Here is a 65,623-nt window from a genome sequence, read left to right as displayed (position 1 = left end):
TATTGTTTCTTCCATTCCTTGCACTTTTATTGGAAAAAATACTGTTTTCTTTATTCCACTTCCTTTTATTGGAAAAATATTGTTTACTTTATTTCACGTGATTTTTTTATCATATTTCCGTCTTTATAGTATTTGTAGGGTTTTGCATGCACTCCCGTAAATATTAAATTCTTTTTACAAGTTTTATATTATTGAAATATATTACCTCCATCCGTTTTGTTCCAAACAAGTGGTATCAGAGCTATTGGTTATGATTTGAGCGAGGTTTTTGTAATTGATAGGAACTATGAAGTATGAAATTTCGCTTTTGGATCACAATACAAGATTCTCGTTGTGACAAGTGAAAATGCGAACTGTACTCGCTCAAATGGATTTGGATGATACGTTATTGGAATTTGACAAAATGCCCACAACTTGGAAAATGGAGGACAAACAATAGAAGGATTGGAACGCACTTTTATAGATTCACTTCATCTCTCTAACAATATACTTAAGAACTTTCTAAAGAAGAAAACGGCAGCTACATTGTGGTTGAAGTTGAGCAATTATGTATGTCTAAAAGTCTGATAAGCAAATTGCATCTAAAGAAAATGTTGTATTCTCATTACATGGCAGAAGGCAAAACTTTAGAAGATCATCTAGCTATATTCAAGGGATTGTCGCTGATTTGGAGACTTTAGAGGTAAAGTATGATGAAAAAAATTTGGCTTTAACTCTTTTGTGTTAGCTGCCCGCTTCGTTTAGAAACATGATCTTATATAGTCGTGATATTCTCACTCTTGAAAATGCGTATGTTGCCTTGTTTTCAAAAGAGAATATGAAGCATTTGGTTGGATTTGAGGTCAGAGATGGAGAAGGACTTTTTGTTCATGATGATCAGAGAAGGGGTAAATCAAGGTCAAATTTCAACAATCAGATTTGTTATTATTGTAAGAAGAAATGACAAACTAAAAGGGATTGCAAAAAAAAAAAAAAAAAAAACAAAAAAAAAGAAAAAAAAGAAAAAAAAAGTGACTGCAAATCATGGGGAAGTGATCAAATACTTTGAACGAGACCAATATAACTGAGAACTATTTGAGCGATGGAGATATTTTGATGATTTCTAACATAGAGTCCAAACCTTATAAGGAGTGGGTTTTGAATACAACTTGTACGTTTCATATGTATTCCAATCGGAATTTCTTTGCACCATATGAAACGGTGATGCAAGGTTATGTTGTCATGGGTAAATTAATTTATTATCATTGAATTAATAACTTACAGATTTCAATATTCTACTATTTAAATTAATTCAAATGCGATTTGAATTAATCGATCATTGACACATAAACAAAATATATTAAATAAGAAATGAGAAGAAATTAATACGTCTCAATTAAAAACTGGTAAAATACAGAGTCAAAATAGAAATCAATTTTGAAGCGTATAAACATTTTACTGTCTAAATGTAAAAATAATTGTTATATTATGTATAAGATGCTCTTTTTAAATATAAAATCTCTTCAAAATGTTCTTATAACTTAAAAGATATATAGTTATAAAATTATTGTTTTGACTTAGTTACCCTTACAAAAGTAGTATAGAAGTAAATTATGCACTACATTAATAATTAATTAATGAAGCATGTCAAATTCAAGGTGTAGACATTGATAAAAAAAAATATAGACATTATTTTAAAAAAATTGCTAAATGTATCTATGTAGTATTGAGAATGTTCAAAATCATCATAAAAGTAATTTTGTGTTCTATTTAATATTTTTCTCTTTAAAACTCTAAAATTATATACAGATAATTATTATTATGTGGAGACAAGTTCCTTAAGACAGGGCTTAAGAAATTTTCAACTTATTATGATGTAGAGTTTATTGTTGTAACTTTCTCAAATTTGGGTCATAATTTTTAATGAATTTATAAATGTTATTATTGTGTAGAGTATCACTATAGATAGATCTTAATAAATTACCTATTTAACAAAACAAAATATTATGAGTAATCATCAATTAGTTATATTTCATCGGCTATTTGAATTGATCTCATCACTCTATATGACTCTGGTGAAGTGTCCAACTGGTGTTTTTCCTACTTCTTTCCTCTCAATTTCTTTCCTATATATTAATTTGGGTCAACTTCAATTTCTTCAAATTATTGGCCATAGACCCATAGTAATAATAATTACACATTATACACAACACAAATTGATTTAGTCAAGAAAAATCTAAACTTTAAATGTCAAACGCGTCATTATTTATTAGATCATTGATGTTGTAAAAGGATGTGAGAAGTTGTAGTCTCTTTAATGCAGAAGACTTGTAGCGATGAAGTTATTAACAACAAAGACTTAGTGAATGTATAATTAATTAATTTAAAAAATTTAAACTCTTAGAGAATAATTTCTTAGTTGAATTTTACTTCCATACGCTTTATCATATGAGATTCAACGCATAATTTGTTTCATAAATAGATAATAACGAGAATTTGAAACTTATACTTTACTGGTTTGGAAGTGCATTGATTATTTTATCCAAAAATAGATAAAATTAAGCATTAAAATCAACAGATTTCTTTATCTAAGTTTTGTTTTACTTCTGTTCATCCGGTTTGATTTTGTGAACAATTCTTAAGGTTAAAATTGGATGAGATCACAAAAATAAGCTAGGCTGCGAAATTAATTGGCCAAATAGTGCCAACTAATTTGGGACCAATACATAAATTCTAGTTATAAAGATTACATTTCATAAATAACAAAATAATAAAATATTTCAAAAATCAGGTGATAAATAAATTTATTAAATATTAAATTATAATATAATATACATTAATTATTTCCATCCTATGCCAACTCACCCAAGTACACCACCTTCCCTCCACGCGACCGCTCCTGCAGTCGCTCTAGCGACCGCTCCAATGATAATATAAAAATCTCTAAAAATTGAAAAAAAAAAATCTCTCTCTATACTCCATTGTAGAAAAACCTCCAAAAAATTATTGTTTTCGCTATGACTGTTTAATTTGTAATTGTATGTAACCAATTTACTAACATATATTATTTGTGATTAATTGTGATCAAATTTGTCTTTCATCTGACTAACTATGATAAAATATGTATTTAATGTGATTATTTGTGATCAGGTCAATCTTAACTTTGACCAAGTCACAACCGGTCAAATCAACAAAAAATTGGTTACAAACAGTCATAACAAACACATACTTGGTCACATGGTGTCACCATAAAACTCTGGTTAAACAACAGAATTGATATAAAAAAAAAATACTATTCACCCTTCACCGTTGCAGTTAGATAAAAAAATTCACTTGGTTCATCCTAAAAAGTTCAAATCTATTTTTCCTTCACCCTTCGGCATAATAAAAATGCCAAGATACACAACGATCTTCTTAACCCACCATTCATCATCACAACCAGTGCACTCAATCCAAAATTTGACATCGTTAGAATTCCATTCTCATCTAGTAATAGATTTTTTTGTTTAAAATCACGATGGTAAACACCGATCTGAGGTACCAATGATCATGAAATCCACGATGCTACTGTCAAAACTCTGCAATGTACGAGCCTACCTTGCCCTGTCTCGAGCTTTTCAGCACCTTCAACTCCATGTCCTAGTCCGTCCAAAAAGCCCACTCCAAAGTCAGCATTCTTTTGACACCGCCACCACTTTCCATCAACACAAATCATTGGCGCTTCGTCTCGCACTGCTGAGTTGTCGAATTCACCGTTAGCGACCTCACAATGCTTTCGAAGTAGGTAGTCGCCAGAGTCATAGAAGATGACTACTAAGGTAGGCGATGGATGGGTGAGAAGAGACAAGAGAGGGAGAGAGAGTAGTGAGAAATTTTTTTTAGCTGTTTTGAAAGGAATGATGTGTGGGTAGGTATGCGGGTCGGGGTTTGGGTAAGGTGAATATTTAGATTATATTTAATTAATTTTTTATTAATTATAATAATTAAAAATTAATTACCATCTGATTTTTGAAATAAAATTTGATCCCCATGTTTTTTGAAAATTAATTTTTAAACGTAGGTTTCCAGGCAATTTTTCCAACTAGTTTCTTATCTGTAATTAAAGAACGAAGCCCAATGGAAAAATCACATTTCCCCTCCAAGAAAAATAGAAATTCTGGAAATAAATGTACATGAATTTTATTCCCAAATTACTGTAAATTTTCCAAAATAACTGAACCCATATATCAAGTTGGTTAACATGAAAAAATTAAAATATTTGTATAAAACAATCCGGACTCCACAAAACTCGCACTTATTGATGAATAAATTTTGAATTTACTTCAATCATGAAAGAACCACTATGGATCAAACGCGAGAAATCACAATTTCTTTATTCCAACTCCAACTGGATTATCAAATATCTTCAAGGTACTACATGATATGATGATCATATGTTATTTGTTTGTAAAATTCTTTCAAATCCTATTCATAAAATGGCTTCAGGACACCATGATGGTAAAAAAATGCAAAGTGCGACACTATTTTGAATTCTGATTCGTTGCCTTTGTTATGTTTTTGCTAATAAACAACAAATGTTAGTGTGAAACACATATCATGCTCTGACGCAATGCTGTGAAAATCTTGTAATTTACAACCTGAAATAATTACAAGAAGTAAAAGAACATGATAGAAAAATTCAAGAGAAAGTGCACAAAGTATGTCTAGACAAGGCTGTGACCAAAAAGAATTGCTATGAGTAGCGATGGCTCTTAGATTTTAGTCGGCAAATGTAAGGTGATAGTAGAATACATAGTGACCCATTGTAAATGGATTTGTACCTTTTGGCATAGAAAATCACAATTATATATTGTATAGCTTGGAGAATTTGCTGATTTTGGTAAAATTTCTGGTGTGAAATGCAAATTTATTTCTTTTATGATTGCAGATTGCAAGCTGTCTTGTATTAGTAAAGAGAAATATTTTGTATAAATCTTTCAGATGATGTACATACAGTCAGATTTTTTTGGACTCAAATTAGGGTTTTTTTTTTGTTGGGGGGTGGGTGGGGGGATATTGTTTCTTTTATTCCTTGCGCTTTTATTGAAAAAAATAGTGTTTTCTTTATTCCACTTGTTTTTATTGGAAAAATATTGTTTCCTTTATTTCATGTGATTTTTTTTATCATATTTCCATCTTTATAGTATTTGTAGGATTTTGCATGCACCCCCATAAATATTAAATTCTTTTTACAAGTTTTATATTTTTGAAATATATTACCTCCATCCGTTTTGTTCCAAACAAGTGGTATCAGAGCTATTAGTTGTGATTTGAGCGAGGTTTTTGTAATTGATAGCAACTATGAAGTATGAAATTTCGCTTTTGAATTACAATACAAGATTTTCATTGTGACAAGTGAAAATACGAGTTGTACTCGCTCAAATGGATTTGGATGATGCGTTATTGGGATTTGACAAAATGCCCACAACTTGGACAGTGTTGGAAAAACAATAGAAGGATTGGAAGGCACTTTTACAGATTCACTTCATCTCTCTAACAATATACTTCAGAACGTTTAGAAAATGGCAGCTGCATTATGGTTGAAGTTGAGCAATTATGTATGTCTAAAAGTTTGACAAGCAAATTGCATCTAAATTAAATGTTTTATTCTCATTACATGTCAGAAGGCAAATCTTTAGAAGATCAACTAGCTATATTCAAGGGATTGTCGCTAATTTGGAGACTTTAGAGGTAAAGTATGATGAAGAAAATTTGGCTTTAATTCTTTTGTGTTTGCTGCCCGCTTCGTTTACTTCGTTTAGGAACACAATCTTATATAGTCATGATATTCTCACCCTTGAAAATGCGTAAGATGCCTTGTTTTCAAAAGAGAATATGAAGCATTTGGTTGGATTTGAGGTCAGAGATGGAGAAGGCCTTTTTGCTCATGATGATCAGAGAAGGGGTAAATCAAGGTCAAATTTCAATAATCGGATTTGTTATTATTGTAAGAAGAAATGACAAACTAAGAGGGATTGCGACAAATTGCAAAACAAAGGTGACTGCAAGTCATGGAGAAGTGATCAAATACTTTGAACGAGACCAATATAACTGAAAACTATTTGAGTGATCGAGATATTTTGATGATTTAAAACATGGAGTCCAAACCTAATAAGGAGTGGGTTTTGGATACAACTTGTACGTTTCATATGTATTCCAATTGGAATTCGTTTGAGCCATATGAAATGGTGAGGCAAGGTTATGTTGTCATGGGTAACAACGAACCTTGTCGGGTAGTTGGTATTGGTATAGTCAAATTGAAACTGGTGGATGGAACAAGTAGATTACTTGATCACATTCAAATATTCCAGACTTGAAGAATCTTATTTCGGCAAGTACTCTTGATTCAAGATGGTATACATTCTCTGAAAGAGGTGGAGTCTTGAGGGTCTACAAGGGTGTTCGTGTTGTATTGTATTGGAGGGACGGAAGAGGTTCCAATTATACATCTTGCATGGTCGGGCATAATTTGTGAAAAAAGTCAGCACATATTTAATACCGTGGTGGAGATTTAGATTGGTACTGTACCTTTGGAATTTGTTTGGGATTCATATTGAAAAATATTACTCAATCAAGTTTGGAGGATATAGGTAATTCCGCTTTACCACCATTATCTTCGATTTCATCATATTCAATGACTAGATATAGACTCACTAGAGATAAGTACGTAGATGTTGATTCGATTGCACATGTTTGTAGTGTTTTCTAAAGTGTTGAGACTAGGCAGGGGTCTTCTATGAACGCATTAGGAGTTAATTCTGTGTGATTCGACACTGTTTGGTAATTCTAATTCTTTGTGAATTCTGGAAAATTCGGTATTTGGGTTCATGTTTCTGTATTGGATATCGTGGATGATGAGGAGTATTTTTTATGTTGGAAAAAGTTTGTTTTTTGTTGAAGAGTTCATATTTTTCGTTGTATAGAAATTTTGGAGTTTCGTTCGTATATCCGAATTTGTGTCAAGGTAGAGATTGTTAGATTCTTTTGACCCAAATTATGTTGATTTTTTTTTTTTTGAAAAAATATTGTTTCATTTATTCCACAAGCTTTTATTGAAAAAAATTATTTTCTTTATATTATGTATTTTTATTGGAAAAATATCGTTACCTTTATTTCACGTGATTTTTGATCGTATTTCTATCTTTGTAGCATTTCTAGGGATTGGCATGCACTTCTATAAATATTAGACTATTTTCACAAGTTTTGTATTATTGAAATATAAAATAATTGTACAGTTACAAATATTGCATTTGTCAATTAATTCTTTACCTTTTATCTTGTTTTCTGTTTGCGATCATATACTTCATATCGTGTTATATATATATTACCTCCATCTATTTTGTTTCCTAACACATACATCAAATAAACAATAATAGTTTGATATGTAATCTTGAAGGAACCAAGAATTAAATATCCACCAACGGTGTTTAATTTTTTTCAAATACGCGCTAAAATTAGCTCAAGATTGCATAAATTGCCAACCTAAATATCAAATGAAGCATAAGTAATTACCTTCTTCACAAATCCAGAAGTTACATCTAAATTCAGTTAAACCTTGATAAATGAATAAATTATTCATTTATCGATAAATAAATATTTATTATTTTAGAGAGAGCTTTTCAAGTTAAAATATGTACATTGTATGTGGTAAGAAAAATCAAAAGAGACTAATCAAAGTATTATTTGAATCTAGGGAAGCTCAAAAGTTTTAGTGAAACTTAATGTCTCTAAAAACTAAGTTCACGTACATAGCAAATGAAAAGGTTTAGTCTTTACCTATAAAAGCTAGATGTTTGGAAGACATATTCCAAGCACATACAATATTTTGTTTCCCCTCCAATGTCTTCTCATCAATTGAAAGGAGTAAAAAAATCAACTTTAACCGATAAAATAAGGAGTTCAATATGTGAGCATAAGAAAGAGAATCCAACTATTAGCCAAAAAAATATGCAAGCATGGGTGCAAAAAAAGTTTGATTTGACTATTATGTAAAACCAATTATTTGTGGCCCATGAAATATTAAAGAATTAATTAAAGGTGATTAATATTACTAAAATCCTATTGGCCCAATTGAGAAATGGTAATAATTGTCTACTTTGATGGAAAGTTGAGAGTTTTATGGCACAAATGAGACTGCCTCTCTCTACCTATAAATGTGAATGAAATCCATCAATAAATTCATTCAATAAAAGAGAGGAAAAGTGAGAGAACGGTTTCTTTAATTTAACAGTTTATTATTTTGCAGATCTAAAATTCTCAATTATTGTCATGGATCAAGGTATGTTTTCTTGATCAATTAAAATTCATATGTGAAAATCATGAATTCTAAAAATCTTGACATTAGGGTTTAATTTCTTTCATGTGGTATCAGAGCCAGGTTGAAGAATTCTTGATTTTCCTTAAAGAAACTGTTTTTCGTATGGGATCTTTAATTTCTTATTAATTTATGGATCAAATCATTACATCAAATCCCATTTGCTATCTACGTCGATTAATTGGTTTTTCCATGGATCCGATTTGGGAAGACTATATCCTGTTCAAATTAATTGACTTTTCCATGCATATGAGAGAAAGAGACAGCCCTTAAAAGTCCATTATTTTGGCTATGTGTTCATGTTTGTCATTATTAATCATTCAAAGTTTAAATAAATAAATAATTAAAGGAGGGGCTGAAACGTGTAAAATCGAAATTGCAGAAACCAATTAATGCATGAAAACATTTGCAAGACACATACTGTTTCTTTCTATAATCCCATGGCCTAATTAAACCCCATCCTTGGAAAATCAAATGAGGCTGACAATTTGCACCTAGAATGTCGTACTATAGGTATATGTTTCTGCCATATATGTTGAATTGTTTAAGAAAATGTCAATCCCTCGTATTGGTTTAAGGCATAACATTGGTTGAAGTTTATGCGTTTGTGTTCAATATCGGTGAAGTACATATATATTGACTGTTTTTGGCAATTGGACATTTATTGTTTCACATTTTAATTTGAATTATGAATTAAATTAGATTATGTCTAGTTTAATTACTTACATTATTCACATTATATTTTTGTAATTAATGTTCGATTGATGTTGTTTGTTAGTCACCAAATTGGCCAAACATTATGGTATTTTGAACGCTAAATTACATAATTTATTTATCAATTACTCTTGATAGTTTGATACTTGTAAATGAAAATGACTTTATTATTGGTGTCAAGAGTATATTGACGTTCAAAGATTATAAAATTATTATGGATCACCCAAAGGTTGATCGGTTAATTTTGTTAATCTTGAACATGATCGTGGTTAATTGATTTACTTGGTCGGATGTGTTTTGTATATCCAAAGATATCATACATGTTTGATTGGAGTATATTTAATTACCAATTAAGTGAAATTTAATTAGCATCATTATATTTATTATGATGGTATAACGTAATATCACCCAAAGGAGAATTACGCTATACATTTATTGTTATCTGAATTTGAAATTAAAACTCAAAGTATTAATGTTAGAGCAGTTTATATTTTGCAGTATCTGTTCTCGTTTCTCTGCATTCGCATGCTTCATCTGTACCACTGTTCAATGGGCTAAATTTCTCTGACTGGTGTGAACAAGTTTAGTTCAACTTAGGTGTTTTGGACTTGGACTTGGCACTTCAAGTTGAGAAACCTGCTGATCTTACTAATGAGAGCAGTGCTGATGAAAGATCTGTCCATAAAGCTTGGGAAAGGTCAAACAGATTAAGCTTAATGTTTATGCGGATGACCTTAGCAAAGAATATCAAGTCTACTATCCCTAAAACTGAGAATGCTAAGGAATATATGAAGATTGTGGAAGAACGTTCCCAAACAGCTGACAAATCACTTGCTGGCACACTGATGAGTACCTTAACCACAATGAAATTTGATGGTTTTCGTACCATGCATGAGCATGTTACTGAAATGAGTAACATTGCAGCAAGACTTAAGACTCTTGGGATGACTGTGGATGAGAACTTTCTGGTACAATTTATCATCAACTCTTTGCCTCCCGAGTACGGTCCATTCCATATGAACTATAATACCTTAAAGGATAAATGGAATGTGAATGAATTGCACAGTATGCTCGTGCAAGAGGAGACAAGGCTTAAGAATCAAGGAACTCATTCTGTTCATCTCGTAAGTCATCAAGGAGTTGGAAAGAAATATAAGAAAAGATCTGGAAAGGGCATTAAGCAAGGACCACTAAAGATAAATGAGTCTTCTGCCCATATCCACAATAAGGAACACCAAAAGGATACGTGTCATTTCTGTCGCAAACCTGGGCACCATAAAAAGGACTGCCTGAAACGTAAGGCATGGTTCGAAAGTAAAGGTAAGATTATTTCTTATGTATGTTTCGAATCTAATTTGGCAAAAGTTCCTTATAATACTTGGTGGATTGATTCCGGATGTACCACTCATGTTACTAATACGATGCAGGGATTCTTTCAACCCAGACCATAAATCCAAATGAAAAGTTTGTCCTCATGGGAAATCGAGTCAAAGCTCCAGTTGAAGCCATTGAAACTTATCGTTTGATTTTAGATACTGGACATCATTTAGATTTATTTCAGACTCTATATGTACCTTCTATTTCTCGTAATTTAGTTTCCTTATCAAAACTTGATTCTGTTGGAAATTTCTTTGATGGTGGAAATGGATGTTTAAATTTGTTTAAACAAAATCATCTTATCGGTTCCGCTATTCTTTGTGATGGCTTATATAAATTAAAGCTTGATAACCTCTTTGCCGAGACTCTTTTGACCTTGCATCATAATATTGGTACTAAATGTGGTTTACTGAATGAACAATCTGCTAACTTGTGGCATAAATGTTTGGGTCACATATCCAAGGAAAGGATAGAAAGATTAGTAAAGAATGAAATCATTCCTGACTTGGATTTTAGTGATCTTGAAACTTGTGTGGATTGTATGAAGGGTAAACAAACCAAACACACAAAGAAAGGAGCCACAAGAAGCACACAGCTTCTTGAGATAATACATACCGATATATGTGGGCCTTTTGATGTTTCATCATTTGGTGGGGAAAAGTATTTTATCACCTTTATCGATGATTTTTCACGTTATGGTTACGTCAATCTACTACATGAAAAGTCTCAAGCTGTAAATGCTTTAGAGATTTTTGTCAATGAAGTTGAACGACAATTAGACAGAAAGGTGAAAATTATTAGATCTGATAGAGGTGGTGAATATTATGGAAAGTATAATGAAACTGGACAACACCCAGGTCCATTTGCTAAATTTCTTGAAAGACATGGCATATGTTCTCAATACACTATGCTAGGCACACCACAACAAAATGGTGTAGCTGAAAGGCGTAATCGTACTCTAATAGAAATGGTTAGGTGTATGTTAAGCAATTCTTCTTTACCCATATCTTTGTGGATGTTTGCATTAAAGACTTCTATATATCTACAAAACAGGGTTCCCAGTAAGGCAGTTCCAAAGACTCCTTTTGAACTATGGACGGGAAGGAAACCCAGTGTAAGGCACCTGCATATTTAGGGTTGCCCAGCAGAAGCAAGAATTTATAATCCACATAAAAAGAAACTGGACTCAAGAACAATCGGTGGATTTTTCATTGGTTATCCAGAAAAATCAAAAGGGTATAGATTTTATTGTCCTAACCATAGTACTAGAATTGTTGAAACTGGAAATGCTAGGCTCATTGAGAATGGTGAAGTTAGTGTGAGTTTTGAACCACGAAATGTGGAAATACAAGAAGTTCAAGTTCAAGTTTCTCTACCCTCAACTTCTTCTAATGTTGTTGTTCCTCAAATTGTTGAACGACATGAAAATTTACCTGAACAAATAAATGGTCAAACACCTCACAATGAAGTTGCCACCGACGAACCTGCATTAAATGAACCACAAGAAATAACATTAAGAAGGTCACAAAGACAACGCAGACCTGCTATTTCTGATGATTATGTGGTTTACCTGCAAGAGTCTGAATTTGACTTAGGAATTGTTGATGATGATCCAGTTTCATTTTCACAAGCCATTAAGAGCGCTAATTCTGATAAGTGGTTAGATGCTATGAAAGATGAGTTGAAATCTATGGAACATAACGAGGCCTGGGATCTCGTTGAATTACCAGAATCATGTAAAAGAGTTGGGTGTAAATGGGTCTTTAAGACCAAGTGCGACTCTAATGGTAATATCGAACGACATAAAGCTAGACTTGTTGCCAAAGGTTTTACTCAGAAAAGTGGCATTGATTATAAGGAGACATTTTCACCAGTCTCTAAGAAAGACTCACTCAGAATTTAATGGCTTTAGTAGCTCATTATGACTTAGAACTACATCAAATGAATGTGAAAATCGCCTTTCTAAATGGAAATTTAGATGAAGAAGTTTATATGGATAAACCTGAAGGTTTTTCAGTTAAAGGAAAGAAACACATGGTATGTAAGTTAAAGAAATCAATATATGGACTTAAACAGGCTTCCCGTCAATGGTATCTTAAGTTCAACGATACCATTACTTCCTTTGGATTTAAGGAAAACATCGTTGATCGATGTATATATCTGAAGGTCAGTGGGAGCAAGTTTATATTTCTGATTCTGTATGTTGATGATATCTTACTAGCTACTAATGATTTTGGTCTATTATATGAGACTAAGAAATTTCTCTCTAAAAATTTTGAAATGAAAGACATGAGAGAGGCAACCTATGTAATTGGAATTAAAATATTCCGTGATAGGTCACAAGGGTTGTTAGGGTTGTCTCAGAAAGTATACATCAATAAAGTTTTAGAGAGATTCAATATGAAAAATTGTTCAGCGAGTGTTGTTCCAATTCAGAAAGGAGACAAATTTAGTCTCATGCAATGTCCTAAAAACGAATTGGAACGTAAACAAATGACAGCTATTCCTTATGCATTTCTTGTTGGGAGCTTAATGTATGCTCAGACTTGCACCAGACCAGACATCAGTTTTGCTGTTGGAATGCTGGACAGGTATTAAAGTAACCCAGGACTTGATCATTGGAAAGCTGCAAAGAAAGTATTGAGATACTTGCAAGGAACGAAAGATCACATGCTCACTTATATGAGATCTGATAACTTAGAGGTCATTGGATATTCAGATTTGGACTTTGCTGAATATGTGGATACTAGAAAGTCCACATTTGGCTATTTGTTCCTCTTAGCTGGAGGGGCTATATCATGGAAAAGTGCAAAGCAGTCAATCATTGCTGCATCCACTATGGAAGCCGAGTTTGTGGCATGCTTTGAGGCCACAGTTTAAGGAAATTGGCTGCGAAACTTTATTTCAGGACTTGGGATCGTCGACAGTATAGCCAAGCCATTGAAACTTTATTGTGATAATTCTGCAGCAGTCTTCTTTTCAAAGATCGACAAGTACTCTAAAGGTGCTAAGCACATGGAATTGAAGTACTTTGCTGTTAAAGAAGAAGTTTAAAAACAAAGGGTGTCAATCGAGCATATTAGAACCAATCTTATGATTGCAGATCCATTAACAAAAGGATTGCCACCAAAGACATTCAATGAACATGTCGAAAGGATGGGCATTATTGAAAATTATCATTAACATTATTATGCAATTTATGATGCTTATGTATTGACATTTTGGGCTCATTTATGTATTGTTTTTGACAAAATATTATTCCTGTCATAACTGTTGGTACATGTACGTAAATGAATTATGCAAATGCTGACAGGGATAGTCTTTTCGAAGACATTAATGCAATTATCGAACTTCTCATTATGTGTCATGTTGGGTAGGGACTAATACTGTAGTACATGGAAGGAATTATGCTTATGTGATGGTGTAAAACCACCATGACTCTTATTAGTCTTTACTTAAGGATGATATATTAAGTGACCAATGTATGATGGATTTTAGCTAATGGTATGCACATTGTGTTATATACCACATAACAAAACAATATTACACGGGCCAAGTGGGAGAATGTAAAACCAATTATTTGTGGCCCATGTAATATTAAAGAATTAATTAAAGGTGATTAATATTACTAAAATCCTATTGGCCCAATTGAGAAATGGTAGTTTTATAATTGTCTACTTTGATGGAAAGTTGAGAATTTTATGGCACAAATGAGACTGCCTCTCTCTACCTATAAATGTGAATAAAACCCATCAATTAATTCATTCAATAAAAGAGAGGAAAAGTGAGAGAACAGTTTCTTTAATTTAACAGTTTATTATTTTGCAGATCTAAAATTCTCAATTATTGCCATGGATTAAGGTATGTTTTCTTGATCAATTAAAATTCATATGTGAAAATTATGAATTCTAAAGATCTTGACATTACGGTTTAATTTCTTTCATATTAGTCAATCAACAATATCGAATACTCTCAAAAGGGCGTCGGAATATTTGTCAAATGAGATGAAAAATAGCGATGTTAAAAGGCACAAATCGACAAAATACCCTGATTTAGAGAAAGTCTTGTATGAGTGGTTTCTTCAAAAGCAAGATAAAGTGAACATGTCTGGAGAAATTATCCAAGGAAAAGTAAAAGAGCTTTTGCAAAAAATGTATGATGAAACTAATCCAGAATTCAGCTTTTCTAGTGATGGTTAGAACGTTTCAAGGCAAGATATGGAATCAAATCTTACCGACATTTTGGTGAAAGTGGTTCAGTTATCATGGAGAACATTGAAAATGCTTTACCTAGAATACGATCAAAACTAGACCAGTTTCAGTTGAAGGATATTTACAATATGGATAAAATTGGATTATTTTACCAATTGGAAGCTGATAATTCACTTGCTACCAAGCAACTCGAAGGACGCAAAAAAGATAAGGAAAGAATTACTGTTGTTGTTTGTTACAATGGTGATGGATCTAACAAAGTACCACTTTGGGTTATTGGTAAGTATGCAAATCCTAGATGCTTTAAAAATGTGAACATGAACAATCTTAATTGCAAGTATCGATCCAACAAGAAAGCTTGGATGACTGGCTTGCTTTTTCAAGATTTTGTTGATTGGTTTGATAAGAGAATGAATGGCAGGAAGGTTCTCTTAATAGTAGACAATTACCCAACTTATCCAAAGTTACTTGAAGGCTTGAGAAATGTAGAGTTATTTTTCTTACCTCCTAACACAACGTCTAAGATTCAACCATGTGATCCTAGGATTATTTGAGCATTCAAAACTCATTATCGTCGTCATTTTTATTCTAGCATCTTACAAGGCCTTGAGGTTGAAGCACCAAATCCTGAAAAAATTAATATTTTGAATGCTATTAATTTTGCTAACATGGCTTGGAATTTTGATGTGAAGACTACAACAATTGCAAATTGTTTTCGGCATTGCAAGATTCGGTCAGAAGAAAACAATGTTCCCAAATCAGAAGTTGGTAAATTAGATGAAGGTATCCAAGGATTAAATGATGTCATCTCTAATTTACACTATAGAAATATGATAGATGTTGAACATCTTTTGAACTATCTTAGCGAGAATGATGCAGTTATGGAATCACCTACAGACGAAAAAATTATTCAATCAGTAATGAACAGTAATGATGATGAGAATGATCCTGAACCAGATGATAGTAGTGTTGTCTCAAATGTGTCGTCAAAAGAGGCATTTCAAGCAATAGTCACCTTAAGCAACTACTTGCTACAACACGAGCAAAATATTCCGGAAGTTGTGTATGCTTTACAAAAAGTTAAGGATGGGGTTCATTTTTGGTTTAGGTGGGAAGAAAAAACAATCAACTATAGATACATATTTTCAAAAGGAATGATTATTGTACAGATATTGTTGATTGATTGAAAGATTTTGGTCTCTATATATATATATATATATATTTTTTTTTTTTTCTCAATGAAATCCAGTAATTATTACTTTACATTTTTATTGGGCCCTTAAGGATTCAATTTTTTTTATTACTTAATGCATTTAGCGAGGTTATTACTTTAGTCCATTGGCCTAAGTCGGGATCGAAAGAAATTATTATATAATCGAGGTTATTACTTTATCGAACATTACTTTATCGAGGTTTAACTGTTTCAAGAACCCAAACAGACATCAAGAAGTTTTATACATACTGAGATCTTAACAAAAACATACCTACCTAAACTAAAGGTGTCCATCGAAATGAAAAGAACTCTCTAAACCGTGCTCATATCGCAACATTAAACCATATTATTGATTCGTTAAAACTTCTTTATAATCATAATATTCAGACCTAACCAATTATTATTATGAAAAGATTAAATTCTTCAAGAGAATCTCTAAATATAAAACTATCTTTATTTAGAGAGTCAATACTTAAAAATAAATTTCAAAAAACTTTTATTTCAATTTTTTCAAATAGATATTGGGTTTGATTCTCCAAATTTGAAAAGCCAAATTCATTATCTATTCTCAATTTATTATCATTGAATTAATAACTTACAGATTTCAATATTCTACTGTTTAAATTAATTCAAATCGTTAATACGTGTCAATTAAAAACTGGTAAAATAAAGAGTCAAAATAGCAAGCAATTTTGAAGCGTATAAACATTTTACTCTCTAAATGTAAAAATGATCGTTATATTATGTATAAGATGCTCTTTTTAAATAGAAAATCTCTTCAAAATGTTCTTATAACTTAAAAGATATATAGTTATAAAATTATTGTTTTGACTTAGTAACCCTTACAAAAGTAGTATAGAAGTAAATTATGCACTACATTAATAATTAATTAATGAAGCATGTCAAATTCAAGGTGTAGACATTGATAAAAAAATACAGACATAATTTTAAAAATTTGCTAAATGTATCTATGTAGTATTGAGAATGTCCAAAATCATTATAAAAGTAATTATATGTTCTATCTAATATTTTTCTTTTAAAACTCTAAAATTATATACAGATAATTATCATTATGTGGAGACAAGTTCCTTGAGACAGGACTTAAGAAATTTTCAACTTATTATAATATAGAGTTTATTCTTGTAACTTTCTCAAATTTGGATCATAATTTTTTATGAATATATAAATGTTATTATTGTGTAGAGTATCACTATAGATAGATCTTAATAAATTACCTATTTAACAAAACAAAATATTATGAGTAATCATCAATTAATTATATTTCATCGGCTATTTGAATTGATCTCATCACTCTATAGGACTCTGGTGAAGTCTCCAACTGGTGTTTTTCCTACTTCTTTCCTCTCAATTTCTTCCCTATATATTAATTTGGGTCAACTTCAATTTCTTCAAATTATTGGCCATAGACCCATAGTAATAATAATTACACATTATACACAACACAAATTGATTTAGTCAAGAAAAACCTAAACTTGAAATGTCAAACGCGTCATTATTTATTAGACCATAGATTTTGTGAAAGGATGTAAGAAGTTGTATTCATCTCTTTAATGCAGAAGACTTGTAGCGATGAGTTATTGACAATAAAGACTTAGTGCATTGTTTAATTAATTTATTTTAAAATTTTAAAGTCTCAGAGAATAAATTCTTAGTTGAATTTTACTTCCATATGCCTTATCATATGAGATTCAACGCATAATATGTTTTATAAATAGATAATAACGAGAATTTGAACCTAATACTTTACTGGTTTGGAAGTGCATTGATTATTTTATCCAAAAATAAATAAAATTAAGAATAAAAATAAACAGATTTCTTTATTTAAGTTTTGTTTTACTTCTGTTCTTCCAGTTTGATTTTGGGAGCAATTCTTAAGGTTACAATTGGAAGAGATCACAAAAATAAGCTAGGCTGCGAAATTAATTGGCCAAATAGTGCCAACTAATTTGGGACCAATACATAAATTCTAGTTATAAAGATTACATTGCATAAATAACAAAATAATAAAATATTTCAAAAATCAGGTGATAAATAAATTTATTAAATATTAAATTATAATATAATATACATTAATTATTTCCATCCTATGCCAACTCACCCAACTACACCACCTTCCCTCCACCTCTTCACCGATGATGACCATTGGCTCCGGTGACCGCTCCTGCAGTCGCTCTAGCGACCGCTCCAATGATAATATAAAAATCTCTAAAAATTGAAAAAAAAAAAAAAAATTCTCTCTCTATACTCCATTGTAGAAAAACCTCCAAAAATTTATTGTTTTCGCTATGACTGTTTAATTTGTAATTGTATGTAACCAATTCACTAACATATGTTATTTGTGATTAGCTGTGATCAAATTTGTCTTTGATCTGACTAACTATGATAAAATATGTCTTCAATGTGATGATTTGTGATCAGGTCAATCTTAACTTTGACCAAGTCACAATCGGTCACAATCAACAAAAAATTGATTACAAACAGTCATAACAAACACATACTTGGACACATGGTGTCACTACAAAACTCTGGTTAAACAACAGAATTGATAAAAAAAAAAAAAAAAAAAAAAAAAAAAAACTATTCACCCTTCACCGTTGCAGTCAGATCAAAAAATTCACTTGGTTCATCCTAAAAAGTTCAAATCTATTTTTCCTTCACCATTCGGCATAATAAAAATGCCAAGATACACAACGATCTTCTTAACCCACCATTCATCATTACAACTAGTGCGCTCAATCCAAAATTTGACATTGTTAGAATTCCATTCTTATCTAGTAGTAGATTTTTTTGCTTCAAATCACGATGGTAAACACCGGTCTGAGGTACCAATGATCATGAAATCCACGATGCTAACGTCAAAACTCTGCAATGTTCGAGCCTGCCTTGCCCTGTCTCGAGCTTTTCAGCACCTTCAACTCCATGTTCTAGTTCGTCGAAAAAGCCCACTCCAAAGTCAGCATTCTTTTGACACCGCCACCACTTTCCATCAACACAAATCATTGGCGCTTCGTCTCACACTGTCGAGTTGTCGAATTCACCGTTAGCGACCTCATAATGCTTTCAAAGTAGGTAGTCGCCGGAGTCATTGAAGATGACTGCTAAGGTAGGCGATGGATGGGTGAGAAGAGACGAGAGAGGGAGAGAGAGTAGTGAGAAATTTTTTTTAGCAGTTTTGAAAGGAATGATGTGTGGGTAGGTATGCGGGTCGGGGTTTGGGTAAGGTGAATATTTAGATTATATTTAATTAATTTTTTATTAATTATAATAATTAAAAATTAATTACCACCTGATTTGTGAAATAAAATTTGATCCCCATGTTTTTTGAAAATTAATTTTAAACGTAGGTTTCCAGGTAATTTTTCCAACTAGTTTCCTATCTGTAATTAAAGAACGAAGCCCAATGGAAAAAATCACATTTACCCTCCAAGAAAAATAGAAATTCTGGAAATAAATGTACATGAATTTTATTCCCAAATTACTGTAAATTTTCCAAAATAACTGAACCCATATATCAAGTTGGTTAACATGAAAAAATTAAAATATTTGTATAAAACAATCCGGACTCCACAAAACTCGCACTTATTGAAGAATAAATTTTGAATTTACTTCAATCATGAAAGAACCACTATGGATCAAATGCGAGAAATCACAATTTCTTTATTCCAACTCCAATTGGATTATCAAATATCTTCAAGGTGCTACATGATATGATGATCATATGTTATTTGTTTGTAAAATTCTCTCAAATCCTATTCATAAAATTGTTTTAGGACACCATGATGGTAAAAAAATGCAAAGTGCGACACTTTTGAATTCTGATTCGTTGCCTTCGTTATGTTTTTTCTACTAAACAACAAATGTTAGTGTGAAACACATATCATGCTCTGACGCAATGCTGTGAAAATCTTGTAATTTATAACCTGAAATAGTTACAAGAAGTAAAAGAACATGATAGAAAAATTCAAGAGAAAGTGCACAAAGTATGTCTAGACAAGGCTGTGACCAAAAAGAGTTGCTATGAGTAGCGATGGCTCTTAGATTTTAGTTGGCAAATGTAACGTGATAGTCAAATATATAGCGACCCATTGTAAATGGATTTGTACCTTTTGACACAGAAAATCACAATTATATATTGTATAGCTTGGAGAATTTGCTGATTTTGGTAAAATTTCTGGTGTGAAATGCAAATTTATTTCTTTTATGATTGCAGATTGCAAGCTGTCTTGTATTAGTAAAGAGAAATATTTTGTATAAATCTTTCAGATGATGTACATACAGTCAGATTTTTTTGGACTCAAATTAGGGTTTTTTTTTTGTTGGGGGGTGGGTGGGGGGATATTGTTTCTTTTATTCCTTGCGCTTTTATTGAAAAAAAATACTGTTTTCTTTATTCCAATTGTTTTTATTGGAAAATATTGTTTCCTTTATTTCATGTGATTTTTTTTTTATCATATTTCCATCTTTATAGTATTTGTAGGGTTTTGCATGCACCCCCATAAATATTAAATTCTTTCTACAAGTTTTATATTTTTGAAATATATTACCTCCATCCGTTTTGTTCCAAACAAGTGGTATCAGAGCTATTGGTTGTGATTTGAGCGAGGTTTTTGTAATTGATAGCAACTATGAAGTATGAAATTTCGCTTTTGAATTACAATACAAGATTCTCGTTGTGACAAGTGAAAATGCGAGTTATACTCGCTCAAATGGATTTGGATGATGCGTTATTGGGATTTGACAAAATGCCCACAACTTGGACAGTGGTGGAAAAACAATAGAAGGATTGGAAGGCACTTTTCCAAATTCACTTCATCTCTCTAACAATATACTTCAGAACGTTTTGAAAAAGAAAACAGCAGCTGCATTATGGTTAAAGTTGAGCAATTATGTATGTCTAAAAGTCTGACAAGCAAATTGCATCTAAAGTAAATGTTGTATTCTTATTACATGTCAGAGGACAAATCTTTAGAAGATCATCTAGCTATATTCAAGGGATTGTCGCTGATTTGGAGACTTCAGAGGTAAAGTATGATGAAGAAAATTTGGCTTTAATTCTTTTGTATTAGCTGCCCGGTTCATTTACTTCGTTTAGAAACACGATCTTATATAGTCGTGATATTCTCACCCTTGAAAATGCATATGATGCCTTGTTTTCAAAAGAGAATATGAAGCATTTGGTTGGATTTGAGGTCAGAGATGGAGAATGCCTTTTTGTTCATGATGATCAGAGAAGGGGTAAATCAAGATCAAATTTCAATAATCGAATTTGTTATTATTGTAAGAAGAAATGACAAACTAAGAGGGATTGCAACAAATAGCAAAACAAAGGTGACTGCAAGTCATGGAGAAGTGATCAAATACTTTGAACGAGACCAATATAATTGAGAACTATTTGAGTGATGGAGATATTTTGATGATTTCTAACATGGAGTCCAAACCTGATAAGGAGTGGGTTTTGGATACAACTTGTACGTTTCATATGTATTCCAATCGGAATTCGTTTGAATATGAAATGGTGACGCAAGGTTATGTTGTTATGGGTAACAACGAACCTTGTCGGATAGTTGGTATTGGTAAAGTCAAATTGAAACTGATGGATGGAACAAGTAGAATACTTGATCACATTCAAATATTCCAGACTTGAAGAAGAATATTATTTCAGTGAGTACTCTTGATTCAAGATGGTATACATTCTCTGAAAGAGGTGGAGTCTTGAGGGTCTGCAAGGGTGTTCGTGTTGTATTGGAGGGACGGAAGAGGTTCCAGTTATACATCTTGCAAGGTCGGGCATAATTTGTGAAAAAAGTCAGCACATATTTAATACCGTGGTGGAGATTTAGATTGGTACTGTACCTTTGGAATTTGTTTGGGATTCATATTGAAAAATATTACTCAATCAAGTTTGGAGGATATAGGTAATTCCGCTTTACCACCATTATCTGCGATTTCATCATATTCAACTGCTAGATATAAATTCACTAAAGATAAGTATGTAGATGTTGATTCGGTTGCACATGTTTGTAGTGTTTTCTAAAGTGTTGAGACTAGACAGGGGCCTTCTATGAATGAATTAGGAGTTAATTCTGTGTGATTCGACACTGTTTGGTAATTCTAATTCTTTGTGAATTCTGGAAAATTCGGTATTTGGGTTCATGTTTCTATATTGGATATCGTGGATGATGAGGGGTATTTTTTATGTTAGAAAAAGTTTGTTTTTTGTTGAAGAGTTCATATATTTCGTTGTATAGAAATTTTGAAGTTTCGTTTGTATATCCGAATTTGTGTCAAGGTAGAAATTGTTAGATTCTTTTGACCCAAATTATGTTGATTTTTTTCTTTTTTTTTTTGAAAAAATATTGTTTCATTTATTCCACAAGCTTTTATTGAAAAAAAAAAACTATTTTCTTTATATTATGTATTTTTATTGGAAAAATATTGTTACCTTTATTTCACGTGATTTTTGTTTGTATTTCTATCTTTTTAGCATTTCTAGGGATCGGCATGCACTTCTATATATATTAGACTATTTTCACAAGTTTTGGATTATTAAAATATAAAATAATTGTACAGTTACAAATATTGCATTTGTCAATTAATTCTTTGCCTTTTATCTTGTTTTCTGTTTGCGATCATATACTTCATATCGTGTTATATATTTATTACCTCCATCTATTTTGTTTCCTAACACATGCATCAAATAAACAATAATAGTTTGATATGTAATCTTGAAGGAACCAGGAATTAAATATCCGCTAATGGTGTTTAATTTTTTCAAATATACGCTAAGATTAGCTCAAGATTGCATAAATTGCCAACCTGAATATCAAATGGAGCATAAGGAATTACCTTCTTCACCAATCCAGAAGTTACATCTAAATTGTTTCAAGAACCCAAACACACATCAGGAAGTTTTATCCATACTGAGATCTTAACAAAAACATACCTACCTAAACTAAAGGTGTCCATCGAAATGAAAAGAACTATCTAAATCGTGCTCATATCGCAACATTAAACCATATTATTGATTCGTTAAAACTTCTTTATAGTCATAATATTCAGACCAAACTAATTATTATTATGAAAAGATTAAATTCTTCAAGAGAATCTCTAAATATAAAACTATCTTTATTTAGAGAGTCAATATTTAAAAATAAATTTCGAGAAACTTTTATTTCAATTTTTTCAAATAGATATTGGGTTTGATTCTCCAAATTTGAAAAGCCAAATTCGTTATCTATTCTCAATTTATTATCATTGAATTAATACCTTACAAATTTCAATATTCTACTATTTAAATTAATTCAAATAGTTAATACGTGTCAATTAAAAACTGGTAAAATAAAGAGTCAAAATAGCAAGCAATTTTGAAGCGTATAAACATTTTACTCTCTAAATGTAAAAATAATCATTATATTATGTATAAGATGCTCTTTTTAAATAGAAAATCTCTTCAAAATGTTCTTATAACTTAAAAGATATATAGTTATAAAATTATTGTTTTGACTTAGTTATCCTTACAAAAGTAGTATAGAAGTAAATTATGCACTACATTAATAATTAATTAATGAAGCATGTCGAATTCAAGGTGTAGACATTGATAAAAAAAAATACAGACATAATTTTAAAAAATTGCTAAATGTATCTATGTAGTATTGAGAATGTCCAAAATCATCATAAAAGTAATTTTATGTTCTATCTAATATTTTTCTCTTTAAAACTCTAAAATTATATACAGATAATTATTATTATGTGGAGACGAGTTCCTTGAGACAGGACTTAAGAAAATTTCAACTTATTATAATATAGAGTTTATTCTTGTAACTTTCTCAAATTTGGATCATAATTTTTTATGAATATATAAATGTTATTATTGTGTAGAGTATCACTATAGATAGATCTTAATAAATTACCTATTTAACAAAACAAAATATTATGAGTAATCATCAATTAATTATATTTCATCGGCTATTTGAATTGATCTCATCACTCTATAGGACTCTGGTGAAGTCTCCAACTGGTGTTTTTCCTACTTCTTTCCTCTCAATTTCTTCCCTATTTATTAATTTGGGTCAACTTCAATTTCTTCAAATTATTGGCCATAGACCCATAGTAATAATAATTACACATTATACACAACACAAATTGATTTAGTCAAGAAAAACCTAAACTTGAAATGTCAAACGCGTCATTATTTATTAGACCATAGATTTTGTGAAAGGATGTAAGAAGTTGTATTCATCTCTTTAATGCAGAAGACTTGTAGCGATGAGTTATTGACAATAAAGACTTTATATCTTTTGGCACTCAGGGTACTCAGCGAAATGAGATTCCTTTTCAGGTCAAAAACATGTCGAACCTGATCAATTGTTCTAAATGTTCCATTCCGCAGCCTCAATCTGACTCCATCGATCGCAGCAATACGATAAGATTGGTTGTTTCTCATTACAACTCCACCTTGCAGAACAACCTCATATGTCTAAAATAAGTTCCTTTCGAAACACATATGGTACGAACATGCTGAATCAATAATCTACTCTTCGTCAGGCCCAGACTCCATATCAGATACCACAGTCAACATCACCTCTTCACTAGCTGAACAATTCTTAACTACATTGGTTTCGTCTGAATTCAAAGGTTACACCTCACGATTTGCAGCTAAATCACCTTTAGCCTGCAACATATCGCAATACTTCTGAATATGTCCCTTTCTTTTGCAGTAGTAATAGGTCATATTGCTAAATCTGACTCTTGATCTGCCTCTTCGTTGACCACCTTGAGTACAAGAGCTTCCTCATCGCTTGATGTAGCTCAACCAAATGCTTCATCTTCTCCTTTGAGTGCAATGTATCATAGACATCTTTTATAGTCAAAGTATTTTGACTATACAAGATAGTATTTCGATACGACGCATAAGACCCAGCAGCAAACATAACAGGATCAAGGCAATATCGTCTTCATCGTACTTAACTTCCAACGTTTCTAGATCTGCAACTATTTCCTTGAACACGACAACATGGTCTTCCAACGACTCTCCTTCCTCCATACGATGTGAATACAGCTTCTGCTTAAGAGCTAATTTACTTGTAAAACTCTTAGTCATACACAACTGCTCCAACCTCAAGCACAAAGCAGTAGCCATTTTCTCCTTCAAGACATCCTACAAAATGTTGTTGGATAGATGAAGATGAATCAATGATGTAGCCTTCCGATCTTTCCATTGTTTCTTCTCCGTTGTCCATCCAGCTGGCATCCTCTCAAAATCCAGCAGCGCATCTTCCAAATCCAACTTCGCCAGAACGGCCCTCATTTGTACTTGTCACAACGAGAACCTTATATTGCGATCTAATCGCAAAATATCATACTTCAACCCAGCCATCTCTAAAAAAAATCTCAACCAATCCACAGAAAAACCTAAACTTGAAATTTCAAACACGTCGTTATTTATTAGATCATTGATGTTGTAAAGGATGTAAGTATTCTCTTGAATGCAGAAGACTTGTAGCTATGAGTTATTAACAACAAAGACTTAGTGCATTGTTTAATTAATTTATTTAAAAATTTTAAACTCTTAGAGAATAATTTTTGTTGGGCGCGAAAGCTTCAATAACACACGTTCCAAACCGGATTGTAGAAAACGAAATTGTAATGACAATATTGAAATAAACAAGATTACACCACAAAACAAGGTTTAAATTGTAAAGAGGAACAAAACGATTAACGCAAAAAATCAACAATATGGAGAATACAAAGCAATCTAGCAATAGGCTTCTCTCTGTTACATTTAATAAAACTGAGAGATGAGCCTTGTATTTATAAGTCAGCCCTAGAAAAATCTTAAAAGACAAAAAAATATATTACAATTAGGAGACCCAATTTTAATAGGATTTTGTCTCCTTTTGTTGGATATAATTAGATTTCTTTTTCAAGTAAAAGTCAAACACACTTCTTCAAAAGACTCCTAACCAATTTCTAGGATTTCACTTGATCAAATTCTAAATCAACAATAATCCTAACTCATTTAAGTAACCAAACCTAACAATTTTTTAGTTGAATTTTACTTCCATACGCTTTATCATATGAGATTCAACGTATAATTTGTTTTATAAATAGATAATAACGAGAATTTGACACTTATTCTTTACCGGTTTGGAAGTGCATTGATTATTTTATCCAAAAATAGATAAAATTAGGTATTAAAATCAGCAGATTTCTCTATTTAAGTTTTGCTTTACCTCTGTTCTTCCAATGTAATTTTGGGAACAATTCTTAAGGTTACAATTGGATGAGATTAGAAGAATAAGCAAGGCTGCGAAATTAATTGGCAAAATGGTGCCAACTAATTTGGGACCAATAATAAAGATTACATTTCATAAATACCAAATCGTACGCTCGCAAGCTTTTCACTACCCATGAAATTGGTATCCAATTCCCAAGAACCCTACCCTCCTTTTTCCAAAAGATTTCTCTCCACTTCCTATTTATGTTATAGTTAATTATGTTCAAGTAAATTGTGTTTAGTATATTTTATTTTAGAACAATGATATATAGCACCAGTAGTGCTAGAGCATCAGTCTAGATAGAAACTCTTAATAGGTCTAATTAAAATGAAACATCAACCTTGTATTTATGTAAATCTATAATTTAATGTTATGTAGTTGCGATGCTTGGAATCAATTTCTCCTAAGGCAATGATTTCACAAAAAAGGAAGGCTATAGCACATATAATGAGAATACCATTCTCGAGAATGCTTTATAAGGCTACGCATCTTCTTGGTGGCAGCAACTTCAAATGATAATGGTTCAATCACGCAAGGACAAGATCCGGACTTCGGACAAGATGCAGCAATTGGTTTAAAAACAATTCCTTTCGTTAAATGACGAAAGAATTCTACTTGAGAATTATCAATAACTTACACAAGGTTCTTGTTACTTTCGAGAGGACACAAATTATTTTTACAAGATACGAACTCGTATACACCTGACTGAATTTGAAACATAGGTAATCCACTATTATCTAATGGATTTGAAGCCAATTTTCAGAAAATATGGTGGAATTGCAACCATGGTGGATGTTGACCTCCAAAAATGGCCAACGGGTGTCGTTAAAAGATAATGTACACGTGAACGTATTTTGTAGTTTATTTGTCGTAAATACGTATGTACGTAGAAGATGATGAACAGTAGACAAATTTTTATGTGTGTGTGTGTGTGTGTATTATGCTCCTCTTTCTTGGTTTTCTTTCTCTAGATTTCATCCCCCTAAATGATACAAGAATTGCTTATTTATAGTGATCATACCTACATGGTCACCGTTGTATTGAATCCACGTGACCTGATCTGTCGACCCTTAACGTCACATCAACTCTATTTTATATTAATTACATTGACAGACTTTTGACAAAAAGCCAACCACCCTACAAGCTTAAGCTAACATCCCTGACACTCATTAAATGAGCACGTCCCATCAGTCAACTCTGGAGATTCGTTTGCCAGACCCTCTTACGGTCGTCAAGAACTTCGGGTACTCAAGGAGTTCGGCAACAAAAGGTAAACCACCTTGAAAGGAAAGACATGACCACTTTAGCCTTGCCATGTGTATAAATGTAAGGCCTCCACATGGGCCACTCTGTATGATCAGCAACAGTGGACTTTATCTAGTACAATGCAGTTGGAATGATCATTCAACAACAGCTCCACTCAAATTTCTAAAGAGCCATTCCAAAAGGTAGCTGATCAAAGGAGGGGAAACAATGAGCAGAAGCCTAGTCCAGTACCTAATGACTTGTAGAAAAATGGAACAGCTTCTAATTCTCATGGTTGTGGCATCGGTCGAGGCGTGGGATAATCAATACAAACAACTTTGATACTACTTGAAACAAATCCAAGTGAGCAAAGACAATTAATTTGAGCAATTATTGTGCTGAAACTTTTTATAAACCTCTGGTAAAATGCTGCAAACCCATGGAAGCTTCGACGTAACTTCCTCTAGTTGGCGTTGGCCAGCTTCTAATTGCTTCAACTTTGCTGTCATCCATCTTTATTCCTTTAGCATTTACTGCGTAGCACAAAAAAAACAATGAATTGTAAGATACTCACATTTCTTCAAATTGGCATAAAGTTTCTCTTCATGCAGAGCATCTAAAACCTTTCTCAAGTGCAAAAATGCAATTCCTTTGATGAGCTGTAGATTAAAATGTCATAAAAATAGACTACTACAAATTTCCCAATGAACGGTTTTAGAACATGGTTTATCAAACGCATGAAGGCGCTTGAGGCATTTGATAAACCAAAATTAATAATTATGTCTAACTCATAATTCTAGTAAAAATAATTTAAAGTGATTTTAATTATGATCTCACTATTCTTAAAAAATAAGATGCTTAATACGCTAAAAATTTATTAAAGCTAAAATTCCCGTACTAATTACATCCAAAACCCAAAAAAGCACAAAATTTGAAATCTTGCAAGGGGCAGATTTGAGAAAGCGCCAGGGAAAATGATGATGACAGCCATAGATATGGTTTTAGATTCAAGAACTTCTTGAAACGCAGCATTGAAGATGCCATCAAATCCTACTCACATATCTGAATTAGGATTTTGCTATCATCGTCGGCACCGAGACGAGGAAGTTGAAGAAGAAGAATCGGCAAAAGGAGCTCAAAGACTACGCTCTATGAAGAACAAAATCCTTACCACTTTTAACTCTCATCGAGATACTCAAGCAAAAATGGTTATTTGAAGGATGGGATTCTTGCAAGGCTTCTCGAAGAGATGAAAATGGAAGGAAATGATTTAAACGATGTGGAGAAACATGTATTATCACGAATCACAAGCATAATGCCTATACTAGAAGAAGGTAATCTATGGCCTTATTTAGGATTTTTCTTAAACGTTTCAGATATGGCAAACCAAATGTTTGTTTATTTGCCTCAAGAACAAGGTAAGAAGATAGAGGAGTTGTAGGAATGTGATCAGCATTTCTTGAGAGTCCATATGCTGAAGTTGATCGACCTACGTATTGTTGAGCATTCTTGAAAATTTTCATTAGAATTCTCGTCTTTTTTCATTTACTACCTTTCAATCCATATGTCCAAGCAATGAAACTTTGTAGTTTGCTCATTTTTGAATATTTCCTTTTGCAATGGATCAAAATTGCCCGACTATTTCTCTCTTTCACACACAAATACCATTTGTTCTTCACTTCATCTATGTGGAAGAAATGTGCAGGCAACTTTGTTCATTTTCAACTTACATTGAGGCTGTAATGGACAATGAATCAACCGGGGACAGATTTGAGTATTTGTAAATACTCGAGGGAATAATCTTTTACTTTTCTAGACTATGGTTCACTTGTTTAGTTTGTTGGAATTTTGTATCGAAAATTGATTGTGACCAATTTTACATAAAGTGAAATTCTTAATTTGGTGAATGAGAAATTATGCCAAATATAAGCTACTCAATACTTGAAATTGTTGAAAAAATTGTATAGAATATTGTAAAATATTCTAGAAAGAGATGGATGAAAAGTTGTGTCGTTTCATATGAATCCAATAATTATGAATTCCAAGAGATGTGTCTCTTGATATGATTGTGCCTTTTGACAAACCTTTCTAACTACTACATATAGACCGTTTGGATTTTATCATTCAAGAAAGTCAATAGATAATCTCATATCATTTCATTCCATGCTTACACTTTAATTTGCATAGAACACTTGCATCAAATTCATGGTTATGATAAAAAGGGAACTCCATTCGAGTTCGTTGTTCTAAGCCATTTGATGTTCTCCTTTGGTTTGATATGATTATTGTATCTTGGAAGATAATTGTCAAAAAATTGTTAGCACCAATGTGAAACAAATTCATCTTAAGAACAAAGTGTCCAACACTTGCCTCAACCAATCGCATCACTTACATCCCATTTTTATTCTTTCTGATTTCTTTTTTCATATTTGATTTCAAAAAGTTATAAACATTCTTTTGGTTTTATGTAGATTTGAACTAAAGAATGGAAATGAATGGATCGGTCATTTTGTCTCCTCAATTCCATTTCGACAAGTTAAAAATATGTTTTGATTTCGTGAACATAAACAATATGTTTTTTGTGAATATAACATGTGCAATATCGATGTAATTTCTCCAACATAGTTTTGTGCATGTAAAGCCTCAGCAGATCACTTTGATGGTAAAATTGATTGCAAAAACAATTGTCCTTCACTTTCTTAGTTCATGATTGAGAAATCTACCAAAGATTTAGTAAGGAAAATGTTTTGGTTATTGATCCCAGATCTGATTTTCACCTAAATAATCCTATATTTCGAGCAACTCGATCAACCGAAAATCATCTATCAAATGACAAAAATCAAAGCACCACAACAGTAAATAAATTTAGAAATTAAAGAACTCCAAGACCACGAAAATTGATCACCTAGTTCAACTAAAATCGGCCTAATCTGGGAAGCGTAGAAGTAAAAGCCTCTCACTATGTGCAAGAACCTCCTAAGAGAGAGTTTAAGTTTAAAGTACAACAATCTGATCACCGGCTCAATCAATACATCATCGACCTATGAAAGATCTCACAATAATAACACCTAATCGACCCAAGACTACAATCAAAAGTATAGCAAAGTTCTTGTACAGTTTACACCGGCCCAAAAACCTTCCTTTACACAAACACCATGCACAAGCCACACTATAGCCTGATTTCATAGCAGACCATAAGCCACAAATCAAGGCTAAGATCTAATTTACATCTAAATGGAAAAGAATTACAGATTTAGAATATGAGAGGTAAGATTTTCAGTGAGAGAGAATAATTGCCAGAGGGTTAGAGAGAGAACCAAGTGAATGAAAAATGAATATGTCTAACCATCTACTGGACCAACCCAAGGTCAAACAAATTTCATTTAAGCTTTTAACCGTTGGCTCAAGTTCAATGGTCCATATCAAGCTTAACAAACACAGATTCAGGTGATAGTAAATTAGCCAACAGATGTGTGCCAAGTGGACAGCCAGTTAAAAAATCTTTTTCAACTTAAGAAACCGAGTTTAGAAAACACAATTTTACAATCTTTACCTTGTTTTCTCAAACCCCTCACTTTCTCTAGTTGCTACATTGCACGTGATAGTATTTTACCCTATATCATCGCCCTGGTACTTGCAAAAGAATTACCCATTATCTATATGTAGAATTGATAAATAAACTTTAAACTTAATAATTGGAAGCATTTTAGTTTCCATATCAAATGAACATTTATCATCATGAATTTTCTCAAGATTAACATCACCTGAAGCAGTCTTATCTTTTAGAAAATGATACTTCACCTTGTCATATGTTTACCTCTCATGACGGACAAGATTCATAACAAGCAACAATGCAATTTGGCTAACTATAAGAGTAATAAGAGTATCATGCAGAAAATTCAAATCACACAAAATGATTTTCAAATAAATGCATTCTTTCACAGTTTTCAAATTTATACAGTTATTCCCCAATGTAAAAATAATAATAATAATAATAATAAATAAAAAAATAAAATAAAGGGAAGGTAATCATGGATTTCCTATGATCTTTGTCAGCCACAAAGTCAACATCCACAGATCCTTTAATGATCAACCTAGCAAACCTCTTCAATTTACATACGAAGTCTTTCTTCACCTCAAAGCCTAAGGGTTGACTCATATGGGTGTTTTCCTCCAATTCTCAATGTAGGAAAGCAGTTTTAACATCTAATGATTCAAGTTCCCAAATGACTTGAACAACTAATGCTAAAATCAATCTAATTATTGTTTTATATTGAATAATAAAGGAAAATATCTCAATACGGTCAATCCCTTCTTTTAGTTTGTAAATCCACTTACATTGTAAAGTTCTTCGACATTAGGCAAATTAACCAAACTCCAAGTCTTATTTTCAATTAAGGATTGCATTTCTTCCTTCATTGCCATTCTCCAATTAACAAATTTAGGCCCATTCATAGCTTCTTGGAAAGAATCAGATTCTGAATGTTCAAGGCCTTCACTTGAAACTAAGGCAAAATTAGTCAAGTTCTTAGACTCGTACCTTGAATTTGGTTTAATTTGCCTTCTTTCTCTATCCCTAACCAATTGGTAATCTTTGATACGATTCCTTTCAATTATCGGGGTGTTAGTTTCCGTTTTAATTTCTCCATGAGGTACATCAACCTCATCAATCATAGGTTCATTCTCATCAGATTGAGTGAAATGATATTTTGTCAACTTTACCTCATTCTGTAATTCCTTGTTAGATTCAATTTCCTCATAATCATCATGTTTAGATTTTAGGCAAGGCATCTTAGATTCATTAAACACAATGTACTTACTGTTAATGATCTTAATACCAAGTTTTCCTAAAACCTACAGCCTATAACCTTTGACTTCCTTAGAATAGCCTAACATAACATATTTAGTTGCCTTAGGCTACAAATTGCCCCCAGTTTGGTGAGCATATGCTAAACACTCTAATATGTGTTAAATTCATAGGCTTTCCAGTAAGTAGTTCTTGAGGAGTCTTAAACTTAATAGAACCAGATGGAGATCTATTCATCAAACATGTAGCCGTGCATAATGTCTCATCCCAAAATCCCTTAGCAAAGCCTGAACTGACAAGCATGCACCTAACCTTATTCATCAAAGTCCTATTCATTCTTTCCGCAACCCAATTTTGTGAGGTGTGTACTTAACAGTCATTTGTCTCATGATTTCCTTTTGCTGACAAAAGTTATCAAATTCCGCATTACAAAACTTTAGACCATTATTAGTTCTCAAAATTTTTTACTTCTTATCCAATTGATTTTCCAACAATTTTAAGCCAAGTCCAAAATCTAGAAAAAAATCTCAAATTTAAATTTTAAAGGGTAAACCCATACTTTTCTAGAGTAATAATCTACTAAGGACAAAAAGTGAGTATGTCTACCAAAGATGGGCTGCTCTTCAGGCTCCCACAAATCTGCATGGACATAATCCAAAGATCTCTTCTTTGTATGTGAACCCATCTCATAACTCACCCTATGAGACTTTCCCAACAAAAAAGTCTCACAAAAGTTTAAAGGTTCAATAAGACTTTTACCAAGTAACTTTTGGTCACTCAAATATTTCAAACATTTATTTCCTAAATGCCCCATTCTTTAGTGCCACAATTAAGATTTATCATCAGTAACACTAAGGAGATTAGCTTCTTGTGAAATAATAGCATTGCCCTTCAGGTAGTACAACCCATTTTTCTTAGGTCTTTTCATTCCAACTAGAGAACCTCTCATAACTTTTAGGGTATTATTTTCAGATTTAAAGACATGTACTTTATCTTCAAGGATTTCCAAAGACATAAGATTAAGAACGTACCTTACATTTCTTAATTGCCTAACCATACCATCATACATCTTTGATGGCTATGTCCCCAATACCACTAACAGTCTGAAAATTATTATCACCCATATAAACCTTATTGGGTTCAACTTCCCTACAGTTATAGAACCATGACGTGAAGGAACTCATGTGAAATGTAGAGCCTGAATCTAAAATCCAGTCTTGATTAATGTCCTCACAAGACACAGTCATAACACGCAAGCTGTCCAATTCATAACCAATAGCAGCATTGTTCAATTCCATATTGTTTTGATATTTTACTTCATTTTCCACTCAAAAAAAACCCCTCTTAAAGTGCCCTAGCTTCCTATAGCCAAAGCACTTATTAATTTTATCTTTGAATTTAGACCTCCTATTTGATTTTCCTTTTTCTTTCCTTACCTGAAAGTCATTCTCTCCTTTTTCGCTTCTCCCCCTTACAAACATACTCTCTTCCACAGAGGCTCTATTGTCATTCTTAATCTCTAACTCACTTGATCTCAAAGCATCTATTACAATTGCTTGTGATAATTTGTCCATCGAGTATTTTACTACATTTCTAACATCCTTGTAAGAGTCAGGCAAAGAATTCAATAAACTGCAACCAAATCTACATCATCAGATTTCTTATCGTTATATGCAAGACTCTTCACTATTATACTAAAATCACTTAAATTCAATTTTAAGTCTATTTCCAGGTCCATCCTAAAATTAAATAATTTCTCCAAAAGGTGGATCCTATTTAGCAATATCTTAGCTAGGAATAAAGCATCAAGTGCAGTCCATAAATCCCTAGCTTTCTTAGCTTCATCAACTTGTCTAACAATATAATCAGACAAATGCAAAATTATAGAACTATATGAAATCTCATTCATTTCCTCAATTTCAGTAGGTATACTTTTAAATCAACCGAAAATGCTTCAGGATCATCAAGGGCTTTAGCAACCCTTTGTTGGACTAAAATAGCCCTCATTTTCTGCTGCCATATGGAGTTATCCCTCTTTCCATCGAATTTTGACAATTCTACCCCGAACCCATAATGGATTCAGTGAAAAGGTAACGTGAACTTGAGGCCATTTGGTAATCTTATTTGCAGATACCCGAAAAATAAGTAGAAAATGTTTTTGAAAAATAATTATTTTTTTTTCCAAATCAGTCAAGAAACAATTTTAGAATCAAACAATAATGAATGACAGATTTTTGTGAATTGTGCGTGCAACAGGTTTGTATGAAAATCGGGAGTAACTAGTAATTCATCACTTAAAAATTATGCAATCCAGGCATGTGCAACACTTAGCAATAACGTGTAATTCATCATGTAGCAGTTATGCAGTCCAGATTACAACATACATCAATATAACATGCAGCAACCGATACCAATTTGCTTTAAAAAATAAGAAACTAGCATGAAACTTTAAATTGAATTCAAAAAATTTAAACGATCTCACCAAAACTGTTGAATAATAGTTTAATACTTCTAAATCCAATTCCTTATCAAGAAGCTAAGAGTTCAGCAAGTCTACCTCCAATTTAGTGGAACCAATACAGTAATACAACCTGAAACACTGATCAATATCAGTAGGCTTTTGACCAATTCGATAACACTGCATATACTTTCGAGGTATGTAAAATCCCCTAATTTTCCAGCTATAGATTTCAGATTTCCAAAAAATCAAATTTTACCAGAGATGTTTTATTTAAAAAAATTTTCTAAAAAAGAATAATACTCAAGAACCCCATTACAGGCTCTGTTACCAGTTTTGTTGGGATTATTGGTCCTAGATCATATTTCCACCCAAATAATCCTATATTTCCAACAATTCAATCAATCGAAAATCATCTATCAAATGACGAAAATTACAGCACCACAACAGTAAATAAAATTGGAAATTAAAGAACTCCAAGAACACGAAAATTGGTCACCCGGTTCAGCTAAAACCGGCGTAATCTGGGGGCTAAGAAGTAAGAGTCTGTCACTATGTGCAAAAACCTCGCAAGAGAGAGTTTAAGTTTTGAGTACAACAATCCGATCACCGACTCAATCAATAGATCATTGATCTATAAAAGATCTCACAATAATAACACCTGATCGACCCAAGACTGTAACAAAAATTGTAGCAAAGTTCTTGTACAGTTTACACTGACCCAAAAAAGGCCAAAAACCTTCATGTACACGAACACCATTCACAAGCCACCCTACAGCCTGATTTCACAGCAGAACATAAGCCACAAATCAAGGCCAAGATCTAATTTACGGCCAAATGGAAAAGAATTACACATGTAGAAGATGAGAGGTGAGATTTTCAATGAGCAAGATTAATCGCCAGAGGGTCACAGAAAAAACCAAGTGAATGAAAAATGAATCTTTCTAACCGTCTACCGGGCCAGCCAAAGGGTCAAACAAATTTCATCCAAGCCTTAACCGTTGGATCAGGTTCAATGGTCCAGATCAAACTCAACAAACACAGATTTGGATAGAAGTAAATCAGCCAATGGATGTGTGCCAAGTGGACAGCCAATTAAAAATATTTTTCCACTTAAGAAACCTGGTTTAGAAAACACAATTTTAACAAAAATAAAGAGTCTTTTACTCTCTTAATTCATTATTTAATTTTTAGCTTGACAAATTGTCATCAAGAGCTATTGAATAACTGATAAGAATGTAAATTTGTTACATTATAAATTCTGTCACTTTTTTGAATTTTTATTACTTTCAATTTATATGTTGTTGCATTCCTAAATGAAATAATGTTTTATGCTTAGTTAATATAAATTTAAATGAAATTTTAATTCAAAATATTCATGAATATTTGGGTTGAAGCACAATGATCATCTGAATGGTTCTCAAAGATTACAATCCAAGCTCAAGTCACCATGTAGATTTTTTATAAAATTTTATAATAATAATTTTTGGAGTAAAAACTCTTCAAATTCCCACTTCATGGTTCAATTTATCAAGCCTTATGATTATCTCAACTCTTCCATTTAGTTTTTCACTAAAAATTAAGGTTCTTTTTACTCCTATCTCTCCTCAAATCCATATTTCACTTTTCTTCCTCTGTAAGTAAAAATTTTGTCATCACAAGTTTGGTTATTCAAGGCAAATGATTTCTCATTTTCATATGAAAGATCAAGGTAGGGAGTGCAAATTGATTTTCCTATTACTGTCTATGTATTTTATATGCATAAATATAATTTACCAAAAAACGAAAACAAGAAAAATTTAGCCCTCGATTGTCCCCATTAATTTTGATTATAATGAGAGGAATAGTGTTCTATTTTAAAAAATGGATAGTTGTAAAAGAATGAAAAAAAATTCAATTTGCGTGTAATATTATTTTATTGAAGATTGTGTGGTTGAAAATAGGAAAGAGAGAAAAATTTAATTTAATTTGATAAGATTTAATGGGGGCAAACAAGAGCTTAGTTTAACTAGAATTTTGAAAACCTAAGAGTACATTTTTATAATAAATTAAAATTCTAAGATTTAGGGCGTTACATAAGAGCATTTAATCACATAAGAATTCAATTAAAGGATTGCAAAATTATTAAGTGTATGTCAACCTTCTACCCAAATAAATTTCAGTTTTTACTACATGACCTCAACAACTAACTCATCCCTGGGCTTGTTACACTTCACAAACCAATGAATAGTGTCCAATTTTTTTTCAAAACATGAAGAACAAAATAAAAACCTACACAAATTTTAATTGAAGATCGAAACATAATAATTAAAATTAAAGTTTCAAACAAGGTTACAATCGTTCACATCAATAATGAATTTTAATTGAAGATCGAAACATAATAATTAAAATTAAAGTTTCAAACAAGGTTGCAGTCGTTCACATCAATAATGAGTAAGTTGCACATCACAAAAAATGAAAAACACAAAAATGTATCAAATTACGTCATCTAAGTTCTTCAAACCATAGCCTTCTTGTTCTCTTTTCTCTTCTATATTCTAAACTTTTTTCCTATCCGTGTAGCCTCCATTTTGACCAAAAAAAATAGGACATTATATAGAGCTTGAACTGCCTAGAACATTACATTCTCGAATTATACCCAAACACTTTGGGGGTACTTTAAAATTGTCCTGACTGAAGATGAAAGGGCATTTGCTAGAGGCTGTGAGCGTGCCTTGGAGCCTTCCCATCTAACTCTCTTCGGATTCAACTTTAGTAAATACTTCTCTTTTTCCAGTAGCAGCTATCCTCCCCCCTCTCCCCACTTTTCTTTTAAAATTCCCCATGAACTCTTCCCCCAATTGTTGAGGCTCAAACATGTGATGTGTGATGTGCTCCCAAATTTGGTTAAAGTCGGGCAACTTTTTTAATGGAAGCATTTTTTCCAAGATGGCGGCACGTGTCCTGCTCTTGACCCTTCATTTGGCATATTTGGTGTATTAGATATAAAGGCACATGTGCCAATTGCCGTTTCACTTGGCACTTCAACCTTTTCTTTTTCTTCCGACGATTTAAGTTTGAGAGAAAAAATCACCTTTTTGTTGAGGCCTAGAGTTTTGATATGTGGTTCTCTTATATATTGAAATACTCATTCGAGACTGAGATCTAGTTTTAGCCTCTGATATTTGTAATATTCTGAGTGATGGCTGTAAGAATGAGAGGTTTCTTGCAGTAATAGTTTCAGTGGGCGTGTTAAAATTTCTTCAGTGAGCTGTAGTTTATTGTTAAAGAGATAAGTGACTTGTACTTCTCTCTTATGTTAGAAGAACTGATCTATAACCTTTTGTTGCCATTTTTGGGCCACTTAGTGCAACCAGGCATACATTCAATTTTATTGGATGCTCAATGAGTGATATAGACATCAGATCTAGTAGCTGAACATTTGGAGCTTAGGCAAAAAGAAATCGTTTGTGTTTAATCTTTTAATTTTCCACAAGTTTACTTTCGTTGTTCGCGATAACTTGAAATCTTATTTACTATCGTGTGATCTGGGCTTTTCAATTGCATTAGAGCCTGAATTGAAAATAAAATACGTGGATCTTTGTAGAAAAATAGAGATTTGTTGCAGATCTAAAATATTTGGAACTGTTGTTAAGCAAAACCTAAAGACATAGAATTTTTTAAACTCGTTGAGTGAGATCCTTTAAATTTTGTAAAGTTCATTTTCAAAATTAGGATTTCTTGACTTTTTCTTTGATTTACCATACATCGCCCTAGAGACCAATCTTTGCCCAAAGGCTCAAATGAGGTTTGGGGAATATTAGATAAATACAGTATGGGTGTGTATGTGGAGGATCTTGCAGGAGAAATCTCTAAAGTATGATCTTTGAAATTCTGTTCTTTATATGTGTCTACTATGCATGTTCCTTGACTGTGATTGAAACTTGAAAATCTTGTACTACTAAGTGTATTATTGTGATTTGTGATCGAAAATTCTTTGGTGAGTCTCTATTTTATGCCATATTGATTCTTTGACTCCTATTTTGTACATCACTCATAATAAAAAAATGGCATCTACTAAATTTGAAGTTGCACAATTTGATGGAAAAGATCATTTTAATATGTGGACCCAAAAGATGAAAGCTAGTTTAATGCAAATAAAATGTGTTAGGTCTTTAGATAGTAGTTGTTATGTGAACTTCCTACAGAAAGGGATGAACTCACAGAGGTTGTTTGGAATACTATTTTCTTATACTTATTGGACGATGTGATAAGGACTATTGGTGAAACCAAAATTGCATCTGTACTTTGAACCAAATTTCATCCTAAATATGTGACAAAAACTATTCCAAATAAGTGCTATTTGTTAAAGTAGTTCTTTTCTTTCAAAATGGACCCTTCAACTGCCTTGAATGATAATTTAAATATGTTTATTAAATTAACCCGAAGACTTAGCCAACTATGATGAAAACTTTCAAAAGATTAGCTAGTTGTAGTCCTGTTAAACTCCATTAATGACAGGTATAGAGATATTAAAATTGCTCTAGAATATGATATGATAGAAATCACTACTGATTAAATTATTTGTGCTCTGAGAAATAAGGCTCTTGAGATTAAATCTGAATCAAGAGAAAATCACAATGGAGAAAATTTGTTAGCTAAGGGAAAAGGATTTAGTAAACCTTTCACTCAAAGATTCAAAATGAAAACAAGAATAAGTGGAGTGATAAAAATAAATCCGAAAATATGGCAAAAGTCAATAAATGCAATTATTGTGGAAAAATGGGCCATTTTATTAAATATTGTTACAAGAAGAAAAATGAATCAAATGAAAAGAAATTTGATTATGGAAATGCTGCTTTAGTCTGAAATAAAGAAAAATTTGAAGATGAGATGGTCTGTTAATATTGAAAGAAAGCTAAGTGGTGAATGGATACTTTATTTAGGTTGTATAAAAACTACTTTCTTGGATATGAAAAAACCCCAGGAAGGCTAGTAATAATGGAAAATAACATTATCAGTAAAGTAAATGGAATAGATACTGTAAAGCTATTACTTGAAAATGGTAATGTTTTATTTTTGAAAGGAATACATTTCTTACCTAGAATTCATAAATCAAAACAAATACTTGAATATTTGCATGCTGATCTATGAGGTCCTACTTCTATGTGTACCTTAACTGGTTTTAGATATTAGATTCTGATCATTGATTATTTCTCTAGAAAAATATGGGTTTTCTTATTGAAATCAAAAGATGAAACTTTCTCTGTTTTCAAAGGTTAGAAAAAACAAATTGAAAACCAAACTGATCATAATATAAAAAAATCTGAGGACTGATAATGGTTTGAAATTTTGTAATTATGAATTTAATAATTTTTGTAAAGAGCATGGAATATTAAGACATATAACTGTTACCTATACAGTTCAATAAAATGGCATTGGAAGAATGAATAGAACTTTATTAAACAAGGTAATGTGCATGCTTTTAAGTTCTGGTTTACCTAAATTGTTTTGGGAAGAAGCTATAAAAACTATTGCATATCTTTTTAATAGAACCCCTACTAGTGCTTTGAATTTTGACGTTCCTGAATCTGTCTGGTCTAAAAATCCTGTGAACTATTCTTACTTGAAAGTATTTGACTATGCTACACATTCTCATCAAAATATTGAAAAATTAGAATCTAGATCACTTAAATGTGTTGTTTTAGGTTATGATGAAAATGTTAAAGGATATAGACTATAGGTACAAAGTGAAAAAAAGCTATAGGGTAATCGTTAGAAGAGAAGTAATTTTTAATGAATTTATTATACCGTGTTTGGAAGGAAAAGAAAATAACTTGACTAAGATGTTCAAATTGAGGTGGAGTCACCTCAAAATGAAATAGAAACTCTTGTGCCTGAAATTAATAAACCTGATCTTGATGAAAATTTTATTTTAACTGAAGATGAAAATAATCAAAAAAATTGAATTTATAATTCAATTTGATCCTGCAACCCTTCCTCTTAATTAATACTAACTCACAAGAGATGTGGAGGGAAGGTAGATCAGACCTTCTGCTAGGTTTGGTTGTAATGATTTTTTCTCACTATTTACATATCAAGATCAATATGAAAATATGTCTAACTCCTAAAATGACGCTATTAATTGTAAAGATGCTAAAAACTAGAAAGCTACCATGGAAGATGAAATGCTTTCACTTCTTAAAAATAAAATTTAGGAATTGGTAAAAAGACCTAAGGGACATAAACTAATTGATTGTAAGTGAATTTACAAGATAAAAGAAGGTGAAGGTGGGAAATAAAAGTATAAGGTATAAAAATAGACTTGTAGCTAAAGGGTTCACACAAAAAGAATGTGTTGATTATACTAGTTGTTTATTTTATTTTATTTTCCTTTTAGTTAAGTATACCACTATCAAATGCATACTTGCCCTTGTTGTTCAATTTAAGTGAGATCTTGATTAATTAGATGTTAAAATTGCCTTTCTTTATGGGGATTTAGAAGAAAAAATTATATGAGGCTGCTTGTTGGTTTTGTTAAAGGGGATTCTGAAAATGTTGTTTGTTTATTGAAGAAATCCCTTTTATGGATTAAAACAATCCCCAAAGAAATGGTACAAAAGGGTTTGACACCTTTGTTTTGAGACATGATTTTCAAAGAAGAAATTGTGATACTTGTCTCTACTACAAAATTAAAGGAGGTAAAAGTTCTCTGTACTTAGTGCTTTATGTTGATGATATGTTACTTGCTAATTGTGACAAGTATGAAACTGATGATATCAAACAAAAATTAAATTTTGAGTTCGATATGAAGGATCTTAGTTCTACCAAAAAGATCTTTAGCATGCAAATTCTTAGGAATAAAGAAAAAAAATATGTTGTTTTTGAGTCAACATGATTATGTGGTCAAAATCTTGAAAAAAAAATTAATATGTTTGATTGTAAACCTATTACATTGTCACTTTCAGACCATTTTAAACTTTCATCTAAGTTCTATCCCAACAATGATGAAGAATTTGCTAGAATGTCCAGAATTCCATATGCAAATGTGATTGGATCTTTTATGTACTTATTGATATATACAAGACATGATCTTGTTGATAATGTTAACATACTTAGTAGATTCACAAGTAACCCTGGAGAAGAACATTGGAATGCTTTAAAATGGCTTCAATATATTTGAAATGAACATTAGATATTGGACTTGTGTTTAAAATGAATAAAGATGGGATAACATTAAAGGTTTCAAGTCTGATATATAATGCTTGATAGATTTTAATATTGAACTATCATCACTCAAAATAAATTGTTAAAAACAATATTAATCTTGTTTATTATAATCAAAATATTGAGAATGAAGTCAATCATAGGTCAACATAACATTTGTTTTAGAGGGTGTTTGGGAGACATTTTTATATAAAAATGCATTTTGAATAGTAAATTGATAGGAAATGTGTGAAAAATAAGAAAAAGTTTTTTTATTTACGTATAATATTATTTTAATAAAGAATGTGTGATTGAAAAGAAAAGAGAGAAAAATGTATTTTGATAAAAATGGTACCAAACGGGGTATTAAATTTAGAATTGTGCGTGTGTGTGTGTGTGTGTTTTTTTTTTTTTTTTGGTTGAATTTTAAATTCAATTAACTTTTTAATAGTTTATAATTTGCCATGTGGAGTTCTTTGTATCCGCGTATAACTTTCTTGTTTTGCTTTTTTTTTTTTTTTCTTTTAATTTTAAATTCAATTAACTTTTTAATAGTTTATAATTTGCCATGTGGAGTTCTTTGTATCCGCGTATAACTTTCTTGTTTTGCTTTTTTTTTTTTTGTGTCCTTTTATGCTTCAAATCACTTAATTTTACATTTATCGTCTTCTAACCTAAAAAAATAATATATTTGCTAATATCGTTAGAAATCCGTCCAATGATCAAATATTAGTGTTGTGGAATGAATCTTCAATCGATGGTTTCCGGACTCAGATTAAACTTACTAATCAATATATCAACCATTCAACCAAAATTTCAAACCCACAACTCAATCCACTTATGTGCATTCCTTTAATCTCACCCATAAAGAGACAATAATATGATGGTGATTGCAAGCCACAAAGGCAAAAAAAGAATAGGCAAGAACTCGAAGGAGGTCACAATGCGCAGGCACGTTTTCTCTCTTCTCACACAAGGGGGCAAACACACAACTTCTTGCAAAGGAAGGAGGATATATATGGCTTTGTCTAATTTCAATTTGGGCTAAGACACAAAGATTGAGCCAAGATACAAGGAAGCCCTTCTATAAGTGAATTTGGGCCAAGGCAACATTAAAACCAATTAAGTTGCAACTAGTGGTCCACGTTGTTTTCGGATCGAGTATATGAATTGATTGGTTGATAAATATTTCACTCATCAGCCACGGCCTATAAAATATAATCCGACACTATTTAACATCATTGCCAGGAATTTATTGGGTATCAAAATCCAACAAATCTCTACTTTAATGTCCAATAAATCTGTAAGCAATTAAAAAACATAGTTAGTATTTGCATAATCAAGGCAAATCACATACCTTACCTCGTGTTTTCAACCTGAAACACATACCATACCTGCTCTATATACTTACCAGGGTTAAGGCCAAAAACACCCAAGTAGAAGTAAATATCCATAGTAGTCAATCAAGAACAAACAAACATGCAATGACAATATGTTATAGGATAACACACATAAATCTTTTCAGAAGTACGTTCACATAGAACTATAGATTAACTTCAAGTCAATCAAACTTACAGTTAAAAATATATGCAACAAATACATAAATGACCTACGGAAAGATCTCAACACACTTATCTTATCTCATTCCATGTTGCTCACACCTCGAGAACACATATCTCCACTTATCGCCCACCATGCTCACTAAACTAATCACTCAACTCAGGTTTAAATAGTAAGCCACAATAAATCCTAAGTCCATAAGATAATCCTCTATCACCACATCACTTCTTCCAACCTGCGTGGATATTGGGTCTTCACCTAACAGAAGTGATAGAAGTGTCTCTCTCACACTCCACCTGTTCAGGGTCTCTTTACAGATAAATGATTCTAGACATTTAATCACATCTCCACTCGTGATTCAAATGTCACACTCCACATCTCCAGTATAAATCACAATGTATCCCTAGGCATCTAAACTCCAAATTACCAAAAAGACATACAATACATTACTAATGCATCTTAACCCATTATACATGCAAAGAATTACACCAAGTAATCATATTGCCTCAAATTTATGCAAATGTACATATCAAACACATTAAAATGCAACATATGATCTTGTAACAAGAATTAGGCAATCACATACATGCAGAAAAGAATTACACACAGATGCACATGCAGTAACTAGTTTACTCTCAATAAACCTCATAAGGATTATCACTTGGCCTTAAAGCCACATTCGCCTCAAATCTCATCTTACCCTTTTGCTTATCATATTTCTTGGGACAGTCCCTAATAAAATGTCCACACTTACCATAGTTGTAACACCGTCTACTACTAAATTTGTCCCGTCCCTTGCCCTTCTTCTTACTACCCTCATCACTCGAGTCATTACTGTCTTGAGCTCTACCCTGATTCATTTTCTAAACTTTATCATACTCCTCATCATATATAACTCACCACTCTTCTTATCTTCTTTTTCAGCCTTAATCTTCATCTCATTACTCCTAAGTGAGTCTATGACAATCTCGGGTGTTAAGGTGTCCCTACCATACTTAATTGCCTTCTTAACCTCTCTATATGAAGGGGGCTTGACTATGGGTTACCAAAAAGAAAGAATTTTGTTTTTCCCATTTTTCTATAAAATTCAATTATCCATCTAATCTTCAAGCATAGAATTAAGCAAAATAATGGCTTTATATGTTTCAGATACCTTTTCGCCACAATTAACAATATCTTGAACTAATTTGTTAAAGACATCCAAATTGTCATCAAAATCTTTTGAAGGATCCATCTTAAAACTGAAAAATCTTTCAAGTAACTACAATTTGTTAGAAGTAGACTTAAGAAAATATAAGTTTTCCAACTTTTACCAAAGTTCTTTGGTAGAATCAAGTTTTCCTACTTTTCTCAAAATAATATTAGATATGTATAAAATAATTGAAGTGTAAGCAAGTGCATCATATTTTTTTTTTAAATTTTTTGTGCTTCTATCAAGTTCACAGGAAATTTGCCATATATGGCTTTTAAAACTTTTTGTGAGACCAAAATACTCTTCATCTTTTGTTGACAAATTGAAAAATCTCATTTTCCATTAAAAATTCCAACTTCGAGATGTGAAAATATTTTAAAGAAAACAGAACAACTAAATGCACAGATAGAAAACACAAAGTAATCCTCAGGTCGCAATATACACTATTCTAGATTCCCAAAGTTTCTTAAGATTCATGATCTTAAATCAAGAGAATGTTTAAACGTGTCAAGTCCAGGTGTTATAACAGAATAATCAATACAACACAAAAGTATGTTAACCAAAATTCAAATTTTCATGCAATGCAGTCTTACACAGTAACTATATGCATTTAAGCACAAAATCAATTACCAACTTGCAATCAAAACTCAACACTTCAAAATAGAACAAATAACTCCTAAATTTCTAGCACAAGCAACGTTACCCCTTCGCGGTAACCACAAACCTATTGTCATCCCCACACAATGAAGCGCTAATGCTGAAATTTAAATTGAGATAAGTCAATATACTAGAGCAAACCAATCTGAGTTCGCAAATTAAGAGAAATAAAAATTTGTTATTTTAGAACCGTCACTATTTGCCCCAAAGTCAATAGCAACCAATTGAGTAAAACTGAATCCCGAACAAGTGGGGCAAAATCGTCCAAGTTTTGCAACAACACCCAAAATTGAAAACGAACACCACCGTGATGTTCGTCTCATCGTCTAGAGAAAATTACCTGAAGGGACCATTGCGGAAAGAGGTCCCATGCGCCCGTACGTGTCCACGCCGGAGGTCCAGGCACCGACCGTCACTCATCGTCGCTCCAGTCACACGCCTCCCTCTCTGGTACACCTCGATCTATTGAATACATCATTGGTCTTGGTTTGCCCAAAAGGCAAATGGTTTTACCGAAAAACACCCAAACAGATCCAGCAAAAAATTGAACAAAATAGACAGTTTTTGGTTAGATTTTTCTGCCAATTTTCCGGTCGATTTCTAATTGTTTTTGGGCTAGAAATTCACCAACAATCTTGCTTTGATACCAAATGTTACGAAACGATGGTTTTCAAACTCAGATTAATCAATATATTAACCAACTAACCAAAACTTCAAACCCATAACTCAATCCACTTATGGTTGCATTCCTCTTTTCTCACTCACAAAGGGACAACAATATGGTGGCGATTGCATGTCACAAAGGTAAAGAGAAGACAAGAATAAGCAAGAACTCGAAAGAGGTCACCAAGGGCTACCACCTTTTCTCTTTTCTCACACAAGGGAGCAAACTGTTCACGAAATATTTTCTTTCGATTTTAAAACATCGCAAGTGTACGGTTCGTTAACAAGTAATAAAGTGGAATCAATAAGTCTGAATATCGTCCCACAGAGATTGATTAGTTCAAATTTTATCTAACGTAGCCTTAACCGAAACTGGATTGTCAAAGTGGATATGGACCTAATTAAAAACTCTAATTTCAAAAAGAAACTCTAATTATACAAATTTAATTAGTAAATTGAAATTAAAACTCAAAACAATATTTTAACACTCTAGAATAAAACTAAAAGTTGAGAACGCACGTTGTTATAATTATTAGAAATTAAATACGCTAGGATCACGATTTCCCATGTAACTATCACTTTAAACCCTAGTTTCACAATATGACAACACACTTCAATTGTGACGAATCAATGTTCCTAAGTCTATCCAATACTCTTTCTCGAGATATATCAAACACATTTTTACATACCACCGGCCTATATTTCTATTACAAGAGCATATGTAAAAATGCATGTGGTTTTATGAACACTTAAGGATTCACGTAGGGCATAGTGGTATATTTCTATCCACTATCAGACCCTACGATGATATATATTATGTCAAATCTATTCCAACTCTCTCGAATGAAAGAATAAATCACTTAAATTCACACAATTACGAGCCCTTAATTGTGAAAACATTAATTGCATATAAATCATTCAAAACAATAAAAATTGTGTCTTAACATCAAATTGCAAAATGAGGATATTAAAATTCAAATCACATGGTTCATCGATCTCCTAGCATAATAAGAATCTAGCCTAGCATGATTAAAATAACAAAATAAATCATTTTTTGAATAAAAGACATCACCGGGTTATGAAATCTTGAAGTTCTTCGTGCCAATCTTTGTTCTTGCGCTCAAATCCTCTCCAAGAAGTGTTTTTGGCCTCCAATTGCATTCTGGTCATCTCTGAAATGTTTTTTATATTTATATCCCGTCAATATTAGGTTACCAAAGGAGTTTTAATCGTATAAAAAAAGAAAATTCCGTATCGGACAAATAGTCATGCGACCGCATGGTTTTAATCCGTGCAGCCACATGGTTATTCCATATTTCCAATTGAATTCCCTGCATCCCTTCGTACGGACGCACGAGAGTTCTACCATGCGACCGCATGGTAGACTTCAACTTCCAAAAACTTCAATTTAGTCCATTTACTTGAATTTTTCACTTCTAGGCCTCTTTTCTTCACTCTTTCCATTCTATCATCCCAAGGCATCATCAATTGGCATTTAGTTCAGCCAATTCTTTGATTTGTTCATCGGTTCAACTTTTGGATAATTGCACCTTGGTCCTTAAACTTTCACTCTGTCTCATTTTAGTCCTTTTTCGCGTCTTTTCTCATGTATTTCACCATGTTCATCGGTGTTACCTACAATTCACAAATGTAACGAAATTTAGTCACAACTCAATCATTTTATTCGTAACTAAGTCATGTTTGTGACCTAAATAAGTGTGCAAAAACACACTTATCAAACCCCCCAAAACTTGAACTATTGTTTGTCCTCAAACAAGATAGTGACTAAATTCTGAACAAACATGGCTTAATACCCTGCTACGGCTCAAGATTGGACTAAGTGTTCGATTTGATGAAAATATATCAGTACAAAAATGACATCAACATTCGCCTGTTAAATGCGTACTTGACGTGTGTGTGTGAGTTCATGCCAACATATTAGGTTCGTGATGGATTTAAGTCCCGACCCTGAGTGGTCAATTCTATCTTTACTTGCTCGAGAGATACACAACCCCCCAAACTTATGTTTTTTCACTCAATTATCCCAGGGTTGTGTTTCAATACTAGGAATTCACATAGCTGCAGTCCTCACCCTCTCGTAGTTTGGATTAATCTCTCTATCACAAGTTTACATTTCAACAAGTGAAGGCTCTCCTAAGTTTGATCGCTTCAACACTCAAGATTAAACTAAGTTACTTGCCTCGCCTCAAAGGTATAGTTTCTTTAACCAAATATCCAAGGGCTTTTCTTCATGTTATCGTCTCTCTTTTCTCTAATTTTTTTGATTTTATTGTTAAGCTTCTCATTTTTTTTCAGTTTCATCTTCTCATTTGCTTTCTATATAACCCATGTAACGAGTTTTAGACCGCTGACTCTCAAATCAGTTGACTTTAGGGCACCAGGTTTTAAACCCTTACAGGCTTATTCACTCGAGTTATAAAGACTCGATCAGATGACTTTCAATTAACCTCTTTCCCTCTTGCTTTCTATATGACCCTTTTAGCGAGGTTTAGGCCAGTGACTCCCAAGCCAGTTGACTTTAGGGCACCGGATTTTGAAATATTCTTACAGGCTTACTTGCTCGAGTCATAAAGGCATAAAAAGAAGTATATTGTTCTCACAAATTTATTTTATGCCCTTATATTTAGTTTCTAAAACTAACCCATTTAGTTTCTAAAACTAACCCTTAATTTAAGATTTTCGCCTATCACCTCACTGGTCTAGACAATCCACACAATAAAATTCATGCATGGAGCCTCCACTCATCTCAATGCTCTCTTACAATAGCTCAACCATCACCAAACTATCTTAAGGCAGTTTACGATTTAATTCAATAGAAGGTTATCATTCTTTTCCTATTTTATGCTCAAAATTCAGTCATTTATCTAATATGTCAAGCATGAATAGTGTGCACAGATAATGTCAAGTTTTGCATCAACAAGTATCAGCTAGCCCAATTGCATCAGATCCAAAGATTTTGCAGTTTTAAACTAGTCCAATTATAATATCATAGCTAGCAAGATTATCAAGCTCACACAAGCATGCATGAAAATAATTAAAGCAAAACTGAATAAAATGCAAAAAAAAAATATTATTTTTTTCATGCACACACTGTGAAATACAGATATTGATGAACACAGATAACACAGATGCTTAGTTAAAATTATAAAATTATGTCACCTCCCCAAACTTTGTTACTACATTGTCCTCAATGTAAAATTAATAGAAGATTAAAGACAGAATTTTACGGACAACATAAAAAGGAAAATCCAAAATGTGGTAAATAGTACTTCCCTTGAATCAAAATGGATGAGGTGGTGGGAAACTGGGTCTTGTTGTACCATCATTCAGTGGAGGAGGGTGTCGTCCAAGGAGCTGCCACGTCATCTCATTCATTTCCCGCATCAAGGTAGACTGCTGTGTCTACTCGGCCTGGATAGCTCTCATGGTCTCCCAAGTTTCATTGACCCTCATTTGGATACCGTCCACCCGACCAACATATATGTTCAGCTGGCTATTCATGGTATCAACCTCCCGTCGCATGGCTATAGCATGATCCCTAGCATCTCTGATGTAGTTCAACGCAAGGTAATTGTCTCTTTGTAAACTTTCCAATTCAGTCCTCATGTTGCCAAAATCTTGAAAGAAACTGTGAAGGCCTCGGCTAATGCCCGTGGTGGTGGAGAAGATCTGTCTCAGTAACTGATTGTCCATGTCAACTTATGGTGCTGGAGCCCGTGGGTGTTCTCGATCTGCAGGGATTTGGCCTTGTTCTGCCTGCTGTCTACGTCGCTCAATTTCTTGCTCTTCCCGGTGTTTAACCCGAGCCCTTGTCTGAGCGTCAAATGTAGTTCGTTTGATCATAGGGTTCATTTTTTCAGGTAATTCTTCAGGTAGGAGGGCAACACTCGCAGCCTGACATATACCACTAATGAGGCTCGGGAATATCAAAGTGGAGCAGCGATCTCTCCAAGTTCCCAATGAGTGTAGTTGATTGTATATATGAGTAGTGAGATCATTCTTGTTGCCTCGAGCCAAGTGGTAGATGAATCCTGCTGTCTTATCTGGAAATGTAGTACTGTGTGATATGGGCTCAACATTGTGGCACATAAAGAGCCATAGAATGGCCATGGAAGGGATAAGCTCAATCTGATGCCACTCGATAGTGTCGAGGGGCCATGCATTCTCCCGCCCCATTAAAACCTTTGCCAACATTGTGGCACATAAAGAGCCATAGAATGTCCATGGAAGGGATAAGCTCAATCTGATGCCACTCGATAGTGTCGAGGGGCCATGCATTCTCCCGCCCCCTTAAAACCTTTGCCACTTCATTCCAGTAAAAGTCAATTGGGAGAGGGATCACATTTTCCATGATAAGCTGGTAGTAATCATGAATGACCTCGGGAGAGAACATAATCCATTTCCCCCGCACCCAAGTCTGATGGAAATGCTCGGAGCCTAGCGTGTCAATGTCACTGTTGAAATTGGCGAAGAACTCTCAGCATAAAGTCTTATAGAGTGGATGCGGTCTCTCCACTAACTTTTGCCACCCACAGAGCTGAATTAAATTAACCAACTCAAAACTCGGGAAGTTATCAAGCTTAACAGGTCTTTCAGCATGTAGAGTCCAATGGCGTATGATATTTTCATATCGTGTCGCGATAGTTGCAGTTAAGAATCGCTGAACTTCTCCCGCGAGCTCGCGAGTACGGGTTGTCCCGGTGGAGGAGCTTGTTTTTCCTTTTCCGTGCAAAGTTCTTTCAGGAGGCATCCTGCGAAGTTTGTAAGATTACACTCATTAAGTTCGATGTGAAAAGAATAGGCAAGAAATGAGAAAATAAAATATGCATTGTACAGATCCCCCAAACTTTCCTAGATGCATGTGTAGCAACATGGTGTGCACTAGTCAAGATATGATGTTTAATTGAATTCAAGTATTTTGCCAATATGAAAAATGGAGAAAAACTCGGCGTAACTATGCAATATTTTTGAATTCGGAACCATGACCGAGTGCTCACTTTCGGCCCTTGACATCATTGAGAATTATCAAAATTTTCTCAGACAATCTTTGGGCATATCAAAGTATTCATTGAAGTGTAGCACATACTCGAATTTCAACTCAATTGGATGTCGTATGACGTGTTAAATGAAGATGCAAATTAGGGGACAGAGGGTGCCGTGTGCGGTGACCTAATCATGTGCCTTTGTATAGTCAAGTTTGGTTCTCGAAATTTCCAATTCATGTGTTACGGGAATTCATCACATTACCCCAGTTTGTATATCCAACACACAAATTTACTAAAATGCATAACTCATTTCACATTAACAATGGATCAAACATGTAGCATGCCATTGTATGGGATCTCTAGAATTTCAACAATTGGAGTCTAAGTCATGCCCAAAATGACACACATTCAACAATCTAGCATCTATTACTATGAGATAAGTGCCTTTCAAGTTAATGTACATAGGAATGCATCACAATATGTATTTTAATTCATCCACCAATCATATGCAATGCAAAAGGTACCATAAAACATAGAATATTCACTGTGGCATTTTATCAAACATATAGCATGCATAATGTGAATGTATTACCAATATAATGAATTGAGTTTTCAAATCATTCCATAGTCATCACAACACAATCACATCAAATCCACCCGTACATGAACTAGCCCAATCTCCCTCAAATCCTCAAAATTGAAATTTCAAATGTGACTAACCCTAAGACGGAATCGAGAGGGATTTAAGAACAATTACCTTGTATTTGTAGGGGTTGAATTGAGTTCAAAAAATGATTTCCTTTAGATGATATTGTACTTCAATAATGAGATTCGTGTGTAGTGTATGTGACTTGAACTCAATCGAGTGTAGAAATCGTGCCCTAGGATGGTTTTGGTCGTGAGAGAATTAGGGGAAAAAATTGAGTGGGAATGAAGGAATCGGGCGTGGGTTAAAAACCCATGCCTGATTTTTGTCATGCGGCCGCATGGCTTTAAACTCTGCGGTCACATGGTTCAAGTGGTTTTGGCCACTTAATTCGTGGCCTCTGTTTGTGCGGTCGTACCGTGCGACCGCATGAGTAAAATTTTATTTTATTTTATTATTTTTTTTTAAAATGACTTTGCATAGGAAGGAAAAAAATAATAATAAGAATAAAATAAAATAAAATAAAATACATTTGATATCCTCAAAAACCCGACTTTTGACTAAAATTTTGGTTTTCAATTGATGAATTGACCCAGCTCTCAACGTCCCCAATTTTTCAAAAACATACTTCTAAACATTCTGGGACGTGTATGGGTCTTAAACTTAGTACCCAAAACCAAATTTTTGTATTCAAAGTCACACATTGACATGTGAAATTTAGAAAATAAAATTTGCCTCAAAATGCGTGAATTCCACACCCTATCACCCAAACTACTCCAATCAACCCGAACTCGTGTGTGATGCTTAGGGATTCATGTGAACAGTGCTTGGACTCTTTTAACGTGTATGGATGATCGATGACTACATAAAAAAATGTAAAATGAAATTGAAAAAAAATAATTCCTAATCTAATGCAGAGAGCATAATAAATTAAATAAAAAGGATACAGTGAGTTGTCTCCCACCCAGTGCTAGGTTATAATCGATAGCTCGACTTTTCTGCGGCTGCTTTATTCTGGCATCTCGAGTTGAATGGTGGACTTTTGGTTGGAGAAGTCACCGCCCCAGTAGTGTTTCAGTTTTTGCCCATTAACAGTGAAGGTACCCTTAGTCTCACGGCTCACTTGTATAGCCCCATATGGTAGGACCTTTGTGACTGTATAAGGACCCGACCACCTTGATCTTAGTTTTCTCGGAAAAGCTTGAGTCTCGAGTTATACAATAGCATTTTCTGCCCCACTTCGAACTCTCGCCTCTAAATATGCATGTCGTGCCACTTCTTGGTTCTTTCCTTGTAAAGTTTTGAATTTTCGTAAGCTTCCATTCTAAACTCATCTAACTCATTAAGTTGTAGTAGGCGCTTTTCACCGACGGCGCTCAAGTCCATATTCAACTATTTCATAGCCCAATATGCTCGGTGTTCCATTTCTAGTGGCAGATGGCACGCTTTCCCAAAGACTAGGCAGTATGGAGACATGCCTATCGGGGTCTTCAATGCTGTTCTATAAGCTCATAATGCATCGTCCAACTTTTTAGACCAATCATTTCTAGTATTCTCTTCAGCTGCTGATTAGATACCTCAACTTGCCCGTTGGTTTGTGGATGATATGGAGTAGCAACGCGGTGTTTAAAGCCATATTTATTCAACAACTACTCAAACTAGCGATTACAGAAGTGCTTGCCCCTGTCGCAGATTATAGCCCGCAGTGTACTATATCGGGTGAAAATATATTTCTTCAAGAACCCAATTATTGCCTTTGAGTCATTTGTTGGCAGTGCAACTGCTTCCACCCATTTTGATACGTAATCCATTGCTACCAAGATGTACTGATATCGAATATCTCCACCTCCAAAATATTATTCAGTGGCATCTCATTCGTCCTCGAGATGTTCCCAGTGCGTTGGCATCGGTCACACCTTTTGACAAACTCAAAAGCATCTCCAAACAGTGTAGGCCAGTAAAACCCTGATTGTAGGATCTTTGCAGCTGTTTTCGAAGCCCCAAAGTGTCCTGCATATGCAGATGAGTGGTATTGCTCGAGAATCCCATGTACTTCTTCCTCAGGTATGCATCTTCTTACTATCTGATCAGCCCCTCGCCTATAGAGGATTGGATCCTCCCAGAAATAATACTTCAATTAGGCGAAGAACTTTTTCCTCTGATGACTTGAGTAATTCGGTGGTGGGATGGAACTAGCCAAGTAATTGATGATATCTACGTACCAAGGTGCTTCATCCACTCTTAACATCTGCTCATCTGGGAAGATCTCATTTATATCCACTAAATCTTTCGGCCCCCCAGGAATTAATCGAGATAAGTGATTTGCTACTACATTCTCACTGCCGTTCTCGTCTCGTATCTCAATATCAAATTATTGCAATAATAGCATCCAACGAATTAATCTCAGCTTTGCATTCTTCTTTGTGAGCAGATACTTCAATGCAGCGTGATCAGTGTAAACGATGACTTTAGACCCGACAAGGTATGACCTGAATTTGTCGAATGCATATACTACAGCCAATAGCTCATTTTCAATGATGGCATAATTGATTTGCGTTTCATTTAGAGTCCTACTTGCATAGTAAATCACATGAAAGATTTTTTTCCTCCGCTTTCCTAATACTGCACCCACGGCGTGATCACTTGCATCACACATCAATTCAAAAGGGAGTTCCCAGTCTGGTGCCACAATTACTAGTGCTGTCGTAAGCTTCTCCTTTAAAGTGTTGAATGTTGTGAGGCATTCTTCATTAAACTCAAAGGTTACGTCTTTCATTAACAGATTGCATAACGATTTAGTGACCTTCGAGAAATCTTTTATAAATCTCCTATAGAACTCCGCATGCCCCAAGAAACTACGAACTCCTTCAACTGATGTAGGCGATGGTAACTTCTCAATAACTTGAATTTTCGCCTTGTCCACCTCAATTCCTTTTGCTGAGATTCGATGCCCAAGTACAATGCATTCTTGCACCATAAAGTGGCATTTCTCCCAATTTAAAACCAAGTTAGTCTCCTTGCATCTCTGTAAGACCAAATTCAGGTGCTCTAGACATTCATCGAATGAAGATCCAAATACTGAGAAGTCATCTATGAAAATTTCAATAAACCTTTTAATCATATCAGAGAATATTGCCATCATACATCTTTGAAAATGTGGCTGGAGCATTGCAAAGACCAAAAGGCATCCTACGCTAGGCAAAAGTACCATAGGGACAGGTAAAAGTGGTTTTCTCCTGATCTTCTGGTGCGACAAGTATCTGATTATAGCTCGAGTATCTATCAAGAAAATAGTAGTGTGAATGTCCAGCCAATCTCTCTAACATCTGATCAATGAATGGGAGGGGAAAATGATCCTTTCGCGTGGCTGCATTGAGTTTGTAATAGTCGATGCAAACTCTCCATCCCGTAACTGTTCTGGTGGGAATTAATTCATTCTTCTCATTTTTCACCACTGTGATTCCCCTTTTTTCGATACCACTTGAATTGGGCTAATCCATGCACTATCTGAAATTGGGTAGATAATTTCTGCATCCAGTAATTTCAGTATATCTGCCCTGACCACTTCCTTCATGTTCGGATTTAATCTTCTCTGACCCTCTATACTTGGCTTGCAGTTTTCCTCCATTAGAATTTTATGCATGCACAGAGAAGGGCTGATTCCTTTAATGTCTGCTATTTTCCACCCAATCGCCGTCTTGTTCTCTCTGAGTACCTTGAGCAATTTTTCTTCCTCCACCTCACTGACTGTATTCGAAATGATTACTGGAAGTGTATCTGACTCCCCCAAATATGCATATCTGAGATGTGGTGGTAGTTGCTTGAGTTCTAAAACTGGTGCCTGCTGAATGGAAGGCAGTGGCTTTGTATTTCTCGTCCCCAGTTCCTCGAAGTGCCTCTTTCGGGTATATGGCGAGTTGGTCTCCAAAAATCTTGCACGTGTTTCAACTTCAAGAGACTCTGACTGGACTGATTGGGATTGTACAATACATGCCTCATAGGCATCAGATGGGCCGTGAAGTAAGAACGTTTCTTATACTGCATTGTCAATGATGTCAACTTGGTAACAGTTATCTGATTCTGCTAGCAGTTTCATGGCCTTGAAAACATTGAGCGATATTTGCTCCTCTCCCAATCTTAAGATCAATTGCCCCCTTTGAACATCAATTAACGCTCTCCCTGTTGCCAGAAATGGTCTGCCAAGTATCAATGGGACGTCCTTGTCTTCTTCCATGTCCAAGATAAGAAAATCCGCTGGGAATATGAACTTCTCAACCTTGAAAAGCACATCTTCAATTATTCCTCTGGGATGTGTCAATGACCTGTCAGCCAACTGAAGTGTCACAGTGGTTGTTTTAGCTTCTCCCAAGCCGAGTTTCCTGAAAACAGACAGAGGCATTAAATTAATACTTGCAGCGAGGTCACATAATGCTTTATCGAAATATACTTTACCAATTTTGCAAGGAACAGTAAAACTCCCTGGACCTTTAAGTTTTGGTGGGAGCTTATTCTGGATTCTGGCACTACATTCCTCCGTAAGCATAACTGTCTCATGGTCGTCCAGGTTGCGTTTATTTGATATGATATCCTTCAGAGATTTCGCATAGCTAGGCATCTGAAACAGTGCATCGACTAGTGGGATGTTGATATGGAGCTTTTTGAAAACTTCTAGAAAAAAAATTTATTGTTGCTCCACTTTTTGCTTCTTCAAGCACTGTGGAAAGGGAATCGGAGGCTCGTAGGGGTTGACTGTGACTTTGGCCTTATCCTGTGACTTTTCTGAATTTTCCTTTGAACTTGATTCCTTTCAACAGTCTCTTCTTCAGCAGGGGAAGATGTCTCTCCAATCACATCCGGTCTCTTGACATGGATTTCAGAAAATTGTACTCCACTTCGAGTTGTAATGGCTTTGGCTTGCTCTTTAGGATTGATTTCTGTATTACTTGATAAGTTACCTGGCGTTCTGCCAGTCAATACGATGGCTAGCTGCCCTATCTGAGTTTTCAAATTTTTGATGGCTGCATTTTGATTTTGAAGTGTAGCTTCGATTTTCTCCATGAATTTTCCTATCATATCTTCCAATTGAGGCCTTTTCTCTTGTTGTTGAAATTGCCCCTGTGGCTTATTCTGATTCCAGTTGCTTCAAGAGAAGTTGGGATGTTTCTTCCAACTGGGATTGAAAGTCTCTCTATATTGATTGTGTTGCTAGCGTTGTCCCCATTGTGCGTAGTCTGCTTACTCAATTCCTTGCATGAGTATTGGGCAATCTGATGTTTTGTGCTCGGCTCCATATTCCTCACAATTGCTCTTCTTAGCTTGTGATGCTTGTGATATGCTTTCCACCTTGTGATACAGAGAGTCAATTTTTGCAGATATTGCTGAATAAGCGTCCACCTCGTAGACACCTAGAGTTTTCTTTGGGATCGCCCTCTCAGAAGACCACATGACTGATGTGGTAGCCATTCGCTCAAATAATTCCAATGTCCCATCAACTGTTCGTGTGGATATTGAGTCATCTGATGCTGAATCCACCATGCTCTTATGGTATGGAAGTAATCCTGTGTAGAAGAATCGGATTTGGGTCTTTTTATCGAACCCATGCTGAGGGCACTTCCGGAGCATTTTTCTCCTTGATTGAATACCGATATGTCATGTCTCAGCTTCGCTATCTTGGCTGGGGAGAAAAACTTTGTACAGAATTTGTGTGCCAGCTCGTTCCATGTAGTGATACTTGCAACCAGAAGTGAATCCAACCATTCAAGTGCTCTGTCTCGTAACGTATGTGGAAAAACCTTAAACTAATAGCGTCATCCAAAATCTCTTGGTATCTGAAATGTTGACAGATATCCAGAAATCTAGATACGTGTGTGTGTGGATTCTCCTCGGCTTTGCCATAAAATTGGTGTCCATTTTGAAACAGCTGTATCACATTAGTCTTCAATTGAAAATTGGGCTGCCCAAATGGTGGATATACAATGCTGGATTGGCTTTAAATAACTTGAGGAGTCAAGAAATCCCCCAGAATTTCATTTCCTTCATCCATTGCCTCTCCTTCGTTAGCTTGAATAATAGGATTGTTTAATTCATTGGCCATTTGTACTTGTGCTTCGCGTTGATCTCTTTGTCGTCGATGAAAGGTGCGCTCAATTTCAGGATCAGCTATAATCAATTCTCCTCCAGGCAATCATGACATGCAAATCTAAGAATTAAAACCAGTACGAACACTGAGATTTAAACAATTTAAATAACTAAAACACAAATAAAAGATAATAACCTAAAATAAAAATAAAAACAAAATTATACTAGCAAAATAAAAATTAAAGTTCGAATTAGTGCCTCGAGAAATAAAATTAAACTAAATTCAATCCCCGACAACGGCACCAAAAACTTGTTCGCGAAATATTTTCTTTCGATTTTAAAACACCGCAAGTGTACGGTTCGTTAACAAGTAATAAAGTGGAATCAATGAGTCTGAATATCGTCCCACAGAGATTGATTAGTTCAAATTTTATCTAACGTAGCCTTAACCGAAACTGAATTGTCAAAGTGGATATGGACCTAATTAAAAACTCTAATTTCAAAAAGAAACTCTAATTATGCAAATTTAATGAGTAAATTGAAATTAAAACTCAAAACAATATTTTAACACTCTAAAATAAAACTAAAAGTTGAGAACGCACGTTGTTATAATTATTAGAAATTAAATACGCTAGGATCACGATTTCCCATGCAATTATCACTTTAAACCCTAGTTTCACAATATGACAACACACTTCAATTGTGACGAATCAATGTTCTTAAATCTATCAAATACTCTCTCTCAAGATATATCAAACCTATTTTTACATACCACCGGACTATATTTCTATGACAAGAGCATATGTAAAAATACATGTGGTTTTATGAACACTTAAGGATTCACGTAGGGCATAGCGGTATATTTCTATCCACTATCGGACCCTATGATGATTTATATTATGTCAAATCTATTCCAATTCTCTCGAATGCAATAATAAATCACTTAAATTCATACAATTACGAGCCCTTAATTGCGGAAACATTAATTGCATATAAATCATTGAAAATAATAAAAATTGTGTCTTAACATCAAATTGCAAAATGAGGATATTAAAATTCAAATCACATGGTTCATCGATCTTCTAGCATAATAAGAATCTAGCCTAGCATGATTAAAATAACAAAATACATCATGTTTTGAATAAAAGACATCATCGGGTTATGAAATCTTGAAGTTTTTCGTGCCAATCTTTGTTCTTGCACTCAAATCCTCTCCAAGAAGTGTTTTTGGGCCTCCAATTGCGTTTTGGTCATCTCTGAAATGTTTTTTATATTTATATCCCGTCAATATTAGGTTACCAAAGGAGTTTTAATCGTATAAGAAAAGAAAATTCCGTATCGGACAAATAGCCATGCGACCGCATGGTTTTAATCCGTACGATCGCATGATTATTCCATATTTCCAATTGAATTCCCTGCATCCCTTCGTACGGCCGCACGAGAGTTCTACCATGCGACCGCATGGTAGATTTCAACTTCCAAAAACTTCAATTTAGTCCCTTTACTTGAATTTTTCACTTCTAGGCCTCTTTTCTTCACTCTTTCCATTCTATCATCCCAAGGCATCATCAATTGGCATTTGGTTCAGCCAATTCCTTGATTTGTTCATCGGTTCAACTTTTGGATAATTGCACCTTGGTCCTTGAACTTTCACTTTGTGTCATTTTAGTCCTTTTTCGCGTCTTTTCTCATGTATTTCACCATGTTCATCGGTATTACCTACAATTCACAAATGTAACAAAATTAAATCACAATTCAATCATTTTATTCGTAATTAAGTCATGTTTGTGATCTAAATAAGTGTGAAACACACACTTATCACAAACACACACGACTTCTTGCTAAAGAAGGAGGATATATGTAGTTTTAGGTATAATTTCAATTTGGACCAAGAGACAAGGAAGCCCTCCTATAAGTGAATTTGAGCCAAGGCAACATTAAAACCAATTAAGTTGCAACTAATGGTCCACGTTGTTTTCAAGTCGAATATATGAATTGATTAGTTGATAAATATTTCACTCATCAGTCGCTGCCTATGAAATCTGATCCGACATTGTTTGACATCATTGCCCAAGATTTATTGGGTATCAAAACCCAACAATTAGTATATTTAAAGTCTAGACAAGAATGTATCACACACTTGTCATTTATGACACCATTTTTTCTCTTTCATGTAAAAGTGAGAAATGTTCACTTACTATGTGAAACCTTGTGTCTTTCTGATTTATTTAGACTGTTAGATAAGAGTTTCATACTCCAAATCTGATAGTGAAATCACGTGTCAGTGCAAGAGCTTAATACAAACATTTGACTTAGGATTATTTAATGAATGGTCCCGATTATTTAATGAATGTTCCCTCAACAGCTGGGCATTTGGACAGTTTCATGTCCATTAGGTCTTGGATGTCTACAAAAGACAGAAATTGGGTGAGCCCCTTGTCAAATTTACTCGTCCATGCAATTTATTTTTTCTTAGTCTCGTCCTTGAACAACCTATAAAGTCATTTATATTAATGGGTCTGATTTTGTCACACTTTTGGGCACAAACAATTTATTTACGTCACGTAGGCGTACGAGCCGTGACTAAAATGTACAAAAAAAATTAAAGTCTTGTCCATAATTATGTAAGGTGTAAGGATTGCATTTAAAAACATGACTTATTAGATACGTCCGTTGAATAGAGAAGCTATTTTACTTTTCCGGGAAATTTTTATACTCCTAAAATATGTGTATCCATATTGAAAGGATTAAGCTATTTGTACATTAATTGGTTGACATGATTAGTGACACTCCATTCATTTTCAAATTGCAATTGGCGGGAAAGTGTGTTGCATCTAAAAATTGTTCACTCATGAACATGTGGCATAATGTCAAAAACAATGTTAAACAAAGTGTACATATAACATGATCCATATTGAAAATCATTTGAGGAAAATACTAGTCCAGTGTTGAAAATTTAAATAGTGAAAATAAAACAAGAAACGAGACTATTAATCGAGGGATAAATTTCGTTTGATCCAAGGATGAAGGATACAACAATAATAAATGAAGTCTCTATTAAAATTTGAGATTCTTTCTTGATAAGTTGATTTTGTAGAGTCTTTTTTGGAGTGATTTTGAGAATTAATTTTTTAACTATTGGGAGAAAAGTGAAGTCCACCTGTGAGAGAAGAAGTCAAATATGACGACTGAAATACTGAAATAACGGTAAAAAAATCAATTTTTTGGAAGAAAAAAATCATTCCCAAACATGCTCTTAAAAAGAGCGACACAAATCCTTATATGTTGTTTAGTGTTTCTATCATTATTATCCATTAACAATCTCATTTCCAATAAATTTGATATCGTTAAATGAATCTATTTGGTTACACTTACATATATCATTAACTAATAAGTGCATTTTCAAGAGGTTCTTAAATTGAGACTCTTTATTTTAAAGAGTCAAACCTTAAAATTAAATTTCAAGAGGCTCTTTTTTTAACTTTTTTTTATAATAGATAATGTGTTTCATTCTCTACATTCGGATAGCCGAACTAACTCTCTATAAAAATTATACTACTTAAATTTAATGATCATCTCTATTATCTATATTATGATCAAGAGTAGTTCATCAATCTTAATATATAAAAAAATAAAAAATAAAAAAAGTTCCTCGATTTAATTTTATTGTAGTTACACAATCAATCCTCAACAATGTAGTAATCCAAATCTTTGTTGAGTTGTCACATGAACTTGTAAAATCACGTCTCACTTCAAGTTTTTCGGTGCTAATCCGAATTGAGAATCAAAACCTAGTTTCATGAAATTGAACTTGCAAGATCTCCATAAAAATTATTAAAAATTTAGACAGTTTTCTTTTAGTGGATCAATACGCATCTGGATCTATTTGATCAACCCACCTGGGACATTATGTTGGCTGAAACTGAGTTTTCAATGGTGGGTTTTTGGGAAGGCCCACTTTTACCAGACAGAAGACGAAGATAGATCTTTAGTTTCCCTATTGAGATGGCCCATTTTCACCAAAAACTGAAAGGGACTCTTCATAATTACCTTGCCAGCGAGTTTGAATGTTACAACTCAAAGCAAAAGGGCAAAAAAACAAGATTACAATAGAAGTAACATGTTCAATATTTGATTTATATGTGCATGTGTGCATGAGCTAATACAAACAAAATTTCAACCTAAAATGAATGTGAAATAGTGACAAAATGTAGAAGATTTTCGCAAATCTTATTATTACCACACACCTAACAAGACAATTTGCAAGCAATGTGTGTCACGGGAAACTTTTCTTTTTGTCGGGAATTTGGACAAATTTTAAGATTTGTCGAAATTCAAACGTCGTTCGCTTTTTAGAAAAGGTGGTTATACTGTCTCCATATGTTTCTTGTGTTGCATTTGTGTTTAAATAGTTAAACGTCATAAAAACTTTGTTCGCTGTCGTACTTAGGACGCAACTTTTTTCATTGCAGATTTATCATTAATCTTAAACTAATTTGGATATCTTGTGTTGGATGATAATTTCTGTCCAAAAAATCAGTTAAAGAGTGTATAAAAATACTTATTTGCCTCTCTTATTTTTTAATAAGCAATAAAAAATAAGTACGAATGTGCAATGCAATATTTGGTCTCATTTCAAAGCACAATGACATAATGTTAGGACGAAACCATCCTTAGTGACAATGTTTGCTAATAAGATTGCGACGGAAAAAATATGAGGATAAATTTGCCACAGTACACATAGTCGAGACCTTTAGTACAATTAAATTTGGTCTAACAAAAGTAAAATGTGATGACTGTATAACCATCTTTTTAAAACTATCATTACTATAAGAGTACTAAAAATAGAGAATAATTATATCAGAGTAAATGTAATAATCGAAGTGATAGTACTAAAATTCGGAAAAAAAAAATGAATTGTAAGATAAAATTATATTCAATATATGAAGATCGTTATAGTCACACATTCTCTTTCACCACAAACTTTCAAGTACATTCGTAAAAGTCATTATACTTGTTGATCCCAAATACGACGCAATTATTGAGATTAATAACGTTGTATGAAATATGTAACAAGATCCCAAAGATGAAACAAGATTTAAAATAAAGAAATCAAAGAGAGTTAAACAGAGGAAAACGATATTTTATTATAACGACGATATAGAAAGAAAATTACAACAAAGCAAATTTTGACTTGAACTAAATGAAAGAAGAGATCACTATTTACAGGTACATACCATATCATAAAGATAAAAATAATGTGAAATAAAGAAATAATATATTTTCAATAAAATCACGTAAAAATAAGGAAATAATTTTTTTTCCTAATTTGGGTCAAAAACCCAACAATTTCCACCTTAACCCAAATTTCGGTGCAAGAACAAAGCTCCAAAATTTTCCAACTGGAAAAATATGTCCAACTACATGGAAATAACCGAACTCTTCAAAACAGTATTAAAAACTCTCCATTACAAAAAAAATCTTTCTCTGCCTGGCGTTCACAAGCGACATTTGAACCCAACTCCCGGGTTTCTAAAATTCCACCAACGAATTACTATTGACCAGACAGTGTCGAAACACACCCTGTAATAGAAATCACACCAAATGCCTTATCAGAAAGCCCCTTGCTAGAACTGTTACCTTCAACGATCCCTAAAGCATTATAGACATCATTGTACCTACGCTACATGAGTCTAACCCTAGCAATTGAATACAGTGTATCCCTTGAAATTGATAACAAAGTGAAATTACCAATGTTCCCCTAAGTAATATTCTGAACCGACCTAGAGCCCATTACAAGGGGTACTGTACCAATCTGAATATTTACCACGGTACTAAACTTATCCAGATGTCTCTTAACTGGTTCTGCGCTTCCCTACAAGATGTATAACTGAAACTTCTTTCGTCCCTCCAGTACAACCCAGACACCCTACCTTCAAGACTCCACCTCCACCTCCACCAGAGAGATTATAACATTTTGCATCCAGGGTACTCAGTGAAATGATATTCTTTTTCAGGTCCAGAACATATCGAACCTAATCAATTGTTCTGACTGTTCCATCCTGTAACCTTATTGTGACTCGACCAATTCCAGCAACATGGTAACATTGGTTATTTCCCATCACAACTCCACATTGCTTGGCAACCTCATATGTCTGAAAGAAATTCCAATTAAAACACATATGATGCGAACATGTTGAATCAAGAATTCACTCCTCGTCAGATTTAGACTCCACGTCAGATACGACAATCAACATCATATCACCGCCAGCCGAAAAATCCTCGGTACCATTAGTTTCATTAGAATTGTATGATTGTCCCCTATGATTTTCAGCTAAATTACCTTTTTCCTGCAACCATCGCAATCTTTCTTAACGTGTTATTTCCTCCTGCAATAGAAGCAGCACAAATTGCTGAAGTTCGTCATCGATCAACATAAGATACTAGAGATTCCTTATCCCTCAATGTAACTCCAACCAAATTCTTCATATTCTCTTTTGAGAACAGAGCATCGTAAACATTCTCAATGGCCAAAGTATCACAATTGTACAAGATGGTATCCCTAAATGAAGAATAAGAGGTGGGCATCGAATGCAACAGGATCAAGGTTAAGTCTCCCTCATCGTACTTAACCTCCAATGTCTCTAAATCTGCAATTATTTCCATGAACACAGCAATGTGGTCTTCTGGTGACCCTCATTTTGCCATGCGATGGGATACAGCTTTTGCTTTAGAGCCAGTTTGCTTAGGCATGCATAACTGCTTTAGTTTCAATCATAAAGCAGCCGTTGTTTTCTCCTTCAGAATGTCCTGCAGAATATTATTAGATAAATAAAGATGAATCTGTGATAAAGCCTTCCAATCCCTCATAGTTTCTCCTCCATTGTTCAATTAGCTGGCATCTTCTCAAAACTCAACGCATCGTCCAGATTCAACTGCACCAGAATAGCATTCATCTTTATTTGCCACAAAGAAAATCTTATATTGCGTTCCAACAGCGGAATATCATATTTCAATGTAGTCATCTCTAAAAAATCACTATCAAATCACAAAGAACACACAGCCTAACTCTAATACCTCTTATTAATCCCAAAGTCAACGCAATGATTGAGATTAATAATGTTGTATGAAATATGTAACAGATCATAAAGATGAAATAAGATTTAACGTAAAGAAATCAAAGAGAGTCAAGCATAGGAAACAATATTTTATTATAACGTTACTATGTAGAAAAAATACAACACAGCAATTTTGGCTTGAATTAAACTGACAGAAAAGGACATTATTTATAGTTACATACCATATCATAAAGATAGAAATAATATAAAATAAAGAAATGATATATGTTCAATAAAATTACATGAAAATAAGGAAACAAATTTTTTTTTCCTAATATGGGCCATAAAGCCAACAATGATAATACATATCTCTCACGCATGAAATGTCAAGTGCATTCATAAAATTCATGCTTGGAATTATACAAAAGAGCATGAAGTAATCAAATCAAGATACTGCACTAGGTAGACTATAAATGATCTCCAAATCACATTTCTCGAGACTCTCTCACAATTGGGAAGAATTTTTAGAAAATTCAATGTATGAGACAACAATTTCTAATTTACGAGTAATTAAGATATGGAGAGAGAGAGAGAGAGAGAGAGAGAGAGAGAGAGAGAGAGAGAGAGAGAAAAAGAGAGAGAGAGTAAATAAATAAATAAATAAAAATGGACACCAACAAACTTTTCTTCTTGAGGGAGAACTCACACACCTCAAAGTCCTCAAATGTTGGGTACTGAGGAGATCAAGACGGGACCATTGAAGTAGTCCCCAGTATGGTGATTTCATTTTAATTATTTATTTATTTATTTATTTTGTGTATACTAATAATTCAAGTAATTATGAGCGATAATGAAATTCCTCTACAATAAATAATTCATTATAAAGTCGATCATTTTACTTCTCCAATTTTTCTGGCAAAATT

The 65,623-nt window shown here is 33.5% G+C and overlaps 1 pseudogene; it reads left to right on the top strand.

Moving 5' to 3' along the window:
• Positions 1-7,675: 7,675 nt before the first annotated feature.
• Positions 7,676-17,743, top strand: LOC111406870 (annotated as a pseudogene).
• The last annotated feature ends 47,880 nt before the right edge of the window (positions 17,744-65,623 follow it).

This window comes from Olea europaea, chromosome 12 (genome assembly GCF_002742605.1).
Source record: "Olea europaea var. sylvestris chromosome 12, O_europaea_v1, whole genome shotgun sequence".
In the NCBI taxonomy this organism is placed as follows: Eukaryota; Viridiplantae; Streptophyta; class Magnoliopsida; order Lamiales; family Oleaceae; genus Olea; species Olea europaea.
The sequence above is the reverse complement of the archived record's forward strand: the minus strand, read 5'-3'. Positions and strand labels throughout refer to the sequence as shown.